The sequence below is a fragment of the Mya arenaria genome, chromosome 7 (genome assembly GCF_026914265.1).
Source record: "Mya arenaria isolate MELC-2E11 chromosome 7, ASM2691426v1".
In the NCBI taxonomy this organism is placed as follows: Eukaryota; Metazoa; Mollusca; class Bivalvia; order Myida; family Myidae; genus Mya; species Mya arenaria.
The window spans coordinates 34,253,852-34,325,940 of record NC_069128.1 but is presented as its reverse complement, the minus strand read 5'-3'; the positions used below and the strand labels follow the sequence as shown (position 1 = coordinate 34,325,940).

General features: G+C 37.5%; 2 protein-coding genes across 3 annotated transcripts; both read left to right on the top strand.

The window, feature by feature from the left end:
* The first annotated feature begins 29,767 nt into the window (after window positions 1-29,767).
* Window positions 29,768-62,395, top strand: LOC128241088 (mucin-2-like). Its single transcript, XM_052958071.1, has 6 exons — window positions 29,768-29,885; window positions 51,499-51,550; window positions 58,388-59,855; window positions 60,761-60,945; window positions 61,536-61,722; window positions 62,322-62,395. The coding sequence occupies exons 1-3, from the start codon at window positions 29,768-29,770 to the stop codon at window positions 59,820-59,822; spliced, it is 1,605 nt and encodes a 534-aa protein (XP_052814031.1). The 3' UTR covers window positions 59,823-59,855; window positions 60,761-60,945; window positions 61,536-61,722; window positions 62,322-62,395.
* Window positions 62,396-64,676: 2,281 nt separating this feature from the next.
* Window positions 64,677-68,748, top strand: LOC128241516 (cadherin-23-like). 2 transcript variants are annotated; one of them, XM_052958482.1, is made up of 5 exons: window positions 64,677-64,856; window positions 65,291-65,413; window positions 65,782-65,967; window positions 66,327-66,462; window positions 67,085-67,409. In XM_052958482.1, exons 2-5 carry the CDS (start codon window positions 65,300-65,302, stop codon window positions 67,270-67,272), a joined length of 624 nt encoding a protein of 207 aa, XP_052814442.1. In that variant the 5' UTR covers window positions 64,677-64,856; window positions 65,291-65,299; the 3' UTR covers window positions 67,273-67,409. The 2 variants fall into 2 exon arrangements, with proteins under 2 accessions (XP_052814442.1, XP_052814443.1); XM_052958483.1 differs by lacking the exons at window positions 65,782-65,967; window positions 66,327-66,462 and adding an exon at window positions 67,827-68,748 and having other exon boundaries at window positions 67,085-67,415.
* The last annotated feature ends 3,341 nt before the right edge of the window (window positions 68,749-72,089 follow it).

Here is a 72,089-nt window from a genome sequence, read left to right as displayed (position 1 = left end):
CCAAGGGAGATTATAATTTCTGGGCGCCAACTAATAATAATAAGCCCATGAGTAAGTATACAAAATACAATGGTTAATACATTCATATGGCTGGCGATGAGTATTATGTACATGTAGTAAGATACAACGAAAGGCGAGTGATTCGCAATACAATAAATATGAATAATGGTTAGACGTAATGTTTTAAGTTATAGGAAAGCACATTTTAGTCTTATTCTTAGTTCTATGAAACATTCACATTAAAAAAATAAAGTGAACATTTTCATCTAAAGAGTTATAAAATAGTCGGAGTCTTTCATTAACAGGAACAGGTGAAGGTCTCTCCCATCTACCTGTTTCTCATTCCATTGTATCGTTTTTCGCACTACCACATGGTCCATTTAAGTATTATCGCATTTTCGCCGTAAATTTCATTTTTGTTTTCATTTTCGAATGAATAGGTTTAAACTTACAAAAAACAATTAATTTAGTATTATGTAGGGTACATTATTGAAAATAATATCCATGACAAAATCTATATATTCTTACCATCCATTAACCACATTACAATATGATTATATTAATTCAAATTATACTTCAAAATTTGTATTACCTTAACAAGCAAATCAGAACTTTGATATATTTTTGTCTCCGTATATAGCTGTTTTCTTCATAGTAAAAGAGTTGTGAACGAAACGATTCTTGACAGATTAATGCTGTTGAAAAGTGGTGGTATTATTTCGAGACTTACCAATGTTGTTACCTTTACACGAGCGTAATAACATCACTATCATTTTGTTAGTTCGCAGAAGCATTTTAAACGAGCGATATGATTGGCCCCAAAATTCCATCAGGAAAATGAAATGGCTGGAAACACACCACGACTACAAATACAATTACATTTGTATAGCGCAAAAAGTATTATTCAATATCCGATTGCGCTTCATACAGTTCATGACCTATTTACAGTATAGACTCTTCAACCATAGAATACTCTTAACAAATAAGTTTTCAGTTCCATTTCGAAAAAGATGCCACTATCCCAGTGCTGTAGAATGCCAATGCGGGTGTATTGGCAGTGTTTTTCGGAATAAAAAAAATTGGCGGGTGGGGTGAGCGGGGGCGGCAGACCAGGGTGCAATGCGCTGCTCGGTCGCAATGCTGTGCGTAAACTGCTCCGGGCACTATCCCCAGTGCTGTAGAATGCCAATGCGGGTGTATTGGCAGTGTTTTTCGGAATAATAAAATTGGCGGGTGGGGTGAGCGGGGGCGGCAGACCAGGGTGCAATGCGCTGCTCGGTCGCAATGCTGTGCGTAAACTGCTCCGGGCACTATCCCCAGTGCTGTAGAATGCCAATGCGGGTGTATTGGCAGTTTTTCGGAATAAAAAATTGGCGGGTGGGGTGAGCGGGCGGCAGACCAGGGTGCAATGCGCTGCTCGGTCGCAATGCTGTGCGTAAACTGCTCCGGGCACTATCCCAGTGCTGTAGAATGCCAATGCGGGTGTATTGGCAGTGTTTTTCGGAATAAAAAAAATTGGCGGGTGGGGGTGAGCGGGGGCGGCAGACCAGGGTGCAATGCGCCTGCTCGGTCGCAATGCTGTGCGTAAACTGCTCCGGGCACTATCCCCAGTGCTGTAGAATGCCAATGCGGGTGTATTGGCAGTGTTTTTCGGAATAAAAATAATTGGCGGGTGGGGTGAGCGGGGGCGGCAGACCAGGGTGCAATGCGCTGCTCGGTCGCAATGCTGTGCGTAACTGCTCCGGGCACTATCCCCAGTGCTGTAGAATGCCAATGCGGGTGTATTGGCAGTGTTTTTCGGAATAAAAAAAATTGGCGGGTGGGTGAGCGGGGGCGGCAGACCAGGGTGCAATGCGCTGCTCGGTCGCAATGCTGTGCGTAAACTGCTCCGGGCACTATCCCCAGTGCTGTAGAATGCCAATGCGGGTGTATTGGCAGTGTTTTTCGGAATAAAAAAAATTGGCGGGTGGGGTGAGCGGGGCGGCAGACCAGGGTGCAATGCGCTGCTCGGTCGCAATGCTGTGCGTAAACTGCTCCGGGCACTATCCCCAGTGCTGTAGAATGCCAATGCGGGTGTATTGGCAGTGTTTTTCGGAATAAAAAAATTGGCGGGTGGGGTGAGCGGGGGCGGCAGACCAGGGTTGCAATGCGCTGCTCGGTCGCAATGCTGTGCGTAAACTGCTCCGGGCACTATCCCCAGTGCTGTAGAATGCCAATGCGGGTGTATTGGCAGTGTTTTTCGGAATAAAAAAAATTGGCGGGTGGGGTGAGCGGGGGCGGCAGACCAGGGTGCAATGCGCTGCTCGGTCGCAATGCTGTGCGTAAACTGCTCCGGGCACTATCCCCAGTGCTGTAGAATGCCAATGCGGGTGTATTGGCAGTGTTTTTCGGAATAAAAAAAATGGCGGGTGGGGTGAGCGGGGGCGGCAGACCAGGGTGCAATGCGCTGCTCGGTCGCAATGCTGTGCGTAAACTGCTCCGGGCACTATCCCCAGTGCTGTAGAATGCCAATGCGGGTGTATTGGCAGTGTTTTTCGGAATAAAAAAAATTGGCGGGTGGGGTGAGCGGGGGCGGCAGACCAGGGTGCAATGCGCTGCTCGGTCGCAATGCTGTGCGTAAACTGCTCCGGGCACTATCCCCAGTGCTGTAGAATGCCAATGCGGGTGTATTGGCAGTGTTTTTCGGAATAAAAAAAATGGCGGGTGGGGTGAGCGGGGGCGGCAGACCAGGGTGCAATGCGCTGCTCGGTCGCAATGCTGTGCGTAAACTGCTCCGGGCACTATCCCCAGTGCTGTAGAATGCCAATGCGGGTGTATTGGCAGTGTTTTTCGGAATAAAAAAATTGGCGGGTGGGGTGAGCGGGGGCGGCAGACCAGGGTGCAATGCGCTGCTCGGTCGCAATGCTGTGCGTAAACTGCTCCGGGCACTATCCCCAGTGCTGTAGAATGCCAATGCGGGTGTATTGGCAGTGTTTTTCGGAATAAAAAAAATGGCGGGTGGGGTGAGCGGGGCGGCAGACCAGGGTGCAATGCGCTGCTCGGTCGCAATGCTGTGCGTAAACTGCTCCGGGCACTATCCCCAGTGCTGTAGAATGCCAATGCGGGTGTATTGGCAGTGTTTTTCGGAATAAAAAAAATTGGCGGGTGGGGTGAGCGGGGGCGGCAGACCAGGGTGCAATGCGCTGCTCGGTCGCAATGCTGTGCGTAAACTGCTCCGGGCACTAGCCCCAGTGCTGTAGAATGCCAATGCGGGTGTATTGGCAGTGTTTTTCGGAATAAAAAAATATTGGCGGGTGGGGTGAGCGGGGGCGGCAGACCAGGGTGCAATGCGCTGCTCGGTCGCAATGCTGTGCGTAAACTGCTCCGGGCACTAGCCCCAGTGCTGTAGAATGCCAATGCGGGTGTATTGGCAGTGTTTTTCGGAATAAAAAAATGGCGGGTGGGGTGAGCGGGGGCGGCAGACCAGGGTGCAATGCGCTGCTCGGTCGCAATGCTGTGCGTAAACTGCTCCGGGCACTATCCCCAGTGCTGTAGAATGCCAATGCGGGTGTATTGGCAGTGTTTTTCGGAATAAAAAGAATTGGCGGGTGGGGTGAGCGAGGGCGGCAGACCAGGGTGCAGTGCGCTGCTCGGTCGCAATGCTGTGCGTAAACTGCTCCGGGCACTATCCCCAGTGCTGTAAATAATGCATATACTGAAATATTGTTTACAGATAACAAGCTTGTGACCCTGTTTATAATAGCAGAATGCATGACAAATATTAAATGATTGGTGATGGCTAAAATATTTACTGTGGTCTATTATAGTATCACAAGGCAGAAATACCATGTTTTATGTTCATTCTTATTAGCAAATTGAACTCAAGATCCTTCATTAAAAACATTGTTGTTGACATCTATCAACCCATTTAAAAAAACAAACAAAACAATAATACAATAATATTAATTGTGATAAGTCTTATTTGGGAATAAGAGTGCATCTTTAAAAATAGTGTGTTTTTTCACTTAAATATGTAACAATTCAATGTGACAAATGAGACAAAAGTTAGGAAATAGAAGTAGTAATTGTACATAATACAAAACAACAAAAAACATTGACAAAGCTCAATATAACAGGAAATCTATGTGAAAACACAATTCCTTAAAGGCCATAATATAATTATTTGAACTGAATTAAGGTATAAGTAATACACACTTTTATAAAGCTTTTACTGACAACATAGTTATTATCATGGTACACTATGGGACTTTTATCCAAATTTTGAAGATTTTTTACCATGAATTAAAAATATTTTGTCTATATTTGATTTTTTTTCACATTATCAGAGATTATGAAATAAACACAACAGTTTCTGGTAAAATAAACTTCAGTTAACAGAAAAATTAAGTTCAACCGAACATATTATTGATACACATGAAAAAAATCATTTTGATTGATCTTGTGAGTCTTCGAGCAGTATTTCGATGTTTGAAAATATATAGCAGTTTTATAAATTCATAAAAAATAGTTAATAATAAGACAACCTGCTGAAATCATTTTAAATATTTTCTATGATGTCTAATGAACAATTTAAAAGACAATTTATGATAGTTTACCGTTCAGTTTTGAAGAAAATATACATAATATCATGTAACTATACATTTTCATAACTAATAAAATGCTTAAAAATCAACCCTTTTCTTGTAATAATTGATATGGCTTAATTGGACTTATTCATGAAATGTAATCATTCAAATAAATGAATTTTACTTATGATACTAACTCAGAATTCAGATTTAAAAACAATGAATGTTCTTTTATATTAAAATATGTAAAGACACAAGAACACTAAGTAGGCGGTAATGCCCCTCCAAAAATGTCAGAGTGAAAGTTCTCAACTAATGTCTTTTTAATATTATAACATGTAAACAGTCTCTGTTGGTAATCGATGTCTATTTGTTTTATTAAGTCAATGGTATTCTAACATTTAGAATTTTTCACAATAATTCTTCACTCTTCAACATTTGAAATTTGGTTTGTTCCCATGCGTTTGTACTTGTAGTGTGTGCACAGATGATTATTACTCAATGCTGAGTCAATGCTGATTTGGTTTTCATGCCCCTTCAGGTTCTTCACCCATCTAGAATATTTAGTGCTGTAAAAGAAAAGAAAAATACTTTCTAACTAATTTGTATAGATAATAATACTGCCATACATATACAAAATAAAATATAAACAGTTTAATATTTCTCAACATTATTTAAAAACAACAACAATAAGCTGATACATACATGTATATAATATGAAGGAAATTACTAAATTTATCAATAAAATTCATCATCACCACCACCATCACCACCACCACCACTGGATTATTGAATACAGTGAGTTTATAAAACAACAAGCAACAACTTAAATATGTTTTATATGAAATACTCACATCATCTCTATCAGATGTTACTGCCTTGTGGATAGTCAAATCTGTCTCAATTATCCAACAAAGTATTTAATGCAGGCTGGAATTCTTCGTATAATAGTATTATTCAGTCATTTTCCTGCCTGAAAGAAATTAGACTTCTGATTATCAACCAACAGAAACTACAACCGTAAAATACAAATGTACATGTATTAATTATACATTCTGCACTAATATCCGTTTTAGCCAAGAGTAAGGGTTGGCAGGCACAAATGTGTAGTTGTTGTGCATATGGTTGATAATGATACACAACAGTATGTCGTTCAACGAGACCTACACCAAGCAAATGAATGTCGCTTGTGTCCAAGCTGTCGTGGCTTCCAGCCCGAAACCATGTACATCTTTTAATACAGGTTTATTTTGAAAATATGCAGTTTGAAAACAAATAATGGGTATTTTTAAGTCTAATATTTTTCTAATAAAACAATCAAATAAAATATAACATACTCATATCATAAACATAAATGATGTACATAAGTTTATTTAAAAATATGTAACATGTACATAATGCACCAGTCAATTCTAACCACGGCCCCCCAGGTATTGGGATATGCCGGGGATAGCAGGGGATATTGGCTGTGTTTTTACCTTTCAGGTGGCCTCGCACTGCCGGGTGAATGCGGTGGTTTTGTCTTTGAGCAAAATATAGCCGGGAATATGCCTTACCTAGGCTCCCTGGGGTACGGGGGCATATGGCAAGGATTTGACCATCAGTTCATCCCCGCAGGACGAGGATTTTACCCGGGGTTGACCGAAAGTCCCAACTATTCCTCGGACATGGGGGGGGGGCGTGGTTACAATTGACTGGTGCATTATAATTAGATGTAAACTATGTAACATGTATATTTATAGCACATGTTGAAATATTAAAACGCTGTCTAAACATTTAGCAAATAAAAATGATTTAAGAACTCCAAAGATAAATTAAAAAACAAACATTTTTGAACACATAAACGTACACAACTACTCAAGGATACTTGCATGAATAGCCCTTTGATACGAATATCCCAGTTCCATGCTGATTGTTGACATTAGTTTTTTCGACAGAAAATCTTCTCTTACGCATATAATTCACTTATAATCCATGTTTTACTGTAATGACTCAAATTGTTAGATGTATCGTAATCAATTGTCAGTGTGCACGTTTAGTGTTTACTTATTTTAAACGTATATTCATGAGAAAACTTCACCATGTTTCCAACTATTAATCGACGATATAAAAATTCCATTATTGACCTATGAATAGCGGGGAATACCTTCTGGTTCTAAAAATAGCAACATCCGGATACGCGTAGGGTTCTAAAAATAAAACAACTCGGGGGCAATCGTAATAACATTTTACTAATGTCACCTTCAACACATTAACAAATAAAGTTAGGAGAACATTTAATTCCAATATCAATTAAATTAAAGAAAACAGCTTACCTCATGGTTTATTAATGCAGTAAACATAACAAAACAACATAAAACATAATAATTCCCATTCACATAATTACCGGTCCACACATTTTACATTTCATTCGGAACTCCTCCGAATGTTTACATTTCCGGCACATGATATTACAGGTAACCAATCAGAAAACGTAAACGATTCGGGAACAGTTATTAAACTTATTTGTCGTTCTTCCGATATAATGTTTTGAAGATAAATTGAAGACAATCTATTCAACCATAAATCACATTTTTAACACCTATGCAATCGCCATCCTTTTGCATTTTTTAATCATAATAAAATAACAGTAAAACCCAACTGTCAATCAACTTAAAAACCGCTCCTACCACTAACTAAGATAAATTCCCATTCCATAATAGGCGCGCACTTCAGTGCGGCGCCAACAAATTAAATTGCATAAGTATGCATAACTAGATCCCAATCAGCATCGTATCAAATACCTGATCGGATACACGAAATCTAATGTCGACATCCGATACTCACGAGTTACTCGGATAATTTCGTTCTCATTCTGTCATTGTCATTTTGTGTCTTCCTTTAGACAATCAACATATCAAACGTGACATAATTTTCGAAATGGAACTGAAAACTTATTTGTTAAGAGTATTCTATGGTTGAAGAGTCTATACTGTAAATAGGTCATGAACTGTATGAAGCGCAATCGGATATTGAATAATACTTTTTGCGCTATACAAATGTAATTGTATTTGTAGTCGTGGTGTGTTTCCAGCCATTTCATTTTCCTGATGGAATTTTGGGGCCAATCATATCGCTCGTTTTAAATGCTTCTGCGAACTAACAAAATGATAGTGATGTTATTACGCTCGTGTAAAGGTAACAACATTGGTAAGTCTCGAAATAATACCGCCACTTTTCAACAGCATTAATCTGTCAAGAATCGTTTCGTTCACAACTCTTTTACTATGAAGAAAACAGCTATATACGGAGACAAAAATATATCAAAGTTCTGATTTTCTTGTTAAGGTAATACAAATTTTGAAGTATAATTTGAATTAATATAATCATATTGTAATGTGGTTAATGGATGGTAAGAATATATAGATTTTGTCATGGATATTATTTTCAATAATGTACCCTACATAATACTAAATTAATTGTTTTTTGTAAGTTTAAACCTATTCATTCGAAAATGCAAAAAAAAGAAATTTACGGCGAAAATGCGATAATGCTTAAATGGACCATGAGGTAGTGCGAAAAACGATACAATAGAATGAGAAACAGGTAGATGGGAGAGACCTCCACCTGTTCCTGTTAATGAAAGACTCCGACTATTTTATAACTCTTTAGATGAAAATTTTCACTTTATTTTTTAATGTGAATGTTTCATAGAACTAAGAATAAGACTAAAATGTGCTTTCCTATAACTTAAAACATTACGTCTAACCATTATTCATTATTTATTGTATTGCGAATCACTCGCCTTACGCTTTTCTTACTACATGTACATAATACTCATCGCCAGCCATATGAATGTATTAACCATTGTATTTTGTATACTTACTCATGGGCTTATTATTATTAGTTGGCGCCCAGAAATTATTATCTCCCTTGGCGACAGCAAAATTAAAGGCGCGTTTTGAAAAAAATTACATTGAGCTTAATTGTTTGTTTTGAAAATGTTGTTCGAAAGAATGAACTCCAGATAATCCGCTCTTAATGTATAGTATTTAATACCCAATCAATCTACTTTTAAGAGTAAAATGTGTTACAAAACCATATACCCTATATAAAGCCAGGAGTTCACATAACATGCCGGTACAAATAAAAAATGAATTTCATGCTACATGTATAAGACCACAGCCTCCATTTCTTCCGTAGAAACGTGTGTGCATTTTTGGTATAATTTAGTTTGTACCCGGAGGATTAGCTTGGGGAAAAAAACTATAATTTTGGGCTTAAACTATTGTAATTATATTATCAACCATAATGTCCTTCGAATATATGTACACCCAACATATTATCATTGAAATAGTAACCATTTTTTGGTTATCTACATGCACCTTTTTCTCCTTTTTTTATTGCGCCGACTTGATGCTATGCATCAATTTTTTCTTGTACCAACTGTATGTGCTTTCGACAATTAACAAATATAACAGTGCAACCTATTTTCAGCTCGCACTTTGCAAATTTCTACTCCCGACTTGGCACATTGTCAAATTTTGGCTCCACCCTTCCTTTGATGGGTTTTCATATTTTCACTTGCCACGTATTGTATTTTCAATTTCCGGTGGCTATACACATGTCTAAATTGGTTAATATCTTTACACGTTTACAACCATTGTATTTAATAAATGTATTTACACTTGTTTACACTTATGTATGTGTTTACACTCAGCCTCAACCTTAACTTCGCTCATCCTCATCAACAGCCTTCCCCTCATTCTTACCTTATCCTTACCCTAACCCTCCTAATCCACATCCGCATTCTCATCCCCATTATCCTCCTAATCCACATCCTCATTCTCATCCTCATTATCCTCCTAATCCACATCCGCATTCTCATCCTCATTATCCTCCTAATCCACACCCTCATTCTCATCCTCATTATCCTCCTATTCCACATCCTCATTCTCATCCTCATTATCCTCCTAATCCACATCCTCATTCTCATCCTCATTATCCTCCTAATCCACATCTGCATTCTCATCCCCATTATCCTCCTAATCCACATCCTCGACGAGACAATCATTATGGTAAGATCGACAACTCATGTATTCACGTGAAAAATTGACTTGCGCGAACCGCAATAAATAACAAGTAAACATATGAACCAGTCCTCCACAAGTCTAGGCTGTCAGGTTGCTCAACAATCAAACTAGGTTTCATAATGTTTCAACCAATAATTGCCACACAGTTACCCCATTCATCGGAAGATTACGGTTTATACTTGAAGGCTAATTGTACAGAACATTGTTGAATTTAACAACGTTGTTACCGTCATTGTTGTTAACATTAAAATCGTTTGTGCTCTGGCCCAACTTGTAATCTGCAGTATCACTTTAACAAAGGTCGCACAATCGTCCGAATGCATTATGAATTAATGGAAAATAGGGTTTGACATGCATAATTGTACGTAGACACCTATCAATGGTAATACAAATGTGTTTTCTGTGTTTTGAGGATCAGATTAAATTTATACAACTGTATTTGTTTGCGAGTAGGTATTATTATTAAAGAAATTCAATTAATACATTTTTTTGTAATCTTCAAACTTTTATCAATACCGGCACTGTTTTAACTTAATCACAACATTATTGTTTAATCATTCATATTTATGACTTAAAAACCTAGTTAATGCTGATTAACCGCAGCAGTTGCAGCCATAATTGCGTTTGTATAAATAAAACATAAAATAAATATTGCCTGCGTGAAAAAGCGTTGCAATATTTAATAGAAAGATAAAAGATTACTGCTGTGAAAATACCATCATCAATGGTTTATAAGGCGAATTAACACAGGTATGTCGTTCAGGTGAATTAGTAAATACATAGGGATTGTTGATTTTAAAAAATGTAATAAATTTTCTTTATTTTGTTTTAGTTAAATGATTGTGATTGCATTTTTTGTTGAATATTGCGATCACTCTACCATTGTTGTTTTTATGCTCGAAAATAGGAATAACGATCTGGACTCTTTGGTTGCTCGAACATCTACAGCCCAATGAATATTAAAACCCGCCTGTGGCTCCTCGGCCATGATTTAAACTGTTTAACATGTTTGCAAACAGAAAAAAGTGTCCTTCTCTCTGTTTGCGCCATGACATGTGGGCAAAATAAGAACTGGTATAAAAAAGCAAGCATGTATCATTGTCTATGTATGTATTACTTTGTAGTTTTAGTTTCTGTTGAAAGTTTAAAAACACTGCGTTCAGTGTGCTGCGGTCAAGTATGACACATGTTTGTACATGCACTGCATTTCGAGAAGATTCAAGGTATGTTATTTTAAACTCCTCAAAATGAATGAGACTTCCTCCGATTTAATTCGGATGTTATAAAGCTCTGTAACGAATAGAGCCAAGCAGATATACAAGCGTACATGCGTACGTCCAACTATCTTTATAAACACGCTTGAAAATGCTTTATTTATTTTCGATGTAAATACAATATGAGAGTTACATACCTAATAAGTTACTAGCAGGAAGTTATTGTGATAATGTGTGTTGTATTCAACATGACACACAGTACAAAGTTCTAGGATAGAATGTTTTTTGAGTCGAATTACATCAATAATACAACATTATCTTTTTTCTTTCCAACAAAAGGCGAAACTTAGTGGATCAATTGAATGAAATAACTTCCCCCAAAAACACAGAATATTGTTTAAATGTCAGTCATACCAGCTAACAATAATAAAAGGAAATAATTTATATAAAGCAAATTATGAAAAAGAATATGGATATGAAACTGCTATAGCCGTTACAATGGCAGATTGGTGTATGTGTTTCTGTCCGTCTGTGCATACGTTAGAGCACGCGTCTGTCAAGGTTTGGCTTGTTCAAGCTCTATCTTGGCCATGGATTAGGGGGTTTTAAAAGTTCAGCACGAGAAGACGACCTGTCAATTAGGCTACCTATAGGTCAAAGTTAATGTTACACTTAAATTACAACTTATAGATTGTTCATAATTGGCATTAAGCAGACAAGCATTGTAACGACGCATAGCGGCATCGCCGCATAAACGTGCTTTTTTCGTTTATGAGGTGATTTTCAACGCATAAACAGGGCGACCACTTTTATGCGGCGACGCTCAACGCATAAAGCAGAAATTGCTTATATGGGGTGCAACTGTGCCTTTTTGCCACATAAAGAAGATTAACCTAACCATTTATTATAAAGCTAAAAAATATTTTGACAAACAATGATGATGATGATGATGATGATGATGATGATGATGATGATGATGATACTAATGATAGTTATGATGATGCTGGCGTTGGTAATAATGATGGTGGTGGGGATGATGATGATGGTGGTGGTTGTGATTGTGGAGATGATGGTGGTGGTTGTATTTGTGGAGATGATGATGGTGGTTGTGATGATGATGATGATGATGATGATGATGATGATGATACTTATGATAGTTATGATGATGCTGGCGTTGGTAATAATGATGGTGGTGGGGATGATGATGATGGTGGTGGTTGTGATTTTGGAGATGATGGTGGTGGTTGTATTTGTGGAGATGATGATGGTAGTTGTGATGATGATGATGATGATGATGATGATGATGATGATGATGATGATGGTTGTGGGGATGATGATGGTGGTTGTGGTGATGATGATGATGATGATGATGATGATGATGATCATGATGATCATGATGATCATGATAATGATCATGATGATGGTTGTGGGGATGATCATGGTGGTAGTGGTTGTGATTGTGGTGATGATGATAGTGGTTGTGATGATGTTGTTGATTATGGTGATGATTAAGATTAGGGCGTTGCATATTATTATCATTTAAAGAAAATATGGGAAAAGTTGGCATGCAAGTTGAGCCAAAATGGAAGTTGAAAATAAACCCTTAGAGTGTTCAAATGACTACTGCATTAAAACACAATCAATGAAAGAAAGAAGTCCATGATGACCCTATTATTAGTTTGAAATGACGTTGAAAGTATGTAGTTAGCGGCCTAGCGGCTGGGGGCCTAAAATGATATCCTATTTGCCTAAAAAACAAAGAAATATTAACTGAGTATTAAGCACACACTACACTCTGAGGCGATTATCAACATTTTGTTTTAAAAAGTCGAGCATGCCTCTTCTTCTATTTTTTTATATATATTTTCTGTGTTTATGCCCAAATTATCACTCTTAAGCAATTATAAACCTTTTTAAAAATATGTCGATCGAGCACTTCAGCGGCCTAGCGGCGTGGAGTTAGCGGTCTGGTGGCCTAGCAGCCTAAAATGGTATGTATACATGCGTTTTCTTCCAAAACAATGATAAATCTATGGTTTAACAATTTTGCTAAAGACAAAAAAAATGCTGATATTCGTTATCGTGGATTTTTTAGGCAGCTTGGTCGAGTTTTGGGCGATATCCAGGCATTCGTTAAAGGATGGTGATTAATGATAGAAACCATAACTTTGACATTTTTTAGAGAATGAAAGGCATGTATAAATGGTTTATATTAGAAACCAATTTTAGGCCGCTAGGCCGCTAGGCCGCTAAACTTATTGATCGACTTTTTGAAGAAAAATAGTTATTTGCTTAAGAGTGATTATTTGTGCACAAAACAATAAATATATCATTGTATCGAAGGTTTAATGCTTTAAAATAGCTGACTACTTTATCGACATTTTTGAAAAAAAAAATGATAATAGCTTCAATGTGTTAATTTGTGCATAAAAACACTTACTATGTCATTGTTTCAAGAGAGAATGCATGTGTACATGCTTTGAAATAGGATTCAATTTTAGGCCGCAAAGCCGCCAACTTCACGCCGCTAGGCTGCCAGGCCCCTAACTTCAAGTTGCTAGGCCGCTAACTTCACGTCGCTTGGCCGATAACTTCACGCCGCTAGACCGATAAGTTCACGCCGCCAGGCCGCTAAGCCGCCAACTTCACGCCGCTAGGCCGCCAGGCTCCTAACTTCAAGTTGCTAGGCCGCTAACTTCAAGTTGCTAGACCGCTAACTTCACGTCGCTAGACCGATAACTTCACGCCGCCAGGCCGCTAGGACGCATGGCCGCTTACTTCACGTACATGTTGAAAGTGCGCATTATGAAGGGTACATGCCTGTCAGTCTGACAATAAGGCAAGAATATTTTTTACGTCATAGGACGATTCAGTTTTCTGAATGTCCCTAATGACGGTGTTGTGCTTTGCCGTAACATTTATTCCATCCTTTAGTCAACGTCATTTCAAACGTTTCCGCAGAAAGATCAATTGGTTTGGTTCACATTTAAACCGATCTTACTAAATCTTGGTCAAAAGTTAAGTCTCTAAAAGTCTAGTTCAAAGCTTGGTTAAGTGGACATAAAAAACTAAGACCGATCTTGATGAAACTTTATCAACCACTATTGTACTAGTACATGTATATGTTTTAATTGCATTTTATGCGGCGAAAGTGTGCCTTTTTGCCCAAAATAAAAAAATCATTTTTATACGTTGAAAATCACCGCATAAACGAAAAAAAAAACACGTTTATGCGGCGATGCCGCTATGCGGCGTTACAAAGCATATATCATTTAAAAAAAGATGGCCATGACGGCTCGATATAACTTACCCGCATATACTGCCGTTTCGGCTGACCAAGTTTAAAAAAAAATCGGATGAAGAAAGCAGCATCTATTGCGTCAACCCTATTTGACCTTTGAGAAACTTTACTCCTAGGTTTTTATATGCAGTAAATGCTTTCGTATAAACTTCGTTTCACTACCATTTTATTTAACCTCTGTGTTCATATTTGCAATTACGAATGATATGTTATGGATGTCGGCGGGTTCGAATAACAAAAATTAAATAAAACTTCCGACGTATGCATACGTAAACTATTAATAATATGAAAACTGCTATTTGAGAACGAGGTTACATGAAAAAAGCATAGCGACAGTCGACTCAATACCAAATGCGACATACATAAATTTAACCATCAGTATCTTTCTGCTTCCTAAGGCATTAAAATGCGATAAACATTTCTAGTTCTTAAATTTATGAACTATATCAACATAATGCATGTGCAATATCATCCTGTCCCTTGATTGGCCTTTATATATGCAGGAGGTAATTGATATTAGATTTCGCAATTTCCTAGGCGACCTGATCTTATAAAAACGCACTGATTTTGAAAAGAAAATGCAAAAACATTAGAATGTTAGAATATGTTAACACTCAACCTCAAAATAGTGAACCCAAATTACGTATCATCATGACAAAAGAACAAAATTATTATATTAAACTAAGACGTATTGTCATCATATAACAGATGAGCATGCATTTTTGTTTCGTGACAAATCGTATATACAAGTATAGTAATATTCTTCATCGATTATTTTGTTACAATGTATTGCATTTAGAAATGATCATAGTGTCTACTGAGAGTGTTGTCATTCCTAAATAGGAACGTAAGCTATAATTTATGTCTGAAACTCAGAAATACACTTGACAATCTGCATTGAAACACGGACACAAATGCTAGAAGAAAGCATCCTTTAACATTGTTGCATTGTCATATTAAGCTAATTGCGATAACAAGCTCTTTCAATAAAGGGTTGAGTTTGTTCAGCGCGTTCAAATTTATTTTTATACTAAAACTGTAGTTTTGTTTGCAGTTTCTATATCATAGAGTAAAATGATAGATAAATTACCAGAACAGAACAGAACAGAATGTTTATTTAACTTAAGCATACATAGCTCATCGTTATAAACACAAACATAAATACACACATTAAATAAATATTGCATGCATGAAAGAATAAAATGAATAATTTTGCATTCTACTATTTACAATCAAGTTATACAATACCGCGGGAAAAAAGCTGAAGAATACTAATTTAGCAGTAGCGAATGTGAGGAGGTCTTTAGGCTTGATATTATCAAGATAGACAAAACAAATGCATTAAATAGATAAAACGTAATATCAATAGGGACCCGGTAATGCTTGAGCAGAGCCTTAAGTGCATTCATAGAGCGCAATGCCGTGCCCGTCAGTGAGCTAGCTGCATGCATAAAATAGCCACCACTGGAAAATACAATACCGAGGTAGATAAATGAATTGACAATATCAACAGCCTGATCATTATAAGTCCACTTATCAGTTTTTCCTATACACCTCACCCCCTTTTTCTTGACACCATTATCTTAGTTTTTTCCACATTGACCGTCAAATTCCATTTGCTACAGTAAGTACTTAAGTTATTCAAAGATTCCTGTAACCTATCCCTCGTCTCTGACAGAATAGCTGCGGCATCTGCAAACAGCAATACATATATTAAGATCCCATTAATTGTGAGGCCTGCATTTAAACTTTGAAGTTCGATATCATTGATGAAGAGAGAGAAGCAAATTGGGGAGGTTATTTCCCCTTGAAACAGGCCAATGTTACTTTCAAAGAAATCAGACAATGACCCAAAGTGTTTTATGCACATTTTCAAGTTGAACTATATTAACCAAACACCTCTTAGTAAAAATAAGCATATCATTAGTATATACACGGACCTATATATAATTTTAGGCATTTGGAAAGTCACATGATATGCAAATATCGTGATGACGTTATGATTTAGATTATACTTTCGGTTTGGTATATTTTTTAATTGCGATAAATACATTTATTATTATCGTGAGGGTAAAAAGGGTAAATGGGGTTAATATAATTAATTTGCTAATGGATAAACATTCAAAAAATAAATAAGCTTACATCACTTAAACAGAATCGGACATAAATTGTGATAATTGCAGATATAAACGTTGTTTTAAGCACAGATAAAAAACTCTTCAACACAAACTTAGTTTAAAAAATACAATAAAATTAAATGGGAAGTGAATCGATAAAGTATCATGTCATGTGGTTACATACTGATATTTCATTATCTGTTTTGCAGGAAGACGCTCGTAGTTGTATTATCTTGTTTAATATCATTGGTATTATTTCGAAGACAAACATTATTTATTTAATTAACCAACGAACGATCGATATATATCGACAGTATTTCATAAGTTCAATACCTGTTCCTTGCATAGCATTTTACGTTTTTTCTTTATTGAGGAGTGTTGGGATAAGAGTGAGGTTTGTGCACGTAAACTGGTTTAAACCCCCAGTAAATTATTCTTTTTACTGACCGTTCCAAGGCGGTACCTTACAATCCTTGGTAAACATACCATTTTTTTATATAAAGTATGTATGCAATGTGCTGTTTGTGGAGTGTTGTGCTGTTCTTCCATGTTTCTTGTTTGTGATTTTTCGTTTTTGCGTTCTATGTCTTTGGCGTTTACCCAGTGCCATGTTTATGTTTATGTTTAAACGTTTTGCTACTGAGCTTGTTTCTGTAGTATTAATGATAATATCGGATAATATGTGTCTACAAAACTTTCAAAGATTTAAATAAAACATATATATATTTCTTAGCCGAAACTTTTCTCTATTATGCAAATCGTTATGAAGCATTGCAAGTGTCATAATGTGACACTCAAACCGCGAATGTGGCTTTAACATCTATCTGGAAATTGGCTTAATAATTATTATACTTAAAATGTTTTCTTCTGCTTCAGGCGTGTGTGTTTCCCTTGATGTCACATACATTGAACATCTCAGGTAATTTGAATTAACCTATTACTTTGTTATAGCATTGTATCTGATAATAATCATATCGTGTTTTAGACATACATCAGGTGTTAAACGCATAACTTCTGATTGTATTTAAGTCAGATATAGTGACAAATAAACTAAAAAAATACACAAAAGGTTTAATAATACAATGAAAACTAGCTCAACCGCCCGAAAACTAAAAAATGAACCTTATTAGGGGCAATTAAAGGAATACCAGACTCAGTCTTTGTATTTCAACTTTCACATGTGCTCATAGTGTAACAATATTTTAGTATTATTTTATATAATGGTTTTTTATCCAACCTCTGAGTTAAAACCCTGTGTATCAGATATATTATTGTTCTTTTTTTTCTTCTGAAATTGAATGTGAATAGAAAGTTGTCCGAAATGAAATATTCAAATTCAGCTGAGCATACATATTCTGTGGATGTAAACCACGCCAAAACATACCTGATCATGTTAAAGCTTTTAAAGTTCATACGTTAAAAGCGTTCCAATTAGGAAAAATAATACAACTTATTTTGATGTTCCTAAGAAAAGTAAGTTGAAGTAGTTTACTCATATGGTTGACAGAGTCTTTACTTCCTCGAATAACAAACATTTTGGTCTGAGATGTACATTTTATCTTAGAAATGCATACGAAAATATATTAGTAGTGTAAAATCAACAGCATACGGTGCGACGGCTGTACAATCCTGCCACACATGTCTTCTTAGATGTAATGTTGTATCAAATGACCACAAATTCTCAAATTATATCATCATAATCATAATCACCATCACCATCACCATCATCATCATAATCATCATCATCAATATCATCATTATCATCAACATCACCATCAACATCACCACCGCAACCACCACCACAACCATCAACACCACAACCACCACCACCAACACAACCACCACCATCATCATCATAATCATCATCATTATCATCATCATCATCATCATGATCTTCTTCTTCTTCTTCATCATCATCATCATCATCATCCAAAAAGTACAACCACCACTACCACCACCACGACCACCACCATCACTACCACCACCACCATCATCACCATCACAATCATCATCATCATCATCATCATCATCATCATCATCATCATCATCATCATCGTAGTCGTCGTCGTCATCATTATCATCATCATCATTGTAATCGTCGTCGTCGTCGTCTTCGTCGTCTACATCATCATCATTATCATCATCATCGTCATCATCATCATCATCATCATCATCGTCATCGTCATCGTCGTCGTCGTCGTCGGCGTCGGCGTCGTCATCATCTTCATCACATCATCATCATCACATCATCATCATCATCATCAGCTTTATTTATCCATGCCTGATGGATCGTGCGAGATGTAATCCTTTTTTACAAAATGAATCACGTATTCATCTTACATTGTATTTAATGCTTGGTTACCAACATTCGTCAAAATAAACTAAAATGTTTTTGCACGTTTTAAGCATGCATTTGTCAGAATTTCTTAAGAATTTTCTATTTACTCCATTTATGTTATGTTTAGAATAAAAATAGATATTGTTAAATTTGAATCCTGATGATTTTTGTAGAAAGTTTCGGTAATGGATTATTTAAGCCGAACATGCTTGGCGGTGTTAAGAAGTCTGAGGACCACCAAAACATCCAAATCACGTTGTAAATACCATAAGAATTTCAACGCTTTAATGAAGGTGCGATCTACTATGCCAGTTATGATGAGTATGTAGTCCATAAATACAATACACATTACAACTAATCGCGGATTTCTTCAGCCGTGAAGGCAGCGTTATCGCTTAAATAGACGTAGTTGATCAAATTGTTGTTAGTTCTTAGATAATTGACAACGTAGATCAAATGTGGGTTGCATCTTAACATTATCTAAGTTTTGAGCTGTGTTTGCCGAGTGGCTTTTTCACAAATGAAGTCGGGGGACACAGGTATTATAGCCTACCCTTTTTGGTATGTTTACCATTCTAATTAAACTGAAATGCACGCAAACATTAAATAAACCAAGAAACACTTGATTGCATTCCTATATAATCTGGTGAGAAAGTACTTTCTTTGAAATAGCCTAGATTCACTAGCCTTAATTCGATTAATCTTAAGAGTAATTTACTCTTAAAACAAGATAACGTAAGAAGGAAAGCATGTTCTCATTTAAATATTAACTGTAAGTGTTTTGTTGTTTTTTTTCAACTTTAAATATTCAGCATTTCCCTCATTAACATCTGGGGTTTTATTCATGCGATATAGCAAATTTACGAGCTGTGTACAACAAAATCAGGAAAGACAGCAGTCGTTCTTGTACCGGTATAATAAATAAACTGTTTGGAGATACTTAATTTACTCCATTTTCACCAAGTTTATTTTGAAAAAAGATTCCATTAGCAAATCTCTATCCGGAACGTCTTCAGCAAAAGCATTTTTCATCGTTGATTCTTGTATTGAATATAGATAACCACTTAAGTTTTCTATGAAAATGATTAGTATTTGTATCCCTATCTTTTTATCCATTTATCCAATTTTCCATATATATTGGGCTGTTTACAATCTGTTAATGCCTAAAACTATGAATTGGAAAACATGTGTTGCAAGGTCTTTCGCTTTGGTTCCTGATGTGGGGATATTAAGATTGTAACATTCTTAGCCCATATCCACAAAGCAAATCAACCGAACTCCGTGGTAGTTTTTATCAAATGATAAATCATCTTGAATCGACATTTCATCAATAACAATTCCTCAGGAGTAAATTGCATCGGAATATTTTATTTCTTACTTTCTTCTAACATCCATAGTATTATATAGTATTATATCTTTTTCAACAACCAGCTGACTATTAACATATTTTTGTACATTTGACCTGATGGTAACAGAAATACATTATGTTCCTCCAATTATGAATATGTTTTTTGGCATTTACAACACAGTAAAAGTAAAATTCGCAATATTATTTCATATCATCCTCTACATCTAGGATCTATAGACATTTTTTTGTTTTTCTTCTATTGTTCTTTGCGGTAGAGGACCAGTTGTTTTTTAAGTGCAGTTTTTTATATAGTTTCCATATGTTCATATTGAGCAAGGACTCAAGTAATAGTTTCTTCATGATTGGTTTGATCTGTATCTTTAATAACATTATTATGAGGTTGAGAAGGGTATTGCTCATTTTTATCTAAATCTTATGGAACGGTGATATTGTTGGAAATACATTGGAAGTTTTTTTTCTTATTATTTCTTTGCTTTCATCAGTGATGCATTCCTTTCTTCTTTTCAAATGAATTCAATGTCATTAACAAAATGAATATCACTTTGACAACAGTTGTTTTAAAAATGACGAGAACGACTTGAGAACAGGTACTAGTTATATATGTTTTATATTTGTTTTATTTTATCTTTCCCGATATACTGTTATGATTGATGTATTTTGATGTTCAAGGACACTATAACGGTTGTTTTTTCCTTGACATATTATTTAGTGATGATTTTTTAAGTTTGGATAATCCGGTGTTTACAGATAATATTAAATAGATATACCCTTCACAATTGCAACTTCTAATACGCCCAATTTAAAACATCTTATTAAGATCTGCAACTCGAAGTAAAGAAAGATAAATTGAATATCAATCTTTATGATAAACGTGAAGATTTTAATTTTGAAATAATTAATTATCCTTCTTTAGATGGAGATGTTCCTAGTTCACCATCATATGGTGTTTTTATTGCACAGTTGATAAGATTCGCTAGAATATGTACAGATGTAAAAAAAAAATCAGCTCTCGCAGTAAACGTATGACGGAAGACTTCTAAAACAGGGTTTCAGATATTATAAATGTTTTAAAGAAAATTCGCAAAATTAAAATGTTTCCAGCAGGTAGTCGGGCAGATAGACTCAATGAATTGCTTGGATTTTATTTCAACCGTGGATATAAAGGCAATACTTTGAAGAGTTCTTGCCTTCTAGTTTTCACGGGATTTATGTTTAAACGTTTGCCTACCTAGCTTGTTTCTGTAGTTTTTCACATAAGTATGTCACACATATCATGACTAACATTTCGAGAAAAAACTATAGTTTACATGATATTCTTTCAAATCCGATCTGACAATTCCCTACGAACAAATTCCACTTCCCATTTGGATGAAATTTTTCGTTACTAACTTATTTCCATTGACTGCACCGACAAACAAAATCAGTTTGCTCTGATCACCACAGAAGAAAGGGACAATTGACTAGTAAAGAAATTTCTGAAAAATTCTGAAATGCATAATAAATGTTCGAAGCAAGGTCACTCTTCACCTAAAAACAACGTTGTTCTTGCTTTTGACAGATAATTCCTTTTCCAAAATGGAATAACACCAATGGCCAACAAACTAGCGGACAACAATTTTCGAAAGCCGCCCGCCGCAATCTTTGTTTTTGTCATACAATTCCTTGAAGGGCATGGATCTCACAGGTCTTGTCTCGAACCTTTCCCTCAATCTGCACAATAATGAAATTAAGATTTAGTGATAAACAGGGTAATGCATGCGATGAACATCGTACTGTTTCATATTCAAAACTAGCAAACATATACCAAGTCAGTTGACATTTATATTAAATATTTAGTTTAAGTAATATACACTTTAATCTAATACTTTTTTTAAACATATAAGTGTCTGGAGCAAACTTAATACACGGTTTAAGACGAATTATCCTGGAATTACTATGAATTTGAGCAAAAAAAATGTCATTTTTCGGTCAGTAAATATAGATGAATGTTTTAATTGTAAAAAATGGCTGTTAGCGCTGGAGAACGTGTACTTTTATTATAATGCATTGCGCATTATAAACTGATTCGAATAGCTTAAGCAATGACAAATGCTATACATCATACTATCATTATATTTTTATTGTACAATACAATTCAGTTTGTACTTATACAATTTTACGTCCAACTTTTATTGCGACTGGATATTATGGGTTTAATGATTCATATTTTTACGGGGTAAAGGGATCGTATGACACAGTTTGTCTATTATATAAATCTGTATTTAGCGAATGATCATTAGTGTATTCCATTTGTAAGGCATGGGTTTATTGCTTGCATTTGATGATACCAATTTGTTCTTTAATACAGCCAGGGAAACATGTCATCTACTAGACATGTTCTTCTGTAACGATTCCTGGGAGTGTATACACAAAAGTAGCGTATGTGACGGTTATGATCATTGTCGTTACGGTGAAGATGAGGCTCCACCTTCCTGCAGTATGTATTCTCTGTCGATTATTATTCATTTGTTGATAATTTGAATGTAGTGCATGCTGTAAGCCTATTCAAATATACTCAACAAAGCAAATCATATACACAATAATACTGATTTTGAGATCGGTGTTCGAAGGTCAAGGTTGCGTTGACCTTCAGCATAAAAATGTTATACCTGACAGAGAATAATTGCTATTAGGTTATCAATAATGTAGAACAAAGTATAAAACTACAATTAACCTATTTACCAGTAAATTACTGATCATTTATATGTTGCTAATCGGTATCATTCACACTATTCGAATGCAAATTGTTACATCCTGTTTCTCTTGTGTGATAAGCTAGATAAAACAGCCACGATACGTTAATATTCAACAGTGCATCTAATATTTTTTTTGTATACTTACTTGAACGGTTTCAAGTATTAACTAATATTCTACACTGTAGCTATCGAAAGATTTTGGAAGTATTCATGATGTTACCCATGAGTTTATTTCATTAATTTATGACAATTAAGACTACCCTTTTCCTCCTGATTACAGCCGGGAGACAATGCATTGGAGGAAGGCATGTTCTACTGTTCTATTTCCCGGCGGTGTATCCGTATATGGATTTAGTGTGTGACGGAGCTAAACAATGTCATAGCGGTGAAGATGAGTCCCCCCCCTTTTTGCAGTAAATCATCACTGTCGACTACCTTTATGTTGTTCAGCATGATGATAATAATTCAGTGTACATTGTCATTTAATTCAAATGTATTTAGCAAGTCAAACGCTGTTTAAAATTATTATATACTAGTTTTGGCGATGGTGTATACCGTATAATAATAATGGTTGTGTACAATATTTACGCTAAAGGAGTTACCCTTATCCGCTATTAGTATTTATTTTTCAACATGTGTGACATTCGAAGCAGCAATTATTACAGCCATGTATGAATGCGTTCGAAGAGGTGGGTTCTTCTGTAACATTTCCCAAGAGTGCATCCGCATGGATTGGGTATGTGATGGATCTATTCACTGTCGAAGCGATGAAGATGAGTCTCCTCTTTTCTGCTGTAAGTATGACTGCCATCTATTATAAGTTGAACATGATTATAATAATGCAGTGCACATTGAAGCTTATTTAAATATACTAAGCACGATAAATACTACTAAAAATACTATTATCATTTTTAAATATACAAAGTATTATTTTATACTCATAATTATGCAGAAACAATTGTATTTGCGACGGTATTTACTATTAACGGTTGTTGATTATCGCAAGAATTTTAAAGATATAAAATGTTATCTATTTATGCAGACTAAGACACATATTATCCTGTCTTGTTAGGATGCAGCCACAGAAACAATAACCTAACACTATAAATATAGCTATTAGTCAAGACGAATTAAAATTAAAATTAAATAAATGAATTGACTTCGCCCGTGAGAGAGAAGTTTTGTTTTCAGTGTAAATTTGCACCATTTCTAAACCGTTTTAAAACTTTTTATGATGACTGAAAATTTGAATTAAAAAAAGTATAAACAAAATTATGATATTGTTTTTTACTATATTTATCCATATTAAAAAGTTTCGTTCGCTCATTAATTTCTCATTCAAAACGGCAGCAAGTAGGTAGAGCATTTAGCATGCAATAAGTATGTAGCATGCGGATACATTATAGCGGTGTTTAGTTACACGGAAGCTACCTAATGAACGCTATCCTATATGTTATGGTACGCAGCAGAAACTGTAACCACTTCCCTTCGCGCTCGTGTATAATTTAGGCAACACGTTAAAAATATGAAACTCTTATGATTTAAAATCATAGATATATAGAACAAATTTGATACCCTATTCATACGACCAAGTATACGATAACCAAACTGCCATTTAAATAACGTCTCGTAAATTATCCTATCGTAAAATTCTATGCAAATATTACTGTTATTTAACCTGGTTTCAGTTTTATTCAATAACATTTCCGTAACATTGTGAGGACTTATTAAAAATAATTCGAAACAAATCATATTATAAATTGCCAAATACCTGCATTTGCTTTAAAAAGCTGGGATATAAAAAAACTTTTACGATAACTATGTTTGAGAAATACATTTTTATCCGATTTTATCGTCAAAATATGTTAAACAATCTGGCTAGTCGGATCCAATGATAACAATGAAAAACAGTGTTAAATGCCTCATTTCTACTGTATTCTTTTCTGGCTGATAATCCTACCTATGGATGTTGAATCTTCATCGCAATAGATTAACGACTTTTTGTGAGAAATAAACTAATGGAAAACAAATAATTAGGAATTGTACCGGCTATGTCGGCGCGAACCTTTGTTTATAACGGCTGCAATGGGTATCATCGAGGTATGCTTTATATTTATATCATGTAATAACTAAACCTTCTCCCCGCACATGAACATTGGACCAAAAATAGAACAAAACATGCCCCTTTGTGGGAATCTATTCGAAGAAATGCTTGTGTGTGGTGATTAAACTATAGATATAATACAACCTGAAATCACACACGTTTGTGGGACACGAAAAGCGTACCCATGAGAGAAATATTTACTTTTAGTGATCACGTGGTAATATATATAGAATACATATATTGCTATAGAACACTAAAACAAGTGCTAAGTTTCATTATATGCCTAAAAAATGGAAAAAAAATGTTGTTCAGAAAACGCGTCAATTTGTTTGCGAACGTAATGTCATTGTTGTCGTTGACGTCGTTGAAATTGAGTCCCAACTTTGACGTTTGATTTTGAAGTAAGAGTGGGCTGACTGACATTTGAAAATTATCAATTGTTGATATCATTTTTACTTCACTATTCAAAATTATATAGATAAACAGAATGCATATAATAAAAGTATATACATGTATATATTTATATTTAAATAGTAACTATTTAATTTAATGAAGAAAAGCGATCGAATATTGAGCTGTGTTCAACTCATTAGAATAAATACATATTTATAGAAAGTGTCAATGTAAACATGGCCATGTACATCGGGTATTTTCGTATTTAATTTCATTAGTTGACGGAGGTCAATTACCTCTCGGACTATGGTTAATTTGCTTACCGGCCTTCACGAGACTAATGAGAACAACATTAGCTGAAACTCAATAAAAAGTAGCATACCACAAGGAAAGAAAGTAGTCACTTTCACACATGAACCGTACTAGGACTTGGTATATTAGAGTTTTAATGATCAAACAGATCTTTAACGATAAAGATGATCTTGAACGGTTCAAATTAATGAAAACCATTTTAATATGTAATACTATGCTAATGGGTGTATTTCTTATATTACTCATAAATTTATTTCATTTATGTTTTACGTTCGGTGCTGCCATTTTCGTCTTTACTACAGCCACGGATGCATGTCATAAACTAGACATGGTCTTCTGTAACGTTTCTCGGAAATGCATACACAAAGATTGGATATGTGATGGAGATAATGACTGCCGTAACGGCGAAGATGAGGCTGCTTCTGCCTGCAGTAAGTCATCTCTGTCGAACATCATGTCGTGAAATATGCTGTCAAAATGGACCAAAATATTTGATAACCGAGCCGTTTACCGTGGTCAACAATGATTTCCCCGTCCATATGACTATCATAGTTTACAGCTAATAATTAAAAGCATATTTTATGACATGATATATAATTCTTGTTGGCATTTGTTTTAGAAAAAAAGTCTTATTACCATTGTTCCTGATGGGCAGGTAATCTAGATATACATTTTTAAATGATATGTAGACTTGAAAACACCAATATTCTTTGTGTTTAAAGAGTGTCCTTGACCTTTAAGTTTCAGCACTGTTCAAAAATAATAATGTACTAAGCAGATATTGGTATTTTAGTGATAAAAGAAGTACAAATCAATGATGATGATGATGATGATCGTGCCAATAGCAATTATCTACTAGGTGCACACCATTTTTCATCAATGACACTCTATAATCTATCAATAATATTTGTTTATCATGGTCTAGTAAATGTTTATTAAAGTCTATTTTAACGTGTACAAGTAGCATGAAAGTGACTAGACACCAGCTGGTCCAAAACTCGGCAAAGTCAGCATTTCCTTAAAAACATAGAAATGTCGATGCGAGCTAGAATAGGGCCGATAACACATCATTTAACGTGATTAATATAATAAACGCAAAACAATCATGTCTCTGTTTCAGCTGAGTATATTAAATATAACGCAAAATGGGTTTCTAGTTTAAAATGCGAGGCATCAGTTTTCCGACATCTTGCAAGTCATGTGGTTGTTTTATACAAAAAGCTGTGATTAAGAGACTTAGCAACTCCCTGTCATTTTGAACAGAGTTTACATTAAAAAAATTACATTAATCATCACCGATGCTGATGGCAGATCTGTGTCTACGTTGTCTCGTAACAGTTTTCCGCAATGTCCTTTCTTCTGGAAAAACATGAAGTGTGAATATTTAGCATGTGAAAGTCACTAGATGAGTACAGATAAATATACCGTTGCTATTACGGTATAAACGAACTTGATTTCACGTGGTAGACAACCCCAGTAAATTTCGAATTGGAAAAAATGTGCAAACACTTGGAAAGGTGCATTTGGCCTAAGCGATATGATTCATCGGTAAGTAAGATTTAATGCGTTGTACATAACGATTTCAATTTTATGTAACTTTTTGACATCTTTGTTTTCTTCTTACATGTGAATCATCTCGTGTCTAGTCCCTTTTAATCGAAATAAAAAGCTTTTTACCGTTTTCAATTTGTTATGTGCTAGATCGGCGGAAAAATACATGTTCGTACTGTTTTGAGATATATTTAGAAATGGTGTTCATTTTTTTTTCAAAAAACAAACCTACCTCCGAACTAACCGAAAAGTTACTTGTAGAAATTGTTTTTGTTGATGCATATTTGTTCCGCCCAGGATACTTGAATCGACTTATTTAAGAGGTACCACTCTGTTTCTAAGTAAACATGGCAGCATGAGTGGAAGTAGTGCATGGCGTGTCTTTTTGTGATCTATTGCAATTTCATCATACATTCCAGTGCCATTGAATAATCTTTACACAAATTGGTTAGTTTGGAGTTTAAGAAGTAAGCAGTTTTAACGGTATAACATTGAAGTAGAATGAAGAGCCTGGCATATATTTCGTTGAACAAAGCCAACACTTATGACCTAGGTCATCATTAATGCAATAGCTCAAGTAGCGTTTGAGCTAACACGTGCGTGCTTGTCAACACTCAAGGAATACCTCTAGCTGCCTTACAGCTAACTCGTGCGTGCGTGTCAACACTCATTCAGTAGCTCTAGAACCATAAAGCTAACTCGTGCGTGCGTGTAATGAATCATGCGATAGCTCTGGTACCCTTAGGGCTATCTCTTGAGTGCGTGTTAACAGTCTTGCAGTAGCTCTAGTTGCCATAAAGCTAACTCGTGCGTGCGTGTCTTCACTTATGCGATAACTCTAGTAGCCTTAAAGCAATCACGTGTATACGTGTCATTACTAAAAGAACAAACCGATAAGCCTAAAAGCTAACACGCGCGTGCGTGTCATCACTCATGCGAAAGCTTTAGTCTGTGTTGCTTTGTCATTGATTTGTATAAAAAATGCATATCTAAATAACAGAAAATATTCTCCAGTTAAAATGCATTATACTCTATTTAAATGTATCAAATATAATTCTACACAGACATCATTTTTAACTTTGATAAAATAAAATGTTGCAACCGTTTTTGCTTGCAGCTCTCAAACAGTACTGTGAGTCGAAATGATCCGTTTACGAAGGCTGCTTGGGTCGGTGTAAGTCTGGTTATATTGGCAAGGATTGCGACAAAAACTGTTCGGAAAAATGTGTAAATGGGATATGTAATATACAAAGTGGATTTTGTAAAAACTGTACATCTGGTTATTTTGGCACGTATTGCAACCGAACGTGTTCAAAAAATTGTGTAAATGGGATATGTAATAGCTCCACCGGAATTTGTAAAGACTGCACACCTGGTTATTCTGGCATGTATTGCGAGAAACCTTGTTCAAATAAATGTTTGAATGGTATTTGTAATAGCTCTAGTGGAATTTGTAAGGACTGCAAACCTGGTTATTTTGGCATTTATTGCGAGAAAACATGTCCAAAAGAATGTTTGAATGGGATATGTTATAGCTCAAGCGGTATTTCTAAGGACTGTTCAAGGACGTATTTAAAAAGTTGTTCCCTAGAATGTGGCAAAGAATGTCGAGAAAGGGACGGTTTCCCACAATGTGACAGGCTAAGTGGCACATGCTTGAATGGCTGTTTTTTAAATCACTACGGGCAATTTTGCAACGTTTCATGTAAGAACTGCAAAATAAATTCCTATATTACCCTGTGCGATGATAACGGTGTATGTCTGTATGGTTGTGAGAACGGTTATTGGGACAAGAAGTGCAACACTAAATGCAGTGCCAACTGTCAAGGTGACGAACATGGAAACCGGTGTAATTCATCCACCGATCTCACACCACAACGCCCTCTGTGAGGTCGTCATGTCAGGACGCATCCTCACGGCAACAACGCTCTCTGTGAGGTCGTCATGTCAGGACGCATCCTCATGGCAACAACGCTCACTATGAGGCCGTCATGTCAGGACGGATCCTCAAGGCAACAACGCTCTCTGCGAGGCCGTCATGTCAGGATGCATCCTCACGGCAACAACGCTCTCTGTGAGGTCTTCATGTCAGGACGCATCCTCACGGCAACAACGCTCTCTGTGAGGCCGTCATGTCAGGACGCATCCTCACGGCAACAACGCTCTCTGTGAGGCCGTCATGTCAGGACGCATCCTCACGGCAACAACGCTCACTGTGAGGCCGTCATGTCAGGACACATCCTCACGGCAACAACGCTCACTGTGAGGCCGTCATGTCAGGACGCATCCTCACGGCAACAACGCTTTCTGTGAGGCCGTCATGTCAGGACGCATCCTCATGGCAACAACGCTCACTGTGAGACCGTCATGTCAGGACGCATCCTCACGGCAACAACGCTCACTGTGAGGCCGTCATGTCAGGACGGATCCTCACGGCAACAACGCTCTCTGTGATGTCGTCATGTCAGGATGCATCCTCACGGCAACAACGCTCTCTGTGAGGTCTTCATGTCAGGACGCATCCTCACAGCAACAACGCTCTCTGTGAGGCCGTCATGTCAGGACGCATCCTCACGGCAACAACGCTCTCTGTGAGGCCGTCATGTCAGGACGCATCCTCACGGCAACAACGCTCTCTGTGAGGCCGTCATGTCAGGACGCATCCTCACGGCAACAACGCTCACTGTGAGGCCGTCATGTCAGGACGCATCCTCACGGCAACAACGCTCACTGTGAGGACGTCATGTCAGGACGCATCCTCTCAGGTACGCATTCTCGTTGGCAACAACGATCTCTGTGAGGCCGTCATGCCAGGTACGTATTTTTGATGGCAGCACAGCTCTCTGTGAGGCCGTCATGCCAGGTACGCATTCGCGCCGGCAACACCCCTCGTGAGTCCTTCATGCCAGGTACGCATTCGCGCCGGCAACACCCCTCGTGAGTCCGTCATGCCAGCTACGCATTCGCGCCGGCAACACCCCTCGTGAGTCTGTCATGCCAGGTACGCATTCGCGCCGGCAACACCCCTCGTGAGTCCGTCATGCCAGGTACGCATTCGCGCCGGCAACACCCCTCGTAATTCCGTCACGCCAGGTACGCATTCGCGACGGCAACACCCCTCGTGAGTCCGTCATGCCAGGTACGCATTCGCGCCGGCAACACCCCTCGTAATTCCGTCACGCCAGGTACGCATTCGCGACGGCAACACCCCTCGTGAGTCCGTCATGCCAGGTACGCATTCGCGCCGGCAACACCCCTCGTGAGTCCGTCATGCCAGGTACGCATTCGCGCCGGCAACAACCCTCGTGAGTCCGTCATGCCAGATGCCAGGTACGCATTCGCGCCGGTAACACCCATCGTGAGTCCGTCATGCCAGGTACGCATTCGCGCCGGCAACACACATCGTGAGTCCGTCATGCCAGGTACTTATTCGCGCCGGCAACACCCCTCGTGAGTCCGTCATGCCAGGTACGTATTCGCGCTGGCAACACCGCTCGCTGTGAGTCAAGAGTCGTTGTTGACGTCGAAGTGAAAATATTACAATGATGTCATTCAATATGTAAGAATCAAACGTGTTATAAAAGGACAGTTATGTGTTTATCAAGTCTCAATACCCTGGCGGAATTTCTTAACCATTTTCAGTTGGTACCCGCTTACGATGCTCTTCATAATGTCATGTGACTCATATGTTTACAAGTAATGCTCTCTCAGTGTTGAAATATCTGTAGTATTTGCTACGTTTACCGCACAAACGACCTTCACAGCAACCGTGTGTCCATGGCAGTAGCCACATTTAACGTAAGGATGTGTCTTGTTAATGTATTGGTGTAAACTGGGATATTGTTACGTTATTGCCTTCTTTCAACGTTATATGAAGAACATGCTACTGCTGTTGTCGAGCGGTTCGAGGGTGGGTTACCGTGATGGGTTCCAGGAGACGCCGCTACACCACGCTACAGACTGGAACAACATCTGACGAAGGTGTTGGCGTAACTGTATTATAAGTTACGGGGTTAGTAGGTGATCCGTTATGGTATATACGGGGCAAATGAAACCATATCCATGGTTTCCTGCGTGACCAGTCCTGGACCAATGGCGTGGCGTCACTTTTGTTGGAGGCGTGATATATAGCATTACATAAGGTGGGAGTTCCATAACGTCTTGAAGTTAACCTTTCCTAATTAAAAATACAACGGTACAGGAAATATCATTAAATGGTACTTTGTAAAGCACTGCGATCAAACTTTTTCCTACTAAAATGTAGGTCCTAAACTGGTGCAAGTCCGTAAAAGTAATATACAATGTATAAGTTATGCATAAAATGTCAAAAAATGACTTATTTACTTAGACTACTGTCATTATTGAATAGTTTTCCAAAACAAAAACAAAAAGAATTATTTTGATGCAAAGCGAATGTTTTTGAATCATGACTTAAAGGAAGCATATGCATTAAATCAGAATACCAAGTTTGAGGTACGTGGAAAAAAAACATTCCTCAGTTATTGTACGAAATCGGATTTTCAACTTAAGGCACCACGACCTTGACCTTTGAACAACTGACATAACAATAGTTAGGGTACTGGTCATGTTTGAAGGATCTCTACCAAGTTTAAGGTCTCTAGGCCTAAGCGTTTATTATGTATTGATCGTAAACCGATTTACAGCTGAAGGGGATTTTAAGGTTACCACGACATTGACCCTGAATATGACCACCATAGCTTATTATCCAGGAGTTGCCCCAGACCATATTGATATGAAAAGTTCAATCAACAATTTAAGGGGTGGGGGGGGGGGAGTGACTCACCACTTGATAGAAATGTCTATTTAATTAAAACTAAGATTTACACAAATGTATGTATACATATCTATACATCTCTTTGTGAGTAAATATTATTTCAAATCAATAAGATTTACCTTGGAACAAGTATTTACATAAACTCTTTCTTATTATATTCATGCACACAATTACATAAAAGTAAGATGGATTTGAGTACTGAACTCCCCGATAACACCAACTAGTTTCCCAGGGCAATCCACGCGCGCACGGTTCCGCTAGTTGACATACCACTGTAAAATGCTTAGTTCTTTCAAGATTATAACTCTGGAATGCACCCAAAGGTGTGTTATAACGTTTGTTTTGTATCTTTATGTTTCCTTTTTCTTTTTTCAGTTATACGATTGTTTGTTTATAAAGGTTGTTTTTTATTAAACATATTTTATAGTTTTATTTTACAATAATAATGTTGCTGATCACGTGACCCTCCATGGTACAACATTGAGACCTATCCAAAAAAACAAACATGTTTCATTGTTGCAAAAATAAACATGTGACGTACTCATTTTACGCAGAAAACACATTAAAGTAAAGCATTTCTACGAAGACTTGTTTATAATTAAGGTTTTTCAATATATTGGATTGTCAGTACATCTCCGAATGCATCCACGTGACTGTCGTCTGCAATCTAATAGAATGATTCTGAGGTAAAACATTTCAAACTCGCGTAACTCGCGTATAGGTTTAACATAAAATCACTGCACACAAAAGTAATAATATTTAATAGTTTATATATTTTAAACTTTCTATTGAAAATAGAACCCGAAAAGCGGGCGTAGCCCAAACGATGCCATTTAATTACTTGGAAGCTGACGTTATCACACAGCCAACTCCTGCTGACAAATTGTAACGGATGAAGAAATTGAAAATCTCATCATATAATAAGCAGCGATCTTAAGGAACCTATTTTGTCATTTTCGAAAACACACCATTCCTTTGCGTTTGTTCTAAAACACACCGCTCCTCTGCATTTGTTCGAAAACACACCACTCCTGCATTTGTTCGAAAACACACCACTCCCCTGCATTTGTTCGAAAACACACCACTCCTGCATTTGTTCGAAAACACACAATTCCTCTGCATTTGTTCGAAAACACACCACTCCTCTGCATTTTTTCGAAAACACACCACTCCTCTGCAATTGTTCGAAAACACACCACTCCTGTATTTGTTCGAAAACACACCACTCCTGTATTTGTTCGAAAACACACCACTCCTGTATTTGTTCGAAAACACACCACTCCTTTGCATTTGTTCGAAAACACACCACTCCTGCATTTGTGCGAAAACACACCACTCCTGTATTTGTTCGAAAACACACCACTCCTGCATTTGTGCGAAAACACACCACTCCTCTGCAATTGTTCGAAAACACACCACTCCTGTATTTGTTCGAAAACACACCACTCCTGTATTTGTTCGAAAACACACCACTCCTGTATTTGTTCGAAAACACACCACTCCTCTGCAATTGTTCGAAAACACACAACTTCTGCATTTGTTCGAAAACACACCACTCCTGCATTTGTTCGAAAACACACCACTCCTCTGCATTTGTTCTACCAGACTGCAACAAGTTCCCAACGGAAATATAATGTTGCAGGATTGTTGACTATTGCTTTATAAAATACATTAAGGAAGGTGGCTGATTTCTGCAAATTCGTATATGTTTGCCTCGAAAATACGAAGATACACCAATTTGCAGACCAGTTTACTTAGCCCTTTTGGGTATATTTTTTGCCGGAGTTGGCAGAAATATGACAGACTCTGACTTTTCTCGCTTTGGAATCTTACAACCAACTCCCCGTCACTTGTGTGTGTATTCGTGCTGCTCAGAGAAAGATTATGTACGAGGTTGCAAAACTATTTTGTCGCAGCTGCCGAATAGCCATAACTTTGTCAAAACTGCAATGTCCAAATCACGGACAAAATTGTTCACCTAGTCAATGGATGTGCAGCAACAACTGTATTGTATTGGGGACTATATATGTGTGTGCTATTTCGTGCTTCGGCATTGAGTCTGTATCAGAAGTACTTTATTTTGATGAATCAATGTTTACTTTGAACTCATGGGTGCACCTTTAGCGCCCATGCATGACTTTAATGACAATAAGGAATTTCTCCTGATACTGTACCAATGTATACGTGATTGTCTGTCATGTGTGCAATTTGTTACTCAATTTTATACTGCTGCATGATGATGATACCTCCTGATCGGGACTATGTTTGGTCATACGTTATTTCCATTTTTAATTACATATTGCTGTTCCCTGAAATGCTCTAAAAGTATCCATATATTTGTACATATGTATGCATATCTCATATCGGGAGGAAATAAAGATTTTGATTTGATTTGCATGGTCGTGTTTCGCCTTCTGGTAGGAAAGCGACTGAGTACCCATTAGTGAAAGCATTTAATTGAATACGAAATGACAGAAATCTATTCGCATGCACGCGGTGGTAGTAAAGGGACGACGTCGAAGACACACCTTCTTGCTTTCACTCCGTCTGCTCTTTGCCAAACGCTTTGCAAGCATTTGATCATGATATTGATGTTGCAATTCGTAGGTTATTTCATATATAAAAGATAACTAGATCCGCTCGTCACCCATGCGTCCCGGGTTTGATTCCCGGTCTTGGTGCATATGAGATTTTGACCATCATGCCGGACAAGGGGGTTTCCCCCAACTACACAAGACCACACTCTCGCGTAACAACGTGCCCACACCCTGGATTGCTATCATGTTGCAATAACTTTTTACACAATCGTTGTCAAATAAATTAAACAAAACGATTAATAAACTGTTCCCGACGCTTAATATGCGCCAGAATGTTTTCACATAAGTTTTATTATCACTGTTGTGGTATATTAATCAGTGTGGAATCGATCACACCGCAGTTTTGTACTATTGTTATGTTTTCCAATCGTTATTTCCTCGTGCATTATGAATGTTCTTGCATTTTTTTTCGCAATATAATTTCCTGGAATTAGATAATAAGGCCATAATCTAAAACGTAGCAAAAGGTGGATTTTAGAGCTAGTTTTCTTGTTAGGTTTGCCGAATTGTTTCACTGCCAATACCACATTTAAAATTAACGTCTAAATATTTGTCCTTATGTTCCCGACCTTTTTAAATATACATGTACTACTAATCAGCTCACGTTACAGCCAAATCAATATTTCACCACAACGGCAGGAGTAGTATGTATTGTGTTACGTTAGGTCCATCGTGTCGTCGCCTATTCGCAATGAAGTTTTGACGTGAAGGGGCGACGGCAAAAGCACGAACGTACAAAGGCGGATCAGCGAAGGGACGAAGTCGAAGACAAGAAGAAATGGACTAGTCCTGAGTCAGACTTCTGACTACATGCAGTTTAAGAAGTAATTCAACAACGCAGTCAGGAAATACATTTGATTATGCACCAGTCAATTGTAACCACGGCCCTTCGAGGTCCGGGGAATAGCGGGGACTTTGATCGACTTTCGGACCAGCCAAGCCCGGGTAAAAATCCCCGTCCTGCGGGGACGAGCTGCAGGTAAAATCCCCGCCAAATGCCCCCGCGCTCCAGGGACCCTAGGTAAGGACCATTTCTCGCTATTTTCACGGCGGGGAATCCACGTGACCAAATGTTTGGTTTCAGTGCGTCACCAAAACGCACTAAATCAGGGTAATACATATAATTTTAATAGTTTCTTGGACTTTTAACATAGTCTATCATATGCCCACCTGCTTAGTGTATATTAGCATATCCATATTTTTCTTGAAATTGTAACCGTTTCAAGAACACTTCTGCGTTGTTTCCAACATGTACGAGATCCGGCTGGTAGGTAAAATTGCCAAACCAAAAATGAAATGGCCTAGCAAGCTACATAAATACTTGTATGTACCATAAATGTTAGAAATAAAACAGGTTCATGCATTTGTGAACGAATATTTTTATGATTTGAAAAGATATGAGAACGAAAAGAAAATGATAGGCTGCCGCTCCGATTTTTACAGAGATGGGTTGCGTTCTATATATTGGTTGCTGTCTGGACTGCAAGTTTGCTGACCTCTTTTTAGTTTTCAAGCCACATATACACATACGTTCACATAAAACTTAACTTATATATTTCTATACCATTATCAATTTTACATAGTTTAGTTTCTTAAAACACTTCGACAAACCGTTTCACAATACGGCCGTCTGACGGAGCACTGTCAAAACATTATTTTGGAAAAAGGTTTGTCGAAGTGTTTGATGAAACTCAACACCAAATTTTGGTTATAAAACGAAGGCGGGCCTCTTTATTTAGGGCATTGACTGCCCTTTGTTGTTTTTAAAATGATGTAGTAGAAAAAAATATATTTAATTTAAGTCTTCATTTTAAGCAAAATGTTGCCTTTCGACGTAGCCGTGACATGACGTTATTTATCACGTGGTATACACACACTGATACACGCATGGAGGAATTGAATATTCATCTGTGATAGCATTGGAACGTTGTCCTAGTGTTTCATAGATTGTATAGCGTACTAAATTCCTGCCTATAGCCAATAATTATGTCCCCCGCCGACCCGTCTTTCCGGTGTCGCACGTTGACCCGTGAGTTATCTATCATTTCCTCATCCAAGAAGTCGGGGTAGTCCTGAGAGACATATTACAACGATAAATGTTTTCCTCCATAGTTTATAGTGAGGATAGTTGTTTGTTTTTCAGGACTACTCGTGAGAACATTTAGCTTATTTAGATTCAACTGACCGTTCAGAGGCAGTAACCCAACGTTTACCAACAATAAGAATTGTGATACAATACATCAAAAATACAATGAAAGATACCAGTAGTCGAAAATTTAAAAATAAACCCTGTCTAGTGGTACAAGGCAAGGACCCAAACGTGAATGAACTATAGACATAAACATATTAACATCACATACACAAATACAAAGACGCAGCTGAATTGAATTATGTGTCAGAAACATTAAAGATTCAATAAAACATGTATCCTCCACCATCTGAATGGTGGCCAATAAGTCATGTCTGCGAGACAATTAAGAAGATATATGGAAAATGTTTCATACACACAAGGCCGATACGCTTGTGTCTAATCGCGTTCGTAGTTATTTATAAATGTCTAACCTTAGACTGGTATCATCTGTTTCTTATCAGGTATGCGCGTCAATATGTAAAATATTTCAAACACATCACTTTTCCATTGACAAAGGGTGATAACGACTAGCGACTAGTCTAATTGAAAAGTCAGCGAACAGTTTTTTTTTGTTATTGCCGTTAAGGTCGTGTCTTATGGCGGTATGTTGCAATTGTTTGGCCTTGATCTTTGTGCCGGTACACAGTGTATCCTTCCACTGTCAATCAGCTTGTATCGGTACACTATGGATCCTTCCACTGTCAATCAGCTTGTATCGGTACACTATATGGATCCTTCTACTGTCAATCAGCTTGTATCGGTACACTATGGATCCTTCCACTGTCAATCAGCTTGTATCGGTACACTATATGGATCCTTCCACTGTCAATCAGCTTGTATCGGTACACTATGGATCCTTCCACTGTCAATCAGCTTGTATCGGTACACTATGGATCCTTCCACTGTCAATCAGCTTGTATCGGTACACTATATGGATCCTTCCACTGTCAATCAGCTTATATCGGTACACTATGGATCCTTCCACTGTCAATCAGCTTGTAACGGTACACTATGGATCCTTCCACTGTCAATCAGCTTGTATCGGTACACTATGGATCCTTCCACTGTCAACAGCTTGTATCGGTACACTATGGATCCTTCCACTGTCAATCAGCTTGTATCGGTACACTATGGATCCTGCCACTGTCAATCAGCTTGTATCGGTACACTATATGGATCCTTCCACTGTCAATCAGCTTTTATCGGTACACTATTGATCCTTCCACTGTCAATCAGCTTGTATCGGTACACTATGGATCCTGCCACTGTCAATCAGCTTGTATCGGTACACTATGGATCCTTCCACTGTCAATCAGCTTGTATCGGTACACTATGGATCCTGCCACTGTCAATCAGCTTGTATCGGTACACTATGGATCCTTCCACTGTCAATCAGCTTGTATCGGTACACTATGGATCCTTCCACTGTCAATCAGCTTGTATCGGTACACTATGGATCCTTCCACTGTCAATCAGCTTGTATCGGTACACTATGGATCCTTCCACTGTCAATCAGCTTGTATCGGTACACTATGGATCCTTCCACTGTCAATCAGCTTGTATCGGTACACTATGGATCCTGCCACTGTCAATCAGCTTGTATCGGTACACTATGGATCCTTCCACTGTCAATCAGCTTGTATCGGTACACTATATGGATCCTTCCACTGTCAATCAGCTTGTATCGGTACACTATGGATCCTTCCACTGTCAATCAGCTTGTATCGGTACACTATGGATGCTTCCACTGTCAATCAGCTTTTATCGGGACACTATATGGATCCTTCCACTGTCAATCAGCTTGTATCGGTACACTATATGGATCCTTCCACTGTCAATCAGCTTGTATCGGTACACTATGGATCCTTCCACTGTCAATCAGCTTGTATCGGTTCACTATGGATCCTTTCACTGTCAATCATCGGTACACTATGGATCCTTCCAATGTCAATCAGCTTGTATCGGTACACTATGGATCCTTCCACTGTCAATCAGCTTGTATCGGTACACTATGGATCCTTCCACTGTCAATCAGCTTGTATCGGTACACTATGGATCCTTCCACTGTCAATCAGCTTGTATCGGTACACTATATGGATCCTTCCACTGTCAATCAGTTTGTATCGGTACACTATGGATCCTGCCACTGTCAATCAGCTTGTATCGGTACACTATGGATCCAGCCACTGTCAATCAGCTTGTATCGGTACACTATATGGATCCTTCCACTGTCAATCAGCTTGTATCGGTACACTATATGGATCCTTCCACTGTCAATCAGCTTGTATCGGTACACTATGGATCCTTCCACTGTCAATCAGCTTGTATCGGTACACTATATGGATCCTTCCACTGTCAATCAGCTTGTATCGGTACACTATGAATCCTTCCACTGTCAATCAGCTTGTATCGGTACACTATATGGATCCTTCCACTGTCAATCAGCTTGTATCGGTACACTATATGGATCCTTCCGCTGTCAATCAGCTTGTATCGGTACACTATGGATCCTTCCACTGTCAATCAGCTTGTATCGGTACACTATGGATCCTGCCACTGTCAATCAGCTTGTATCGGTACACTATGGATCTTTCCACTGTCAATCAGCTTGTATCGGTACACTATATGGATCCTTCCACTGTCAATCAGCTTGTAACGGTACACTATGGATCCTGCCACTGTCAATCAGCTTGTATCGGTACACTATTGATCCTTCCACTGTCAATCAGCTTGTATCGGTACACTATGGATCCTGCCACTGTAAATCAGCTTGTATCGGTACACTATGGATCCTTCCACTGTCAATCAGCTTGTATCGGTACACTATGGATCCTTCCACTGTCAATCAGCTTGTATCGGTACACTATGGATCCTTCCACTGTAAATCAGCTTGTATCGGTACACTATGGATGCTTCCACTGTTAATCAGCTTGTAACGGTACACTATGGATCCTTCCACTGTCAATCAGCTTGTATCGGTACACTATATGGATCCTTCCACTGTCAATCAGCTTGTAACGGTACACTATGGATCCTGCCACTGTCAATCAGCTTGTATCGGTACACTATTGATCCTTCCACTGTCAATCAGCTTGTATCGGTACACTATGGATCCTGCCACTGTAAATCAGCTTGTATCGGTACACTATGGATCCTTCCACTGTCAATCAGCTTGTATCGGTACACTATGGATCCTTCCACTGTCAATCAGCTTGTATCGGTACACTATGGATCCTTCCACTGTCAATCAGCTTGTATCGGTACACTATATGGATCCTTCCACTGTCAATCAGTTTGTAACGGTACACTATGGATCCTGCCACTGTCAATCAGCTTGTATCGGTACACTATATGGATCCTTCCACTGTCAATCAGCTTGTAACGGTACACTATGGATCCTGCCACTGTCAATCAGCTTGTATCGGTACACTATTGATCCTGCCACTGTCAATCAGCTTGTATCGGTACACTATATGGATCCTTCCACTGTCAATCAGCTTGTAACGGTACACTATGGATCCTTCCACTGTCAATCAGCTTGTATCGGTACACTATGGATCCTTCCACTGTCAATCAGCTTGTATCGGTACACTATGGATCCTTCCATTGTCAATCAGCTTGTATCGGTACACTATATGGATCCTTCCACTGTCAATCAGCTTTTATCGGTACACTATGGATCCTGCCACTGTCAATCAGCTTGTATCGGTACACTATATGGATCCTTCCACTGTCAATCAGCTTGTAACGGTACACTATGGATCCTGCCACTGTCAATCAGCTTGTATCGGTACACTATGGATCCTTCCACTGTCAATCAGCTTGTATCGGTACACTATGGATGCTTCCACTGTCAATCAGCTTTTATCGGTACACTATGGATCCTTCCACTGTAAATCAGCTTGTATCGGTACACTATGGATGCTTCCACTGTTAATCAGCTTGTAACGGTACACTATGGATCCTTCCACTGTCAATCAGCTTGTATCGGTACACTATGGATCCTGCCACTGTCAATCAGCTTGTAGCGGTACACTATATGGATCCTTCCACTGTCAATCAGCTTGTAACGGTACACTATGGATTCTGCCACTGTCAATCAGCTTGTATCGGTACACTATGGATCCTTCCACTGTCAATCAGCTTGTATCGGTACACTATATGGATCCTTCCACTGTCAATCAGCTTGTATCGAATTCTTACTCGTTCTTTCTTGCTTAAATAGATCGGAAAAATAGTTTTCTGTGACCGTTGAAAGCAGTTGATCGCGTTCGGTGCGAAGATCATCTGTTCAAACTTCGTAAAAGAAGCATATCCGGATCCTTATTATTGTGGATAACTGATTGTCCAAGAGTCTGGAACTAAGTCAGACATTGTTACAATATCTGTTTGTACCTCGTAAGGCTCATTTTTAGGGCCCTTTTCCTAATACATCAATGATATTGCTTGTCAAGTTCAATCATCCATTCGACTTTTTTCGGATGACACTACCTTATATATTGTTGTAGATATCCCTTCCGTTGTTGCCGAGCAACTCAATTCTGAAATGGAAAGGATTCATAAGTGGGCTGATAGGTGGCTTGTATCATTCAATCCATCAAAACACAGACACTTATCAGTTATCCAATATCAGACCCTTGTCTCTCTAAATATTACTGTTAGATCAGAGGAAGCAATTCTTCAGAATGATATCCAGATGAGTTCAATACTCAATTCAATTCAATTCATTTTATTCAAGTGAAAAAAGGCCACCGGCCCAAAATACACAAAATGTACAAATACATAGTATTGTAGTTGCAACATAAGATTTACATATTTTTCAAGTCTAACAGATGGCATACATATAGATTGTTAACTTCAATATTGTATTATCATTTTCAGTGGACATTAAAGAATAGAAATTATTTGAATTATTACCAAATGAATACTAATTAAAAAGATATTGTCTACGAATAATATCGAATTCAGGACATTGAAAGAATAAATGATACTCACCATCAATAACTGTCAACTTTTGATTCAGACAGTATATACAAAACCTCTCATCCTGTGGAATATTTATATATCTTCCAAGTTCCATGTTTGGTTTATGGTTTGAGCAGCGAAACACAGAAAACGCAATCTGATATATTTTAATGAAATTTCCAGATGTATGTACCTTTCTGTATTTAATAATGTTTTGTAATGTTTATAATGATGACACCTTGATGACCCACTAATGTCGTTATGCTGGTTTTGGATGAAACAGTCAATTAACAGTTGTCTAAAAGGATTTATAAAAACATCACTATTTCCTACATCTTGAGCAATTCAAATGTTTCCAAATCCGTATTTGAATAACAAAGATTTAATATTGGATGCTCAACAATTTCGCCCGGCGTCACCTATCGAGTTTAACATTTTGTAGCAGTGTTTAGGGTATCTATGATTAGACATAGTTAATAGCTAAAGCTGCTTACACCATTATTTAATGCAGTTAACAAAATAAGTAACACACATAGGAAGACGTCCACATTCGCCCAGAGTTATACATGAATTTGTAGTTCTTTTAACATACAAATGTCTCTTGCATAATTTATTTTTAACTGTCTCTATGGTACCAATATATTTATATCCCTAAATCTGCGATTCATAGCACAAAGTTGGCTTAACCATGCCATCAAAGAGTAAAAATAATTATTTTGTTGGGAATGCTTCAAAATGTTTCTTATAGATATATATATTGAAAAAAATGCCTTCAGTGCTTGTGCAGATAATTTATCATGTGCTGCGCTCCACGATCATTGGGTAGTAAGTAGTAAACCTATGTATTTGTAGAAAGATGCAGTATTTATTTGTGTGCCATTAATACCATTTTTCGTAGTTTCTTAGCGGTCCGCCATTTCTGAAAACGATTATTTCAGTTTTATCTGAATTAACTTCCATGCCAGTATTTGCACAAAATTGCTCAATAACATTTAAATGTTGTTGTAAGTTGTTCGCTGTTTCCGCACAGCTAGCTACATCATCGGCGAACATTAGACATATAATATAATTAATTTCGTTTGTAATAAGTATTCCGGAACCACAACTCTCTCGTAACATCGTCGATAGGTCGTCAATAAAAAATGCAAAAATAGTCGGGCTTGACTTGTCACCTTGTCTCGTCGCCCTATATTACATTTAAAGAATTCGGCAATAGTTGTACAGGCGTCATTATCAGATTGCGCGTCAGAGACCCCATTTGATACTTTAACACAAGAGTACAATGTGTTATACATTTGCTTTAAAACATGTAAGAACTTTCCATTGATACCCTTTGGAAGAAAATCTGGTGATTAATTTTATCAAACGCCTTACGAAAGTCGACATATAAACAATAAAACCTACCCCTATTTTTGTATATACTTTTGAACCATTGCTTTGAGACAGAGTATATTATCAATGGCGTAATAACTGTAGGCTGATGTTTTGTTAATTTACAATTTATTGAGAAATTGAGACCCTCCGACCAACAACTGTATCGTTATAAAAGTTGGTGTAGAGTTAGGAATTGAAGAAGTATTTGGAATTACTGCGTAGGAAATTGAAAATCTATATGATGTCAACAAAATATTTTTCATCTCAAAACCTACACCCTAAAATACAAAAACGAAGCTCTCTGTGCATGCAAGACGACTGGTGTCACATGGTCTCAATAAAGATATCAACACACTGTCCGACTAATATTTTAGCTGGGAGTAGGATATATTATTGGTCCCAGATTTTAGCTATGTAAACTCCACATTGCATTGGTATGACATTTTCTATGCACCCGAAGGAGGGCATGCTAAAATCATACCGTCCGTCAAGTGATCGTTTTCCATATCACGGCTGCCAATCACGTGACCTTTGTTGTGGTAAAGTAGAAAACCTACTTTCTACAAAGTCGACGAGCGCCGGTAAGTTTTCATGTTTTTCACATTGAATCAGAATATTGTGTCAAATTTTAACAGCCATGTTTTAGGGCCCATTTTCCTCGACATGTCGGTATAAATTTTCTTACAGTATTTCCCGTAGTTTGCTTCATTACTTTGCAGAAAGCCTCAATCGAGAGCAAGTGCCTCTGATTTATATGGTAAAATTGGCGAACGAAAATAAGTGGATAAAGTAGGCTTACCTTTATGTTATTGTACATAGTTACTGATGAAAAGAATAAGTGAATACCTGAGAATGAATATGCCAACCTAATTTTTAAATGGTGAATAAAAAACATTATATGATTTGAAAATCCATTTACAGTTAGAAATATAAAACATTTGGTTTTAACATCTACGTAATCTACGTCATTGTTTTTAGTGATTATACGAGCAAACGCTAGTTAAAACCTGATTAACTACAAACCACGACGATTATAAGTATAATGGGTTTACAGATGTTTTAACAGTGGCATTTTCTGTGACAGTGTACGTCTAGAAAGAAACCTTGTTTGCGGAAATACGTACGGCGAAAATGAAGCATTAAAGCAAACCCAAAAAATGTTCAAAGAGACAGGGAAGCAAAAGACATTAAAACAACACATTAATCTCCATTCAAAACGCCAATAGACGCCATTTAAATCCAAGCCGTATCAAGCATCTCCCGCTTCCAAACTTCGCAAAGAAGTGAAAGCAGCTTTGTATGGAAAATCACATGAGTGTGAAAAACGTTGAGAATTCTCCAAATAAAATCTGTAATCGAATAGGAATGCCGTTATGAAAAGAACTTTAAGAATGAGACTCTAGCAGGCGAGACGCAATTATTTAAAGATATTGCCCAATTCAAGAATGGGACTTGACAACAACAACACATAATAACTTGAAATGGTCGAGTATCGTTTGATTGTTCCGTTAACTGAATTACTTTGAACACGTTTGGTGTTAATCCTGACCTTATTTCTTGGCTATCAATGTTAACACAAATCAGCATTAATAGTGAACTAAAATCTTTAAAAAAAACTGCAATATCGTGAACATTAAGAAACTCGAAACAAGTTCTTCCCCTGGTAATAGACGATTTAATGTATAGTTCATATATAACGTTTCACCCCTTCAAATGTTTTGTTTTTCTTATAAAATTACAATATACGAATAATTATAGTTATACACTTGATTTTTGTTTAGATTGAATATATTGTTTCATATACTTGTAGAACCAATGTTTTTTGTCTAATACTCTCATTTACTGCTCAATATATTTCCAAGTAAAATTCGGAGGAAATGTCTATCATTAAACTCACAACTGACAATGTGCAAATTAAAGACTGTAATGTGTTTTTTTCTTTATATATCTTTGAATGTAATACATGAACATGTATGTTCTATTTTCAATATATTTACCTGTTTCTTACAATATATGAACATATTAAACTTCATAATGTGTATCATTTGTTTACTCCTAATTAACAACGTGTACCAAACTCGTTAAGGGATTCTGTATTCAAACCGCACACCAACATCATCTTTTACCTACTTTTACATTTGCCATCGAAAATACAGAATATACATACAGAAAAATACAAGTTAAGCTGTGAAAAATGAGATATTTTAATATTAGCAACGCAAGTAAATTGCCTAAAAATAGTTATCTCGTTACATTAGTCGAACAATATATTTTGTTTTTTTACTTAACGTATGAGATGGAAATAAAAATCGAACACTGGTTATCTTAAGTATTGAAAATGACAATAAGTATAAAATCATATCAATATTACTAGCAACAGTACTTAACAAACAGGATAAACATTGCATAATGGTTCCCTAAATACAAAAAAGCAAAATGAGATAAAAGTTGAAAATGGAAACATAACACAAATATGGCACTTAATATCGTCCCGATATATGTTAAACGACTAGACTAAGTATGAAACCAGTATATAATCTTTAAAGACAAGCATATGGGCAAGCTATCCTTTTCAGTTAAGCTTGTGCCGTGGTAAAAATGCAAATGTGTATGCCTTTCCGCTCTCGGAAACATAGCTCTTATGTCCAACATGGAAGTTCAGATGGACTTGAAGGTGACATCTTTCATGAACCATATGATCACAAATGTCGAACTTGAGCTGGCGCTTACCATGTATAGTAAACACATATTTTCCGACCCTGTCACGAAGCGAGATTCACATATCGCACAGGCCACCTTTTTTCACCGCAATGGGCGTTGTACCTAAAACGTGTTGTATAAAACATTTAATATTGACATACTAAGGATAGACGAGAAAAAATCATCACATCAAAACATTGTCAAATGAACAATACGTTTTAACCACTTCAAGACTTCGTGAAATCGATCACGGAATTACCGTGTAGTTTCTATAAGAGAAACAGTTCTTAATTCAAAGCAGATAGTTATGAAAAAGTGTTAAAGTAATAATAATGCCAATGATAAATTTATGTCATACAGACAAAGGGTATAGCAATGTTTCATTTTTTTAAGCCGGTAACAGAATGCGTTTCCCATTGCCATTTTATGGTGATTCTGAATGATATATCTTTCAGCATGTTTATATACATGAGAAATAAAGAGTAGAAATACAAATCACACACGCCCTAGTTTTATGCAGATGTCAATGTATATAACAATATAGACAAACCCGTTCATTGTATATTATTCAAAATAAATGTCAACCAGAGGCGTCTGAAATCGACGACAGTATAACATTATTTGACACAACATCGGTACTTCTCATGCTGCCGATGTCGTCTACGACGGACACTCAACCCTGACTTGCTCCGGAAACCTTTCCAGCTGAACGCGCAAAACCTCTGTTCAGCTTTCATGACTGTAATAAAGCGTTAAATATGCAATAGTACTCTAAAGACATACCGATCTCCCATCTACTAGGTTTATAAATGTTCATGAAACAGTTAGCCTACTTTATCCTTTAATAGTTGTTCGCCTACTATATCATTTTTTTCAAAAATTATTTTACTCTTCTTTTTTGGAACTTTCTGTGAAAATAAAAGTTTCCGTATACTTTATAAATATCGTGTTGACATTCTACTTGAATAGTCATTATTTGAACTGCCCTAGGGGTGACATATTGGAGGAAAAAACACATCGGTTCGCCAATTTTACCATATAAATCAGAGGCACTTGCTCTCGATTGAAAACTTGCTGCAAAGTAATGAAGCAAACTACGGGAAATACTGTAAGAAAATTTATACCATCATGTCGAGGAAAATGGGCCCTAAAACATGGCCGTTAAAATTTGACACAATATACTGATTAAAGATGAAAAACTTGAACACTTACCGGCGCTCGTCGACTTCGTAGAAACTAGGTTTTCTACTTTATCACAACAAAGGTCACGTGATTGGCAGCCGTGCATATACGGGCTGCCACTTTGTCACGGAGGGAGGGATTTTAAAATTACTCGGCACTTACGTTCGGTATGTAATCGGATTGGTTTTAACCGTTTTTGTTACGGGCGTTAAGACTGTTATAAAAAATATTTTTATCAAAAAGTAACGTAGGGTACCAGTCTAACATACATCCGGGAAACTTAAAAAAATCGCGACCAACCTTGATTCGCGGCCATCTTTGTTTTTACCTGGTTATCACGTGAAATGCACGTATCTGCAAAGCTATGACGTCATTTTTACTACAAACTATTTACAATAGTAGATGCTTTCAAACTCGCGAAAAAATGTCTTTAAAACATATTAATTCACTTAAAACAATGGTTAACACTGTAAACAACGTAGTTTTACTAATCCCAAATTAATTGCCATAGAAACCAACCATATTTGCCACATTACATCCATAAAAATTCGCTGGTTATTTCGTCTGCTTTGTATACATTTTATCAATGACGGTCACGTGACCTAAATTATTGTAGGAAGGCAAAACAAAATTATATTTTGTGTTTTCATGACCCATAGTCTTAGTGTCAAAATAAAGAAATTAGTGAGTTTAATTTCTGTTTTAGGTGCATCCCTAAGCAGTGATAAAGCAGTACATGATTTATTTCTAACTGCCCTTAAACATGCTTATGTACAAAATGATCAGAGAGGAAGGCACTAATGTCCTAAAGTCATCTTGAATGTTCAGTTCCCTGAAAATACACTTAAAGAGACAGTTTTGTCTTTGGGGTAAATTATACTATCCCCCACTACGAGTAATTTGACATGATTTAATGTTTATGTTTACAAAATACTGTAAATCTTTTATTACAAGTTAAAATTTTGAAATTAACATTTTTAAAGATAAGTTAGACTGTTTTTCTCAAAAAACAATTGATTAAAATAGTGTTGGCCTAATTAAAACGTGCTGACCTAGATTACGTCAGAGCTCGCGAATCAAGGTACTAGAATCAAGATGGCGGCCTAGTTTCAGTGTCTGTACTCTGTTGACATTATTTACGTGAACTTTTGACCGTTTGTTCTTAAATACTTGTGGAAATATGGATAAATAAATGGCATGTCTGACAAAAGTAATTAAATTATTTCATTGTTTTGCTCAACTTTATTATTTTTTATTTATTCCTTACATCCGCGAATCATGGTTAGTCGAGGATAATGAAAACTGTATTTAACATCTTAAATTGTGATGATTTTGACTCGTATATTAACTAACCAATTAGTTAATGCACTGAAATTAATCAAACATTATGAACACGGTAAACTTATGTTTAAGATTGAGTTACTTCCCTTCGTTATGATAGTGTCATTTCGTTCGCGCATGATCAGAATATTTAAGATTACTGTTTCTTACTTACAAAGTTACAAGGCAAGTAATTATTGTAAATCTAATCAGAACTATCTCTAGATTACAGTTTTTTAATATGTATGTTCTTAATTATAACGTTCTGGTTTAGGTAGATCTAATGCATCAGTCAGTCCCCTCACCCCCAGGTCCGGGGGTATAGCAGAGATAGTGGGGGGAAATAGGCAGTGTTTTTACCTTCCAGGTGGCACCGCAGTTCAAAGTGAATGTTGTGAAAAATTTTCGCGCCGAAAATAGCGGGATATGGGCCTTACCTAGGATGTCCATGGGTGTGGGGACATTTGGCGGGGATTTTACCAGCAGTTTGTTTCAGAAGGGCTAAGATTTTACCTGGGATTGGCTTCACCCTGCTTGACCAACTATTCCCCCTGACCCCAGGGAGGGGGGGGGGGGTGGAACATATTCATGTCCACCAGGAATCCTTTTGGCAACATGTCAGTGTGGACTCATTTTAGGCATTCAGACTATTCTAAACAGATATTAAGCATGAACAGTCTTACAGATACTTCACAAGATTCAGAGGGCGTTTTAGCAAGATCCTGATGCCTAAAATACATAAACATTGACATTGAACCTGCAAAAATAATTCCACAGGGAACACTTTCTAGGAAAAAAAATACTCATTCCATTTTCAGGTTTATACAAAGAGTTACTTTCAGAAATTAACCATATATATGCAAACAATGCATATAGAATTGATTGTTTGTTTGGCTATTGTTTTTTTTGGAATTATCTCAGGAAATAGTTTTTACAATAAAAACTACCTGTGGTTTTATGACGTGTGTTAGGAACCATTTAAACAGGTTCAACATACGCTCATTGATTTTATTTTGATATAGTACATAAACATTAATAGATACTTATCATACATTGTAAACACTGGAAAACGCTATGTTACTATTTGAACATTTTTGTAAAATCATGATTGGAAGTGACTGGGGTCAGAGTTGACAGCGCATGTTTGAAGGCCTTTGTGCCTCATTTTCTGTGAAAAATACCCAATAATGTCAAGCTGTTTTTAACTACCAATAATAAATATTATATCATAATATGCTACATTTTATTGATCATGCATATGACATGGATCAAAATTGTATCAAAATTTTGCCTATTTTATGATGCAATAAATACAGAGGCAATATACAATAATCTAACATGTCAAGACAATTTAAAATTGACGTTTTCAAAAACATGTTGGTAAGAAACTTAAGCAAATTACAATGTCATATTAAAGGTCAGGTTAAAAAAGAAAAAGTTCTTCACAAGGATGTTTTCATGTTTATCTAAACAGACGCTGACTTTCGCATAAAATTAATAATATCTGACAAATTCTGCAGGTTGAAACCTGTTGGCTTGATAATCCAGGGACTGGCTAAAATACTTCGAGCCAAACGGGATTGCTTACTGAATGTGTATGCCAGATCATGAGATGGCAATGAACGTCTACTTCAAAAGCAACAATGTTAAAAATGTCTTGCCTTGTTTGTACAATAGATATATCAATTATTTTTTAACTTGATTAATGTTTAACAAGATTTTTCATCATTATGTCGCTTTTTCAATTGCATTTTAATGAAATTATATCATTTGATCAGATCTTCTCAATGTACATTCTGATCGATTAACTTTCAATAGCTCCGCCTACTGGCGATGATGCAGTAATTGGATGATACACGGCCTAATTTTCAAATTAGGTGATTACAAATTATGAATTGCTAATTGTGATTATAATATATCGTTACACACAGTACCATGGCTAAGATAGGCACCTTGACTTATATTATAGTTATACAGATCTTGTACCCTTTTCTACAATCTTCATTGTAACCAGAGCTAGCTTGGGTATAGGTACATAAAGACATTGAAAAGGTCAAGGTCACACTTGCATGTTTAACCTTATGAATTGATGCATAAATGTATATTACAGTGTAGTTGTAATGTACAGAGGGATTTAAAACTTGGTACATGTATGTTCTCAGCCATATGCTGTGTGCAAGACAAGACAATGCTTCTCTGAAGTTCAAGGTCACTATTAGTGTTTAATCCTTATGGAGTGCTGCACATATTCACGTATGGGCTGTAACTTTGTCAATACATGAAGGGAATTTCCTGACAAATATATTCAGTATATAAAGATGATATGATTGTGTCATGTGCAAAACACACTTTTCATTTGCTTATAGTTTATTGATAGCTCTTCCTGAATCCAGGCATATAAGTAATTGCACAATCTATTGAATTGGATGGCACTTCAGGGGCATTTGTCATTTATTGTGACAGCTCTTTTGATGAAACATGGATGCCATTCAAGCTATATATATATGAAACTTGGTACATTTATTGTTGATAGTTCTTCAAATATGAGTTAAAATACTTGTTGAGTTATAGTACTCTCTGTTTTTATTTTGAATATTTAGCATGAGCATCTTTTACAAAAATCCGACCCAAGGGCATGCGCGTAAGCCGGTAACAAGGCACATGATTGATATTTTTTCTTGTCATTTTTTCCACAAATTGATAATTTTAGATATTCAAGAAAAAATATCAATCATGTGCCGAGTTACCGGCAACGCAGCATGCTCGAGGGTCGGATTTTTCAATCCGGACCTGAAACACATGATTGATATTTTTTCTTGCATATCTAAAATTATCAATTTGTGGAAAAAATAACGTAAAAAATAGAACGTTTGTACATTTCACAAAATGCGTGTGTGACGTTGTTTACTTATGTTATATTAAAGTGCTTGAATTTTAATTTTAAATCACTAAAAATCACATTTTTTACGATTTTATATTTTCAATTTTAAGTAAGTCTTGCATATAGATATATAGTTGATTACGCTTTATTGAAATAGCATTATATCATTTTCATAAACCATGCAAAAAGAAGTAGCACGTAGTTGCACATGGCTCATCTTACATTGGGGGTGTAACATGGGTTTTCCAGCACTGGTCACATGACCTAAAACACATGTCCGATATGCAAGAATACACTTAACTTCAACATTAATATTATTAAACCTGCGTCTTTTTTAAGTCTCTTTCCAACTACATGTTTATTTATTAACCTTGAAATGTTACCAAGGATTGAAAGTAGCTAATGCTTTTGTCATAGTTCATATATTACATAACATGCACCCTCTGGTACAAGTCATGTGACATCATGCTCATCACATACAGGCAAGAAACTGTCCTCACGCAAGCAAATGTGCGCCTCTGATGCTGACAGCAGGTACTGACATACAGGCAAGAAACTGTCCTTACGCAAATGTGCGCCTCTGATGCTGACAGCAGGTACTGACATACAGGCAAGAAACTGTCCTCACACAAATGTGTGCCTCTGATGCTGACAGCAGGTACTGACATACAGGCAAGAAACTGTCCTCACACAAATGTGCGCCTCTGATGCTGACAGCAGGTACTGACATACAGGCAAGAAACTGTCCTTACGCAAATGTGCGCCTCTGATGCTGACAGCAGGTACTGACATACAGGCAAGAAACTGTCCTCACACAAATGTGTGCCTCTGATGCTGGTACTAACATACAGGCAAGAAACTGTCCTTACGCAAATGTGCGCCTCTGATGCTGACAGCAGGTACTTACATACAGGCAAGAAACTGTCCTTACGCAAATGTGCGCCTCTGATGCTGACAGCAGGTACTGACAAACAGGCAAGAAACTGTCCTCACGCAAATGTGTGCCTCTGATGCTGACAGCAGGTACTGACATACAGGCAAGAAACTGTCCTCACGCAAATGTGTGCCTCTGATGCTGACAGCAGGTACTGACATACAGGCAAGAAACTGTCCTTACGCAAATGTGCGCCTCTGATGCTGACAGCAGGTACTGACATACAGGCAAGAAACTGTCCTCACGCAAATGTGCACCTCTGATGCTGACGGCAGGTACTGACATACAGGCAAGAAACTGTCCTTACGAAAATGTGCGCCTCTGATGCTGACGGCAGGTACTGACATACAGGCAAGAAACTGTCCTCACGCAAATGTGCGCCTCTGATGCTGACAGCAGGTACTTACATACAGGCAAGAAACTGTCCTCACGCAAATGTGCGCCTCTGATGCTGACGGCAGGTACTGACATACAGGCAAGAAACTGTCCTCACACAAATGTGCGCCTCTGATGCTGACAGCAGGTACTGACATACAGGCAAGAAACTGTCCTCACACAAATGCGTGCCTCTGATGCTGGTACTGACATACAGGCAAGAAACTGTCCTTACGCAAATGTGCGCCTCTGATGCTGACAGCAGGTACTGACATACAGGCAAGAAACTGTCCTCACGCAAATGTGCGCCTCTGATGCTGACGGCAGGTACTGACATACAGGCAAGAAACTGTCCTCACACAAATGTGCGCCTCTGATGCTGACAGCAGATACTGACATACAGGCAAGAAACTGTCCTTACACAAATGTGTGCCTCTGATGCTGGAACTGACATACAGGCAAGAAACTGTCCTTACGCAAATGTGCGCCTCTGATGCTGACAGCAGGTACTGACATACAGGCAAGAAACTGTCCTTACGCAAATGTGCGCCTCTGATGCTGACAGCAGGTACTGACATACAGGCAAGAAACTGTCCTCACACAAATGTGTGCCTCTGATGCTGGTACTGACATACAGGCAAGAAACTGTCCTTACGCAAATGTGCGCCTCTGATGCTGACAGCAGGTACTTACATACAGGCAAGAAACTGTCCTTACGCAAATGTGCGCCTCTGATGCTGACAGCAGGTACTGACATACAGGCAAGAAACTGTCCTCACACAAATATGTGCCTCTGATGCTGACAGCAGGTACTGACATACAGGCAAGAAACTGTCCTTACACAAATGTGCGCCTCTGATGCTGACAGCAGGTACTGACATACAGGCAAGAAACTGTCCTCACGCAAATGTGCGCCTCTGATGCTGACGGCAGGTACTGACATACAGGCAAGAAACTGTCCTTACGCAAATGTGCGCCTCTGATGCTGACGGCAGGTACTGACATACAGGCAAGAAACTGTCCTCACGCAAATGTGCGCCTCTGATGCTGACAGCAGGTACTTACATACAGGCAAATTACGGTCCTCACGAAAATGTGAGCCTCTGATGCTGACGGCAGGTACTGACATACAGGCAAGAAACTGTCCTCACACAAATGTGCGCCTCTGATGCTGACAGCAGGTACTGACATACAGGCAAGAAACTGTCCTCACGCAAATGTGCGCCTCTGATGCTGACGGCAGGTACTGACATACAGGCAAGAAACTGTCCTCACGCAAATGTGCGCCTCTGATGCTGACGGCAGGTACTGACATACAGGCAAGAAACTGTCCTCACGCAAATGTGCGCCTCTGATGCTGACAGCAGGTACTGACATACAGGCAAGAAACTGTCCTCACGCAAAAGTGCACCTCTGATGCTGACAGCAGGTACTGACATACAGGCAAGAAACTGTCCTTATGCAAATGTGCGCCTCTGATGCTGACAGCAGGTACTGACATACAGGCAAGAAACTGTCCTCACGCAAATGTGTGCCTCTGATGCTGACAGCAGGTACTGACATACAGGCAAGAAACTGTCCTTATGCAAATGTGCGCCTCTGATGCTGACAGCAGGTACTGACATACAGGCAAGAAACTGTCCTTACGCAAATGTGTGCCTCTGATGCTGACAGCAGGTACTGACATACAGGCAAGAAACTGTCCTCACACAAATGTGTGCCTCTGATGCTGGTACTGACATACAGGCAAGAAACTGTCCTTACGCAAATGTGCGCCTCTGATGCTGATAGCAGGTACTGACATACAGGCAAGAAACTGTCCTTACGCAAATGTGCGCCTCTGATGCTGGTACTGACATACAGGCAAGAAACTGTCCTTACGCAAATGTGCGCCTCTGATGCTGACAGCAGGTACTGACATACAGGCAAGAAACTGTCCTCACACAAATGTGTGCCTCTGATGCTGACAGCAGGTACTGACATACAGGCAAGAAACTGTCCTCACACAAATGTGCGCCTCTGATGCTGACAGCAGGTACTGACATACAGGCAAGAAACTGTCCTCACACAAATGTGTGCCTCTGATGCTGACAGCAGGTACTGACATACAGGCAAGAAACTGTCCTCACACAAATGTGTGCCTCTGATGCTGACAGCAGGTACTGACATACAGGCAAGAAACTGTCCTCACACAAATGTGTGCCTCTGATGCTGACAGCAGGTACTGACATACAGGCAAGAAACTGTTCTTACGCAAATGTGCGCCTCTGATGCTGACAGCAGGTACTGACATACAGGCAAGAAACTGTCCTCACACAAATGTGTGCCACTGATGCTGGTACTGACATACAGGCAAGAAACTGTCTTCACACAAATGTGCACCTCTGATGCTGACAGCAGGTACTGACATACTAGTATTAAAGTTTAATGTTTATGTTAATGTTAATTTTGCGGTGGCATTGAAGCAGAACTCAACCTCACCGCACCTTACAGTGTAAGCTTCTTGACACAGTTTATGAAACATATTCATGAAGTTAAATGAAAAGATTACATCTTTAGATATTTAAGTGATGTTCTAATTTAATGTTTAAACTTTCTATTTGGAATTAAATAAGTAATGATGTGGTTTTATCGGTATTGTGAAACTAATGTATTGTCAAAACTCAGAAGCATAATTAAAGGCATATACTATATGTAATCTATAAGTTTTGCAAACAGGATGTTTACTGTTCCTTCATTTACTTGTGAATATGCCAATGTTAACATTTAGATGGTTTAAAACCGGGATAATTTCTTTCCATGCAGATTTGTCACAGTTCAAGTCTGTCGACCAGTGAAGTACAGATACAGGGCGTGTTGCGCGGTAGTGCCAGTCATGGATATGGAAAACGCCTACAATGTCATTACTGTTGTATGCTGTATTACTGTAAGTGTAGTTGTAAGTTTTTTTTTTAACTGGTGTATCGCAGATTAAAAGGTTAAAGAAAGATTTTGCAGCAACTTCTAAACTATACTGTAACAGTAACATACCCATTGTCTTGTTTTGTAACCTCTACAGTAAGTGATTGATGACCAAGCACTTGTTTCAAGGGCAAATACATTGTAAAAAGCAGCATATTTAAATATGTTTCTCTTGAAATATCCTAAGGGAATATAATATTTTGTGTATACCAATATGTATATATATCATTTTATATATATGTAAGACATTTAATTTAATTACAGATGGCAGTATATTTCAATTCTTTCCTTTTCTGATATAGAATTAATGACACACCATGCTTCATACTTTCTTTCAGAGCCAGTTTGGTGTCGTGTCCTATGATGCCATATGTCAGGGAGAATGATGCAATGAAACCTTTTTAGATGTGATCAGAACAGAGTGGTCCACACAACCGATCCTGTCAGCATGTCACAGAAACTTTCAAGTATGTACAAGTGATGTATTCCTTTGCTTGGCAGGCAAAGTTTTTTGTTTTTAAAGAATTTGACCCTGAAATGAACTAGTTCTTTCATGGCTCCATTATTTAGCCATTACTGAATGAAAACTTTATATTGTTCAGGTCAAGGTCACTGTTTAAGTTCAAGGGTGCGACTAGATTCACTTCTGCTGCATTTTTGCTAAAACTTTTAAAGGAATTTCATGAAAGTTGAATAAAATGTTCATCTAGTCGTCTGTGACAGCCGACACAATTCACTCCATGTCACTCCACATCAGATGTCATGGAATATAATGAGACAAAGTGGTTACTAAGGAGGAAAGTTTTTGTTAGCAAAAACAGAGGTCTTAGTTTTGGGGTATTCACAGGCTGAGGACTGATGGGCAAAATAAACTGCTGAAAGTACACTTGTAACAGATGAAGGTTTTTACATTTAGTATTGAATCTCTGTTTTTAACTGAAATAAGATGTGATTAGAGGCCTTTTTGCAATCATTTAAGACAAAAAAAACTTGTTTGTTAGATAATTTTCACTTACATATTGCACATCCTTCTCTGCTAATATACAGCTTTCAAGAAAATCCATTATAATATGTTATCACCATGCTTTTATAGTTCAAAACATATATATTGAACACCCTATTTAGTAGATGTCATGATACTGAAAACGTTATGTTGTAATATTATGGATAAATATTTTTTCAACTTTTGAAATCTACTGGGTTTGTTTTCCCAATAGCGTCAACACACAACTTGGCTTTCCAAAAGAATGGACAGTGCATTTATCTCTGTATTTCCATAACCTCTATTTAAGGGCATTTGAGAAGATAATTATGAGTTTGAAATGTTTCGTGGGACAGACATTAGAATTGCATCAACAATCAATACCAGATTTTTCAAAACTTAAATATGACTTATGCCATAATATGTACTGTCATATTTAAATGTTGCTTGTTTTAAAAATGTGCTTTTGTAAAAAATAAACATAACTATTTAAGGATTGAACATATGAACAATTTCCACAACGCAACACATAATCGGTGTCGTAGTAAACAGTCGGTTTGACGACTTCAAACTTAATAGTCGGTCCAATGGCTATTTCATAACAGACTGGAAAATGAAAACTCGGGTCATTCGAAACATTGGTTCCCTTGAGGTTTAAGCTCAGACCCTGGCATACTCGAGCGATGGCAGGTTTACTGTACCAAAAAAATCCATTGGTGCAAGTTAGGCGAGTATGGCGGATGTGCGACGGTTTCAAAGTCTTAACAGGATTAGCTCAAGCTGGGTCGATGCAGTAGTGTGTGCTGGGGCATTGTCCATGTGCAGTAAAATAAATCATCAAGGTTTACACCCCGCCACTTTTTAGAGATGGTATGTGCCAGTAGTAGTAGTAGTAGTAGTAACAGTAGCAGCAGCAGCAGCAGTAGTAGTAGTAGTATGTAAAATTCCTATACACGTTTCCATACTCGACATCACTTGCTACAGAACGTACTGTCGAATGGCAATACCCTTCGATGACGTTATTCACCGATGTCACTAACGTCTTTCCCTCTCAGTCCTCTTCCCTTATCGTCTTCTATGAGATATCACCCTTCTCTAAAACAATGATGCCAATTGAATACGTATGAAGGGCACACAGGTTGCTTCATTTCTACCTCGGCCATCATTATCATAGTCTGTGTCGGTGTTTTCTCCAATCCAAAGCAAAACTTTCAGCGTTTGTGCTCCTACAAAGTCCGATGACGCCATGTTGTATCTGACTGTGCTTGTATTCAAGTCAGAATATAACGACTTTTAAATGGAAATGACAGCAGAAAATTCAGCAGTATTTTAGTATGATGTAAGTGAAATATGTGACGTAATTGGGCGGAATTTCTTAGAAAACATGGAAAAAAAGCATCTTGTGAATAATACATACAAGTTTGTTAACGTACATTTAAGATGGTGTGCCGACTGTGGGCCGACTGTGCATTGCTGATATTTTGAAATGCATATCGTCATTGCAGAACACTTTGAATAAGATATTCATAAATTTTTAAATGATTTGGACGAAAAATATAGAAAATATGGAAGAAGTCCATGTAATTCTGGATCACCCCTTGTACTAGCAAGTATTGACAATTCTATGATTTAGACTTTAAGAAACTACTGTATTTGATGATTTTGGGATCATCTGGTGTCAGATCCCTTTAAATCTTAATTGTTGATCTATCATGGATATCATTCTGAAAAGAAATGAAATTGTAACTTGTACAAACAATGAAATCCATTTAAATCCATTTTCTTGTAGATATGAGCCTTAGACAATGGAAATTCAGCGTGCTCCGGGTTCAAAATTGTGTACTTGAATCAAACACTGAACGAGAACACCCCACATAGACTCCAGCCCTCACCAGCACATACTTCTGGGACCCCACCTACATCCTTGAATCTAACACTGAATGAGAACACCCCACAGAGACTCCAGCCCTTGCCAGCACATACTTCTGGGACTCCACCTCCATCCTTGAATCTAACACTGAATGAGAACACCCCACAGAGACTCCAGCCCTTGCCAGCACATACTTCTGGGACCCCACCTCCATCCTTGAATCTAACACTGAACGAGAATACCCCACAGAGACTCCAGCCCTCGGCCAGCACATGCTTCTGGGACTCCACCTCCATCCTTGAATCTAACACTGAACGAGAACACCCCACATAGACTCCAGCCCTTGCCAGCACATACTTCTGGGACTCCACCTCCATCCTTGAATCTAACACTGAACGAGAACACCCCACATAGACTCCAGCCCTCGCCAGCACATACTTCTGGGACTCCACCTCCATCCTTGAATCTAACACTGAACGAGAACACCCCACATAGACTCCAGCCCTCGCCAGCACATACTTCTGGGACTCCACCTCCATCCTTGAATCTAACACTGAACGAGAACACCCCACATAGACTCCAGCCCTCGCCAGCACATACTTCTGGGACTCCACCTCCATCCTTGAATCTAACACTGAACGAGAACACCCCACATAGACTCCAGCCCTCGCCAGCACATACTTCTGGGACTCCACCTCCATCCTTGAATCTAACACTGAACGAGAACACCCCACAGAGACTCCAGCCCTCGCCAGCACAAGCTTCTGGGACTCCACCTCCATCCTTGAATCTAACACTGAACGAGAACACCCCACATAGACTCCAGCCCTTGCCAGCACATACTTCTGGGACTCCACCTACATCCTTGAATCTAACACTGAACGAGAACACCCCACAGAGACTCCAGCCCTCGCCAGCACAAGCTTCTGGGACTCCACCTCCATCCTTGAATCTAACACTGAACGAGAACACCCCACAGAGATTCCAGCCCTTGCCAGCACATACTTCTGGGACTCCACCTACATCCTTGAATCTAACACTGAACGAGAACACCCCACAGAGATTCCAGCCCTCGCCAGCACAAGCTTCTGGGACTCCACCTCCATCCTTGAATCTAACACTGAACGAGAACACCCCACAGAGATTCCAGCCCTTGCCAGCACATACTTCTGGGACTCCACCTACATCCTTGAATCTAACACTGAACGAGAACACCCCACAGAGATTCCAGCCCTCGCCAGCACAAGCTTCTGGGACTCCACCTCCATCCTTGAATCTAACACTGAACGAGAACACCCCACAGAGACTCCAGCCCTCGCCAGCACAAGCTTCTGGGACTCCACCTCCATCCTTGAATCTAACACTGAACGAGAACACCCCACATAGACTCCAGCCCTTGCCAGCACATACTTCTGGGACTCCACCTACATCCTTGAATCTAACACTGAACGAGAACACCCCACAGAGACTCCAGCCCTCGCCAGCACAAGCTTCTGGGACTCCACCTCCATCCTTGAATCTAACACTGAACGAGAACACCCCACAGAGATTCCAGCCCTTGCCAGCACATACTTCTGGGACTCCACCTACATCCTTGAATCTAACACTGAACGAGAACACCCCACAGAGATTCCAGCCCTCGCCAGCACAAGCTTCTGGGACTCCATGGCACCTCCATCATTGAGTCTGACAGCTTCAACACATCTACACCTTCCTGGTCTGTGATACCAATGTTCTGGGTCAACTTTGCTGTAGAATATATTAATATGTGGAATCTTATTAGAATTAATGCTGCAGATTGACAGTTACATTATATGTCATTTTTTCTTAAATTTTGTCTCAGAATTAGTTGATTTTGGCTTCCCTGCTTTCAATTCAAGTCATATAAGATAACTCCCTATAAAATAGATCTTCATTGTTTTGAAAACTGGTGTTTGTAACCCGTGCATATCAATCAGTGCAATAATGATAAGTTCTGAAAATATGCGAAATTTATTAGTCTTAAATCATGGTAATACTTTCAGGAATTCATCGCCCTAGGGTCCTCTTTAATGATTTTTTGTTCTTGGCTACCTTTTACAAATCAACTTAGCTTTTCAAGGTTTTGAAGCATGAAGCTCAGATAAAATGACCAAGTGCCACAGGTCGAGCAAACTATGATTTAACTATTTCATGGAAAAACTTGCCTGTCAATCAGTTTAACACCATCACATTTTTTAACATTGCAATTCAGCTCTGATGACAAGGTCATGTTGTACTGCCAAAATGCAGTTGAAGTTGCAATGATGCGTTTGCATTCGTAGTTATATTGTGGTCTGTCAAGTCTAATTTCAGTTTGAGCAGAGTCTGGCAGTTTAGTGGGTTTGCATGTGATGCATTTATATATATATAATTTGCAGTCTATTGATCTCTCTGGTAAAACTTTATTCTTACATTACAATTAGTTCAACATAGTGAGGTTCGACTGTATTTGAATACTTTCCAGTTGAAATCATTGATGTTAGAATTGATATATGTTTCAGGATTGTAGCTTATCTAAGAATTTGTGTTTACTTCACAGCGCTCTTGTAACATGATGGATATGATAGGGGAAGTTAAATCATCTACTTTTAATTCTTACAGTTTGCTGTGCGTGCTACTGACAACGGAAGCCCAGGACGAAGCACAGACGTATCAGTGACCATCCAGATCACCAGGGCTGTACTGCCTCGGTTCTTGAACACGCCGTAGTCTCCACCTCTGTACAGGAGAACAGTGTCAATGGAACTTGCATCTTTACTGTTTCTGCTACTGATGCTGATGGACAGGTACTCATAATAAATGAATGGACTTGGACTAGCATTTAATATTCGTTTATGTATATATCCAGAGCAGAGCCAATCAGATTTCAGCTTCATAACAATTGTTGAGGGCAGATGTTTTCAGAATTCAGCTTTAATTTCAACAATTGATATATATCCACACATTGTAAGTTGTCTGAGGCTGTTTGTCCAAGGTTTTAAAGTGAATATATGGGATAATACAACAACCATGTTCTGTTATTTACTTGCAGCAAAGTTCTGTCATTTCTTTTATGAATATGTCATAAAACATTCAACCTAAAAAATGCAACTGAAAAATAGTATCAAACAGTTTGATCAAAATTATTGTAATTGAAAAAGGATTATTTAAAACGCTTAAACTGTTTATATATTACTTCAGGCACAGTTTTGTTGAAACATATGAATTATAGTAACTGACCTGCTTCTACTTGTTCTATTTAAAAATAGTTTATGTTTTCAAATTTGAACATGCCCTATTGCAATTTTTGCCGGCAGCTGGTTCTTATTGAGAGCTCCGTACTGTAAATTGATATCAGTCAGAATTTAATTTACTAATGATCAATTTGTTTTTACAGTTGAGACTGATCGCCTATGACAGTCAGACTCCGGGCCAGCGAGCAACAGCAGACGTCACAATTGGTGTACAGCATAACGTTAACTCGCCCATCTTCAAGCCAGACTGTGAACTTCATTGAGGTTATCCCAGAGGAAACTGCAGTTGGCGCCTCAATCCTTCGAGTTACTGCCACAGATGCTGACAAAGTAAGTGAAAGGTTCAAGTCAAGGTTTATCATCACTCTCGTTTTATGGAATGCTGATTTGACATAGAAATTCAGTATGAGTCGAAGGTTACATTGTAAAAGTGATTTTACATTAATACATGGTTGAATACTACATTTGTTATTTTGGTTTTTACTGCTGTATTAAGATCTGCATTTCTCAGGGTTTAGATTAATTTTGAGCTTCAGAAAGAGATTTGACTTACTCCATATTTATATTTTTCAACAATCCACATAAAAAATATATTTTGTGTCTTTCATTGGATCTATGTATCACTTACAGAATTCTTCACAAAATTAAAATTGTTTTCCACCCTTACTAACAGCGAATAAGCATTCAAAATAGTTCAACATGTAAATGGTGTGCTCAGGATTCCGTTTCAGTAAGATATCTTGGTAATACTGCTTGAGTGCTCTGAGGTTCATCCGTGGAGTTACCATCGGAATCGATGTCATAAATGTGTTATGGTGTATGTGCTCAAACACAGTTAAATACGCTAAAAACGAGGTTACACCTTGAAATTTATGATCATAATTGCCTTATTCGATCTTTTAATTGAAACATGGTCCAAATTTTTAAAGATAATTTTCAGGATCAGCTGACATGCTCCCTGACAAGTGAGACCAGAAGTTTCGGGCAGACGACATACTTTGATGTTGAGGTTTGGGAATGTATTGTGTTCATTAACAGGAGCCTCATTAGGGAATTCTGACAGGCAGACAGGAATACACTGTAAGTTTGGAGTTAGTATTTGCAAACCATGAAGCTTACATTAATTGCAGTACTCAGCAGCCATTTTTAGACTATCTGCGCATGCGCGCAGGTAGTCTTAAGACCACAAACTCCAAAGAATTACTTCTATTCATGTCGTTTTAACCCATTTTTTTTGTCTCAATGCGCTCTATGTTTAGCAGAATGATGTGGAAACCATACAAATGGTATTGGTCGTGTTGCAGTCCGAGCATGAGTTTTTGCTTGTTCGGCTATTTCCGCGCTGTAATTATGTATCCCGGTGTTTTATTTTTAGCAGAATATAACTATTTTTAGATCGTTATATTTATCAGATTAATGAGGGTCAAGATAATGGAGGCTCTGGTAAGAATTAGATAACATACAGTATTGATATTCACTCTAGTTTAGGCCATGATGTTTCAGAAATTATTACTGACCGCAAGTGTCCCATCGCCTGCAGGATTTGTTATTTAAACCTGACGTGATTTTTTATTTGACTTTTATGAGATAAGAAACAAATATAGTTATTGTCTTAGTGTTAAAATAGTTGTATCTCAGTTTTCGCATTGCTAATGCTTCAAATACTATACATTATTATTTACCTGCTACCCAATAACATGATACTATTCATTCTATGATTTTAGGCGTTTATATTTCTAAAGAGATGTTTTTCAATTTTGCATAAAAGCTTCGTTCCGGTGTATTCTTGGCATAGTTTTAGACATTAGGGTTTCAATTTATATAAGCACACATGCCCTGATACGACAATGAGTCATGCATACGTTTGGTGAAGCAAAGTAGTTCGGATTAAACCTGTTTAACATCCAAAGAGTACGAAGCATTCATAACAGCACTAGTACTGTTTCTACACAGGTACTTACATTAAACATGAATGACATTAAATTTATCAATAAACTTTAAAAAGCACAATCCTATTCTCATTCATAAAAACAGGCTAGTTCCGATAAACTAAAAATAGTTTCAACTTCATTAACTGACCTATATTCTAAACATAGTTTCTACATACATTAACCACGGACCTATCAGACCTGGTTTATAGGTCTGTGCATTAACTGACCACATGTTTGTCCTCACCGCGGGAAAACGATAATCTGATATTTAGCTCTGCATTTTAAAAGGTATTATTGCTAAAGTTGCTCGTAAAAATAAAATCATTTTCCTTAAAGAATTAAAACGTGTAAGTTCATAAAATTTGTCTAACGTATTCTATCTAATCAAAGCACCGAAAAACCTTTAGACTCGATTGAAAAGAGCATTTACTGTAACTTCAAATACAAGAGATACGTCGACTGAATTGATATAAAGCTGTGCATTTTGAATGGAATTATTGCTGAGATACGTCGACTGAATTGATATAAAGCTGTGCATTTTGAATGGAATTATTGCTGAGATACGTCGACTGAATTGATATAAAGCTGTGCATTTTGAATGGAATTATTGCTGAGATACGTCGACTGAATTGATATAAAGCTGTGCATTTTGAATGGAATTATTGCTGAAGTTTTTTGTAAAAAAATGATTTTCCCTAAACAAAATGTGTATGTTAATAAAAGGAAATGTTATATATATATATATATATATATATATATATATATATATATATATATATATATATATATATATATATATATATATATATATATATATATATATATGATGTATTGTATTTTCCTATCGTATGATATCTAACCAAAGCAACGAAAAACCTTTAGAAACAATTGAAATAGGAAATGCATTATAACACTAAATACATGGGGATGGGGGATTACGACGATTGAAGTGACATTTACAAAAACAAAATGCCACAAGACGCCATAAAGATATAGATATGTTTGTTTCTTCGCCCAGTGTGGGCACAAGCGCTGTCGGCACATTTTTCACTTTTATTTATGTGCTCTTCGCCCATTCTTATAGTTCAAATAAAATTTGCAACTCTTACATATTTGCCCGCAGATAGTCTTTCAGGGCCTCGCGCCTTGATATCTATTTGTTTTTGTTTATTATCATTTTGTTGCATAAGACTGTGATATTCACTAAGCATTTGGATGCAGTAATAAGTAGCTATATCAAATATGTTAATTGTTCCTAGGTTTTGAATTATTAGGATGTTGGATTATTTGAAAATATATGTTACGAATTCAACAATCATAAAATGAGTTTTAGTTAAGGTGATCTTGATTATTTTTCTATTTTCTAGTTGACTATGGAACCACAGACAACCAATTGGAAAACCCCAAGTTTGGAACTGCAATGGTTTACGTGACTGTTCTACGCGACCTCTCGCCACCAGTAGATTCACCAAGCTGCCGTTCTCAATTGACCTCAACGAGCAGACCACTATTGACACTAAGTCTTTTCTTAGGGTAAACGTTAGCAGAATTGATACATTAGTCCTTCATCTTCCAAATTGCTTTTGGTTATTTTCTTTGCATGGCATGACAATTGGCTATTATTTTATCCTATACCTAGTCTGAAAATTGCATATTCGACATGTCTAGCTGAGCTTTTTCAGTATTCTATCTATTTGTATTGTACATAACCGTCTATAAATATTGTGTATAATATATTTTTCCATCTGCATTGAATCAATATTCAACTGATAACTGTTAACAACTATTGTATTCCTGTTTAAGTCATTTTTGGTCAATTGAATGTTAAATTGACAATTGGCCAGTTGTCATTTCCTCAGGTTTATAAACCTTAACAGTTCCAGATTTGTTTTCAGTACATTCTAGTACTTGCATATTAATTATTCAAGTTGCCGTCGAGACAAAGTCAGACTTTTGTTGTATTTTAGCACCAAATCATGTACAGCATCATTGCCAGCACCTCCAGAACATTCTTCTCCAACATTAACCCCACCAACGGTGAGATCAGGGTCAAAGGAGATCTTTTCCAGACCGGTGTCTCCGTGTTTGAGGTTGGTTTTACTTTTAGTCATGTATTCATTTTGTACAAGATGTGGCATAGATTATTGAATGAAGTATCATGCCATTACAAAGAAACAATTAAATGAACTACCAAGTTATGCTGCAGATTAAAAACTTAATATATTTGTTTTTCTGCAGTGATATGATAATGGACGTAGTTATTATTAATGATTTCCGGTTAAATATTCATTCACTGTACTTATTACTACATTATGTTTGTACATCAAGTCCGTTTTCATGTTGTATGCACAGAATTTATATTAGTAAGAAAAAAATACTTTCAGCAATTGTTGACAGGAAAAGCTGAATGAAAATTCCTATAAATTTCATAATTTATTGATAACTTGCTTTTATATAGATAACCATTCATGCCAGAGACAACCCCGGCTCCAATGCAGTTTCCCGGTTCGACATGGCCACTGTGACGATCACAGTGACGAGGCCAGTGTTCACATCTGCCACCTACAACGCCACCATCTCAGAATACCTTCCTGTACAACAGTCTGTTATCAGAACTGTGGCTACCGATGCAGATCCAGCTAATGTAAATATGCATTTATTTCATTTGAAGTACGGAGAGGTGGTGGTTATGTCAGTTCTTTTTTCACAAATTTTACCAAAAAAAAACATTCAAGGTAAAAAAAATTAATATATTTTTAATGTTGTTGCCATAAAAGCTGCATCATGCAAAAAAATCAGCATTTTTAGGTATTAATATGACACTGTTCACAAAATTATATCCCCACTGTAACTCCAATGGCAGGAAATTGTTGAGTTAGAGTTCCTCCCCTTGTTTGAATAATAACATCTGAAAGAGTATTTGCATTGTTTTTTTAAAAGATTATGTTTAAAGTTGTATGTTTTATGTGTTAACTTTTAGAAAGATAAACCTCTTGTTTTCAGACTCCAAGTGGAACAATCGATTATTCAATTGAGTACATCAGCTCCACACTGACCAACGGGTTTGCCCAATTTCTAGTCAGCCCCACTGATGGAAGCATCTACATCAGCCAGCCTCTCACCAGGATTAATGTGCCAGGTAACTTTGAGGTATCCTTATTAATTGACAAATCACCGAACCGCTACGAAATATTAATTCATCACAGTAGAACCAATTAACTGAGTGATTATCAAGTCAAATGATAACCGTGGATGGACAAACTTCTCTTTTGGTCTTGATTTCATATCTTCTTTCACTAAACGAAAAAGGTTTTGGCAATGGCAGTCATGATCCAATTTAGCTTTATATCAATTCTGTATGCGTATAGTTTCTCTTTTTATTATATGCCTAAAATCGTTAAAAGTTATTTCAATTATTTTTATAAAGAAAAGCAATTTGTATTTTGCTCTCAATGTCATTCCAGAAATGACGTCATTCAAATTGTGTCCCAGCCCTCTGCACTTTGATTTGGAACACACTGTGGGCTTAAATTTCAAAACAGTGAAAAATATCAAATTGATACATCTCTGTTTAAAACAGTGAATTACTAATTTTATTTCACTGATAAATATCTATACCACTGGAAAGCATATAATAAATCAATATCCCTAAGTTATAATGAGTACAGAATCAATATTTAAACAGGTTATTAGTCGATTTATGTTTTATTGATTATACTAAACAAAAATTTAATGGTCTTAATTACTGTTTTCTTTCCCAGCTGCATGTTGTTGCTACAGACCAGGCCTTGCAGCCAAAGTCAGCTACAGCGACAGTGTACATCACCATCATCCGCAACCAGCATGCTCGAATCTTTACCAACCAAGAGGGATACACCTGACTACTGGGCTTTTGGTAGAGACCTCTTCCAGGCGACGGCCATCGATGATGACCCCGACGTTGTGCTGAGTCGAAACACTCATAATGCTGAATTTGACTACTTGATCGAGCCAGATGAATTGTACGCTGCACAGTTTTTCGGAATCAACAAAGATGGTATTCTCTATGTAAAAGCCAACATCCAGGAGGCTGACAAGAGAGAGGAATTCAAGGTAGAACCTTATTCTTGGTTGATACATGATGATATAGAATTACCAAGAACCATGGGCCATGATTACGAAGAGGTCTAGACTCAGACTCAGAAAAACACTTTTATTAAATCACAACGAATAATCTTATTTGATTTTCACAAATAAGTGTGAATTGTTGAACAATTTCATCATCAAAACAACTTGAAAGAAAAATACAATGAAATGAAGATTTGTACTTCACCACTTTTAACCTTTTTTCATTAATCATAATTTAATCTCAGTATCCCAATGTATATTGGCTATTTGAAGTAAGCTACTTAAGCCTGTTAAGCTGGAAAAGTTTCTAGAAATTGGGGCTTAAGCAGTTAAGCTTTAACTTAAAAGATGTAAACAAACTTAAACAATCTTAAATACTGGTACTGTTGTTTTCAGTTTTACATAGTTGCTGTTGACTGCAGCTGGAATCCTCGTAGTAACCGAGCCCTCGTTACGATCTCTGTGAAATACTCAAGTATCAGACAGGAGCTTGGATTTTCCCGGCCTGAGTACAACCTCAAGATTGTTTAGTTGAACGTCAACAGCAACCCGACCGTCCTCACATCACTAGATGTAACCAACACTCGCATTGATGGAAAGGCTGGCTCTTACATCTTTTATTATTTTTAGTGTTTATATGCTGTACAAATCTAATCAAATTCATGGTTGAATTGTTAATTTTATACTTGAACTGATAAGGCTTTATAACATTATTTGCATGCAATTTCCATATGATTTACATAACTATAGGCATATATCATTTTTGAGCATACCCAGTGTAAAAACATTCAATACTAATTGCCATAAAATAATACCTAATTCTGTGTCAAAATTAAGCTTTATCATAATTTTCAACACCATTTTCTTTAATCATCATTTTGCAAAACACCATCTTAATTAAAAAAACACTCTCAATTGAAGAGCTTCATTTCATTGTTCTGCATGACCTATAAAGCAGTGAAATTTAATGTTCCTTGTTCTGGATTGCAATCCAATGATAATTATTACATAAGTATCAATACTTTAATTCCTCCATATTTTCCTTTACTATGTTTATATAGCAATGTTCTGTACAGCAGCATATTGTATACATCTTGCTACTATTCCAGTTCTGTAACAGATATCTTAAATGTTCACTGCTTGCTCAATATTTCATTACCAAATGATAATTTTCAAATAATGGTCATTATAACACATGTCCACCTCAAGGCACCACTTGGTAACACCATTAAAGGTTAAAACAATTTGCTGCTGATATTCGTGATCCACTTGTTTATTTGTCCAATAATACACACTTGAAATTAAATCTTTTGTTCAATGTTGTCTTTCTGTATTCAATTGCGCACAAAGCTTACCTTTATCTAGCGTTTACATCAGACCTATTACACATAGCCTCAATCTTTACACCCCCACAGATGAAATAATAACCTTAGTAAGGGCCTCTTTATATTAATACTTCGCTATTCCTCTCTAAAGGTGGCATTCGGTGTATTCGTCACCTATTTAACAGCTTTTGGGGTTCCAATGTTTCAAGTACATGGAACCCTACTTAACATAATTCCGTACTGGACAACGCAAAACAAACGCACACCTGCGACAGAACAAGTGAGGGCTCCGTCTCTGTTGGGCTTGGTATCGTCGAGGTGATTGTGCAAAACACCAACGTCACCAACGTTTGTTTCCTTAATAGCCTGAAGTACTGTATACACGAAATGGAATTAGTTGGAAGTTGTTTTCAGAATTATTTTGGCCATGTTTGTGGGTCAAAGTCTTTGAAAATGTCACTGTTGACAGATGTTCGCTTGTCCGGCATATACATGTAGTCTGATATTCGATAAAATACCTACAATGTAAATGACAGTTTGATACCAGTGGTAACCCGATATGATGTCGGTATCAATTGCATGTGTTAAACAGTGTAAAAAGTAATATGTATAATGTAGGATAAAATTATGTCAATAATTGTATTTTTAACAAAGACAGTGGAAGTTGGTAGCCAGCATGCGCGTCACAAAGACGTTTCAAAGATGCCTGCTGTCTGAGAGAAATATAAGTGATCCATGTTTTTAAATGCGCCCAGGTTGTGCAGCAGAGGGCGTGACCGACATGAAGCGTTTTCCGGGGACGTCCGGCTTTGCTACAGAGGGCGTGACCGACATGAAGGGTTTTCCGGGGACGTCCGGCTTGGCGACAGAGGGCGTGACCGACATGAAGGGTTTTCTGGGGACGTCCGGCTTGGCAACAGAGGGCGTGACCGACATGAAGCGTTTTCCGGGGACGTCAGGCTTGGCGACAGAGGGCGTGACCGACATGAAGCGTTTTCCGGGGACGTCCAGCTTGGCGACAGAGGGCGGGACCGACAAAGCATGTTCCGGGGACGTCCGGCTTGTCGACAGAGGGCGGGATCGACAAAGCGTACACCGGCCGCACATTTTGTCTTTTATAATATCTTGCTCGTAGAAAAATGAAGGTTTTGTTCTTCAACCAAACGGGCGTCGTAAGCGTTTGTTTGCGCTAGGCTTGACTCGAATAACAGTTTTTGAAAATGTTAGAAAATGAGGACCAAAAGGGACATTAATCATATCAGTGTATTACAATAGTAAACAGATATAATCTAAGATGAAATGATAACATTTTTTACCACATTTACAAAAAAAACAACTTATTTTTACTGATTTAGAGTTTGGAGTTAATAACGCTCCTTACCCCGGAAACAAAATACCGTAAATGACTGGGTATTAGACGCACTTTTTTCCCTCAGATTTTGATGCAAAAAAATGCCAGCGTATAATACCCAGTAACAATTTTTTGAACTTTTTTTTCTTAGGTCAATTTCAAGCCGAGAGTTTGTTTAGATTTATGTAGAAAGGGATGTTACTCGCATCATATTGATCGAGTATATACGGGTTAAAACGGCAGTTGAAGATCGGGATACGGTATATCGTAAGACGTTTATAATTTCAACAAAAATATTTTTCGATTAAAGTTACCGTAATTCACCTAAGAGTTCGGACACTCTAAATATTTGGACACCCATAATTATTTCCCAAAATAATTTATTTTGCGTACCTAATTTTGGGACACCCAAAGGACATCAATCATAACTTTCATAGTTACCAAGTTTCACAGACGATGATTATTGATTTTTATCTTTACAATGCCTGGCTAGATTACCTAACCGTATACACCACTGTGACAATTTAATTAGTTACTACCCATCCTAAACGATTTATTGCCTGTTGAAAAGGAAGTGTGATATATTTATTTGAGGATTAAACAAACAACAAGGGCAATCAAGGGATTAAGAAAACATCGACATGGCATGTTTGTAAAACGATCTGCCAATAAGCTTTCAAACTTGTACCACACTTATAGACTAACATGAAGCAATAATCGTACAGTTATACATTAATCCTGCATAGCAATGTCCATGCTCTCCACGTGATCCTCGTGGGTATAACTGTAAGTTATGTGACGTCACACAGTGTGACTCTTTGATCTGAAGCCGATAGAATGTGTTTATTCAGTTCAGTGCATGTATAAAATGGTGTTTTAATTAACTTCATGAAGGATTTACACTTAAAGGCGTAATAAATAAGTTTATGACCATTGATTACTACGGATAAATTAATAAGTGGTAAAAAGCAAACATGAAGAAAAAAGGCAGGTTAAACAAACATGTAAATAAGATGTAAAAATGATAATTTTCTATGTATTCGGAGAGCGAAAAAAAATAATAATTTATGGTGTCCGAACTCTTGTGAATTACGGTATTCAATATTATTTTGAATAATAAATTGAATTAAACAATAATCAAACTTACATATAAAAAAGTAAAGTTGGGCACTGTCAAAATATTTTTTGCATAACATAACTTCATTCTCGACAGTATGGTTGTATGGTTTTAAAGATAACCATCGCCATTTTCACGAAAAAAAAAATTTTTGTCACTGTCAACAAACATGGTGGCTGAAAATGCCGGACGATTTTGACATTTTTTCTATGCGTCTTTTAACCAAAAACATAGATTAAAAGTTTTTTTCTCGGATTTTTCACAGATTTTTTTCCCTGCGTCTAATACCCCCTATCGTCTTATAACCAGTCATTTACGGTATATATGCATAACATATTGATAGGATAGGGAGTCCCCATACAATAAATCAAGTCTCTGTTATTGAAGAATGGAACTGCCTATCCGCCGCCAGAAACAAAAAAAACAACAAAAAAATGGCACCGTCTCAAGTCTCTGAAAGATTTTTCTTATATGAGCTTGATGCATTTGGTTGCATTTACTTTTTAACCGAGATTGACATGACATGTTAACTTCACACCTGGGTACGCTGGGTTCAAAGCCGTTCTAGTACATAATAGAGCTGTATACATGTATACACCAAAATAACTCGTTTGGCATTCAATACGAATTATTTTTTTACGTTTGTATTGAATTCATAGATAATTTAAAAAAGTTTTTAATGAAGTCGTTATTAACTTAAAGAAAAGGTACATCTGTTCTATTTTGATTTATTGTTATGACTGTATTGAAGGCATTGATATCAGTTGCCTAGTTCCGAGACAAAAACTGTCAATCTGTGAGAGTGCAGCTTTAATATGTATTTATTGATCAATGTTTTTTAAAACTTTAAAAATATGATTTGCCTT

Coding starts and splice junctions, on each gene's coding strand:
- LOC128241088 (XM_052958071.1), top strand. CDS start 29,768: ATGTCAGGACGCATCCTCACGGCAACAACGCTCACTGTGAGGACGTCA. Junction 29,886..51,498: donor CTGTGAGGCCGTCATGCCAG/GTACGTATTTTT, acceptor CATCACATACAG/GCAAGAAACTGTCCTCACGC. Junction 51,551..58,387: donor GCCTCTGATGCTGACAGCAG/GTACTGACATAC, acceptor AATACCCCACAG/AGACTCCAGCCCTCGGCCAG.
- LOC128241516 (XM_052958483.1), top strand. CDS start 64,744: ATGGTTTACGTGACTGTTCTACGCGACCTCTCGCCACCAGTAGATTCA. Junction 65,414..67,084: donor CCGGTGTCTCCGTGTTTGAG/GTTGGTTTTACT, acceptor TTTCTTTCCCAG/CTGCATGTTGTTGCTACAGA. Junction 67,416..67,826: donor ACAAGAGAGAGGAATTCAAG/GTAGAACCTTAT, acceptor TGTTGTTTTCAG/TTTTACATAGTTGCTGTTGA.